The sequence below is a fragment of the Mustela nigripes genome, chromosome 16, assembly GCF_022355385.1.
Source record: "Mustela nigripes isolate SB6536 chromosome 16, MUSNIG.SB6536, whole genome shotgun sequence".
NCBI classification, from domain to species: Eukaryota; Metazoa; Chordata; class Mammalia; order Carnivora; family Mustelidae; genus Mustela; species Mustela nigripes.
In genome coordinates this window covers 23,186,616-23,241,652 of record NC_081572.1, presented here as the reverse complement: position 1 = coordinate 23,241,652, position 55,037 = coordinate 23,186,616, and the positions used below count along the sequence as shown (strand labels likewise).

Below are 55,037 nucleotides of genomic sequence, written 5' to 3'. Positions count from 1 at the left end.
CACACTGCAGATGCCGGCGGTGGTGACGGCTAGTCAGCTTATGTGCAGTAAAGGCTTGAGGCAAGGAATGGCCAGTGGGGAAACTGTAAAGGTGGAAAAGTGTTATCATAGGGAGGAGCCTCATTAAGTAACCTGGACTTCACTCCTGCAGACTGAGAGGAGGGAGGTTTGCAGGGCTTGAAACGGGGAGGGCCCTATTCCAACTGACTGCAAGGAGAGTGGATTCATGGGTGATAAGACTGGAGACAGGAAGACTGTCAGGAGGTTATTATGCAGAGGTTAAGGCTGGACCTAGGACAAGACCTGAGGAAGAGGGGAAGGCTAGATTTGATTTTAGAGGGAAACTGACAGATCTTGGTCATCAAATGGCCATGTGGATGGGGGAGATAGACAGCAATGATGAAACGTAGGTGGTTGGATTGGGAGGGCCACCACCTGCGACAGGGATGCAGGCATTGGGAGGAGGGCATCTTGGCTTTGAACTTACCGCGTTAGTGGTGCTGGGAGGCCCCCATGTGAAAAGTAGGCAGGAGACACTTGGGTCTATAGCTTTGGAGTTCAGGGGAGCGCTGGGGCTGGGGATACAGCTTTGGAGAGCCACAGGCTGACCAATCTGTAATCCGAGCAGTGGCTGAAGCTTCGGGAGGACGTGAGACTGGGCAAGAAATGGCTAGAGCGGGGAGACTGGGTGGGCCAAGGAGACCCAGGGCTGAGCGTGCCACTTGGGGCCCCTCCCTTTCCAGGATATTAGCTCCTCCCCAAGGCTCCACCTGTTTTTTTTCTAAAGGACCACCCCCCAACCCTACCCTCCCACCCCTCACCCTCTGCCCCAGGCCCCAGTACAGCACTTGGGAGCCAGTAACTTTGTTATTGAGCTGCGTGCTGTGGTACAGCAGTGAGAAGACCTAGATTTCTGCCCAGTGAGATCTTGGACTATTTCCATAACCTCTCTGCCAGCCAGTTTCCTCAACGTGGAGATAGCATCCATCCCAATTATCTTTGCATTTCTGTTTATAGGCTTAAATAAATAAACTAGATGTATATAACTCTTTACAGTTTGCAACATGCTTTAATATATCTCTTGTTCTTTGTAGACTCCTGTGTGTTTGTGTATGTGTGTGCTTGTGAGAGAGAGAGAAACATTAGTCATCATTATTATAAAATGGGTTGAAAGATTTCCCTGGAAATGGCTCATAGGGCAGAACCAGGGGCCTCTTCAGGGCTCTCTCAGGGGAATTTGGCTCCCATCTCAGAGGACTGACTCAGGCTGGAAGAATTTCAGGGGCTCCCCTGCAATTAAATGCACACTTCCTGGGCTCCAGCTCTGTGTTCCTGGCTCCCTGGGACATCCGAAGAAGCATGGCCCTGCCCCATCCTCAAGGTGCATCCTTCCTCCCTGAACCAACTGGTGGGCAGAGCAGGGTAGGGTGAGTTGGTGGAGGCAGGGACCACCAGCACGTCACCCCACCCATAGTGCCTTGGGGGGTGACTCATGTGGAACAGAAGGAGGTTTGAGAAGAGCTGTGCCTCGCTGCTGACCTCAGCTCAGGGTGGATGCCCCAGACAGCATACACTGTGGACTCTGGGCAGCAATCTGCAGTGTTTGTCCTTTTCCAAGGCCAGAAGGAACCTCAGGGGGCCTATGGGCAGAGACGCACGTAAGTGGTCTGCTCTCCAGGGTGTCCGGTCCTTGGGACTGCCAGCTGTCGGAAGGTGGTGTGTGGGGTGCTTCTGCCTGTGAGTCTCACAATTCTCTGCGGATTTAGCAGAGGGGACCTAGGTATTGGGCAGCACATTGAGGGAACTGGAGAAGGACACAGCAGGCCTATGCCAGCTTTGAACAGGAAAGCACAGAGCCCAGGGGTGCATGTGGGCTGCCTGACTGTCCTTTGTTGCTGTTGTTAGCTTCCTTGGGAAGTGACAACCGTGTGCCACGTGCCTTACAAGCCTTATCTCATTTGATCCGTCCAACAACCGTATAATGTGGGTACCACTGTGAGCCAGAATTTAATTTTTTTATTATTTTTTAAGATTTTATTAATTTATTTGACAGACAGAGATCACAAGTAGGCAGAGAGGCAGGTAGAGAGGGAAGCAGGCTCCTCGCCGAGCAGAGAGCCCAACTCAGGGCTTGATCCCAGGACCCTGGGGATCACAACCTGAACTGAAGGCAGAGGCTTAACTCACTGAGCCACCTAGGAGTCCCATGTGAGCCAGAATTTAAAAGGTAAGGGAGCCAAAGCTAATTTCAGTGAGTTGTCCAAGGTCATACAGCTGGTAGTTGGTGGGGCTAGGATTCAAACTCAGGCCTGTTTGGCTTCCCAGCCTGCCTTCTAATTCTCTGTGGGATGTGGCTTCTCACTCAGCCCTATCCACCCCCTTCACTGGGCTCAGCCACCTCAGCACCGGTGTTGGGTCTCTCCTCCTTCCTCTTCAGCCTGATTCCCATTTTCTCCCCAGTCGTTGTGCCAGATACTCGGACTCCCCCACCCCCAACCATAGTCCCTGTTCCATTCCAAAGTTCTTTCTCACCAGCCCTCACTCTGGGCAAAAACACCCATTACTTATTGTCCTACAATAGCCATAAAAAGGCTTACTTACCCTTGACATTCAAATAATCCATTTCTTTTATCCAACATCGGTTATTACTTTATGGTCTGTGTTTCCGTGTGTTTGCTCACAACCATACTGACTGGTGTGTGTGTGTGTGTGTGTGTGTGTGTGTGTGTGTATCTGCCTGCTGGGCTGAGACCCCGGAAACTCAGCAGCCTTGGCTGGGCCTCTTGGTGTTTGTAGTGTGGCTCCTGGGTAGTTTTTCTTCAGTCTGTCTCCGTGTCTAGTCCGCGAGGACCTTGCAGGCAGGGAGCACCGGTGTGCGCATGCCCACAACGCCAGCACCTGTAGGATACCCGACACTGAACGCCAGGTGCTTTAATGGGTCCTTGTAAAGGAAGGAATAAGAGATGTGGCGTGTGCAGACAGGCAGTTAGTAATGAGTGGGGCCCGGGGTCACTCGGTCTGGGGGGAGGGCTGCACCTTCCCCAGCTCTTTTCTGCATCCCTTCTTCGACAGCTCAGGACCCAGAACCAGCCCCCCTGAACTGCTCGAAACTGTAATCCAATGGGGCCCTGTGTTCCCACGCCACAGTAGGGCACCAAGGCCCTTGGGGGCCCCCTAGGTGTATTTTACTTGCTTCACTCAACGAGGACAGCTTTCTGAAGACAGGCACATTGCATGTTTGCACGTGAAATATCATGCTTGAGCCTAGTTTTAGGGAGGTGCATTTATTTATTTATTTTTAAAGATTTTATCTATTTATTTTAGAGAGAGCATGTGCACATGAGGGCACGCCAGGGGAAGGGGAGGGCAGGAGGAGAGGGAAGGAGAGAGAATCTCAAGCAGACCCTGCGCCGAGTGTGGAGTCCAACCCGGGGCCGGATCCCACCACCCCGAGACCACGATCTGAGCTGAAATCAGAAGTCGGCCGCTCAACTGACCGAGCCACCCAGGCGCCCCAAAGGAGGTGCATTTAAACGTTAACAAAATTATAAAGCAATAAAGCGGCCTGCTTAAAAGACATTCACAGTTTATAGCCTTATCTCACACTCTCCTCCCAACACCGCTCTTCCGAGAAATGAATCTGCGGAAGGCCAAGGTTGGGCGGGACTTCCTAGACTGGTCCCCCTCAGCGGGGGTGGTCCCGAGCCTCTACATCCCGCACCTGTTTCCGGTGGCCTTCTCCAGTGGCAGGCCACAGGTGGGTATCCACCGAGTCCTGCCCACTGCAGTTTGCACTGGGATGCCTTCTCCAGGGTGGAGGTGGAAGAACAGGATTCTGGCCCCTCTAGGTCCCCAGCAGCAGAAAGGCCCAGATTTGGGGGTCAAGGGGAAAGGGAATGACTGCCTCTAGTAGGAGCCCTTCTAGTACACATGGAATTGGGGCTGTGACCCTTGGATACTGGACCCCAGTCTGGGGCCCATCCCACCATCCCTCTAGTCTCACAGGGAGTGTGAGATAAGGCTATAAACCGTGAATAAGGCTGGGATGAATGTTTAACCTCTTCCGGTGTCTTCTAACTGGGCATCCGCTCTCAAAGAGATGAGGCTTTCAGAGAAAGTGGAAGATCTAGAAATCTGTGGGCACCTTCCTGGGACGACCACGTATACTTATTTATTTATTTTAAGATTTTTTTTTTTTAAATAATCTTCACATCCAGTGTGGGACTCCAGCCCACAACCCCGAGATGAAGAGTTGCATGTTCCACTGACTGAGCCAGCCAGGAGCTCCAGCTGTGCATGCTTCGTACTGGAGGCAGGAGGACCTTGCAAAATCATATCCGCAATTCACATAAACCCCCAAGAAGATGAGCGTGAGCAGCAAGGCTGCCGTAGCTGAAATCACAGGTCAAATAAATGGGTTTTCTCTCACCTGACCTCCAGGAAGGTTGGTGCGAAGAGTGGGACATGGGTAACAGGCTAGATTAAGAATTTCTTAGTGTGGGGTGCCTGGGTGGCTCAGTGGGTTAAGCCTTTGCCTTCAGCTTAGGTCATAATCTCAGAGTCCTGGAATCAAGCTCCGCATTGGGCTCTCTGCTCAGCAGGGAGCCTGTTTTCCCCTCTCTCTGCCTGCTGCTCTGCCTGCTTATGATCTCGTTCTCTCTGTCAAATAAATAAATAAAATCTTAAAAAAAAACAACCTCTTGGGGCACCTGGGTGGCTCAGTGGGTTAAGCCTCTGCCTTCGGCTCAGGTCATGATTTCAGGGTGCTGGGATTGAGCCCCGCATGGGGCTCTCTGCTCCGTGGGGAACCTGCTTCTCCCTCTCTCTCTCTGCCTGCTTCTCTGCCTACTTGTGATCTCTCTCTCTGTCAAATAAATTTTTAAAAATCTTAAAAAAAAAAACTCTTAAAAAAATTTCTTAGGGTAAAGACAGGACTTCTATTTCTCATTTGTGTTGTGTTGTAAAGCTTGAGTCAAATTCCTATTATATCAGTGGTAGATAATTCTTGGCTCAAGGAGCTAAAATTCTCTAACAGAGCCAAATATATGACTAGATCATTACAATACTATATACGTATATATGTGTGCACATACACATATATAATTAATTCTGGTGAATATCATGTTAAATAGAAGCAAATGAGCAAATTCTGTAGGACCAAAACAATTCCTGGTGGCATAAGAGGCATTGTAATCAATTTGGGTCTTGAGGGATGAATAGGAGTTTATCTTAGTTTACCCAGGACGCTATTTCTGACCAAGGGCGCAGCATGCACTCTTCATCTTACCCTCCTGGGCAGGTTCTGTGCCCGGAAGGTAGGCAGAGAAAAGGACTATTCATGAGGGGTGGGAGATGCCCATCCTAAGAGGGCCAGGCCCCAGGGGTTCCACTGTGGGCCATGGGGGAGGGGGCCTTGAAGGACTCAAGGCAGGGGGGCTGTTTCGGAAGGAGGGGAGTACAAACTCACAAAGCCATGCAAAGCTGAACCGAGTAGAAGCAGGGTTGGAAATAGTAGGGCAGGTTTGAGAGTTGGTTAGTTTGGGAGTTGATTGAGGGGATGAGGAGCCCAAGGAAACGGGGAATCATCTGCCTTTCCTCCACCCAGTGCCCCGCTCAGAGCCTGGCATATACCTACTCAGTCCTTGGAGTAAGGTAGCTGGGCAGGTGGATTGAGCATCGAAGCTGGGCATCCCCAGGACAGGCAGCTACAGGGCCCCTGACCGTGCAGCAGATTTCCCCAATCTCCAGGGATGTAGGCACAGAGTGAGCTGCAAAGGCAGCCCTGGCTGGTGGTCAGTGATCAGGAGGGTGTGTGCACACACTCTGCATTCTTACCTTACCCTCTCTCGCCACCTCACAAATACAAATGCCCCCATGCCCCTCTGTCCATGTTCGAGGGTGGTTGGGTCTGAAGATGCTGGTGAGGCAGGGGCAGTGACCACCCCACCCCCCATCTTGAGAAGGGGCCCTTCAGGTCAGGAGGGAACCACAGCCCCCCACCCTGTGCCCGCCAGAGGAGCATTGAGCTTTGGGGTGGAGCAGACAGCTTGGGAACCGGTCTGCCAACCAGTTTAACCAGGGACTGGTTTCGACTCGGGAGTTCAAAGGAGCTGGGGTGTACCCTGTCCTGTCCCGCCTGGCCAAAGGGAGCAGCGGCGCTTAACCCTTTCCAGGTTGTGCCTGGGGCAACATCCAGGCACTGTCCGTGCTGCAGAGGGTCTGAGCTTCTTGGAGGCATGAAAGGGGTGAGGGTGACCTTGGCTACGGTTGGGGGGTGGGGTGCAGCCAGGCCCATGAGAATGGGGAAAGAGGAGAGAGGCTCCCTTGTTTCTCCTGCCCCAGACTTCCCTTGGGGTTTCCTTTTCCTGCCGAGGTGATCCCCGGAGGACCCTGGCTTCTGGGTGGGTGCAGGGGCACTGGGATTGGATTTCTGGGGTAATGAATATTCATCAGCCAGATCCGGCCTCTGCTTCTGTTTACTTAGCCGGGAGGGGCTGGGTTTCAGGTTCACCTTGACTCCTGGAGCCGCAGTGGGGCAGGTACCCGCCGCTGCACCTGTTTCTCTGGCACCTGCCGCACAGCTGCTCCCACCCAGATCTTCTCGCCGGAGCCTTTTCTGGCGTGGAACCCTGGAGGCACCCCTACCTCTCCCAGCCTCCCGCCCGGGCAGCTGCCACACTCAGCTCCTTCTCTAAGGAAGGTTTCACCTCCAGCCCGGAGCAGTCAGGATTACAGGTACAGGCAGAGGGAGAGCGGGTGGGGAAACCAAGGCACAGAGCACAGTCAGGGCACCCAGTTCTGCCTCCGTGGCTGACAAGCCTAACTGGGAAGGAAAACCCAGGCAGGCTGGCTCCCATCTTTACCTAGGTGGGCAGGCAGAAGTCAGACTCATCCCACTGGCTCTTGGAGTCATTCCAGGCCTCCAGCAGAGCTCTTTCTGGGAAAGTTTCAGTCCTGAGCTGTTCTCCGTTAACGCTTGCTAAGCAGGAGCCTAGCCTCCAGCCTGGAGGGTGTTTCTGGCTATCTGGTGGGGATCTCCCTGTTCTTCTCCAGGGTACCCCAGTCTTATCCAGAATGGAGAAGTGCCATCAGGGCCCCTGTGGAGGGATATGGGGGGAGGGGTGTTTCTGGGTGTGGTCTTAAAGCCCCAAGTGCCTCCTCAACTCCCCTCCACCCCTCCACCTCCCACAGTCAATGGTTAACTCGTTCCAGCTCCGAAGGGGCCTGGGCCAGTCTGAGCAAGGTCCTTAGAGCAGTTCACAGAACTCAGTCAGGGCAGTGGGGCCTTTCCTGGGCTGGCCACATGCATACCAGAGGGCTGGGGGTCCTAGGGGAGGGGGGCAGTCTATCCCGCAGGCCGTCTGTGGGCTCTGAAGCCTTGCAAACAGCAGAAGTGTAGCTAGCACCCTCTGGGCTGATTCCTATCATCCCCTGGATTGCAGGGCCCCAGGGCAATGGCCCAGCCCTCAGCTTGGCCAGCCTGCGTGCAGGCTGAGGGCGGGGGGGGGGGGGGGGGGGGCGCCACCACACGTCACTAAATGCTGATCCGCTTGAGATCCCAAGTACACCTCCAGCCCCCAGCCCCCTCTGGCCTGTGAATCAGCACGGCCATGCCTCAGTAGCTGTATTGCTCTTTCTAACTTTCCATAGCTTTTGATATCACAGCACTTTTTTTTGTAAAGCAAATCAGATGTTATACTGCTTTGGGGTGGCTCACTCCTGAAAAGGATCTTATGGTTTGGTTATTTTGTAAAACAAAGAATGGTCCTCCAATTGATCTGTTCTGTTCAGACTTCCATTGTCAGTCCTGCTGAAAAGGGGCAGATACTTTCTTACCAGTGCTTGTCTGTCCTCTCGGGCAGAAGGGACCGCAAAAGGCATCTTAGACCAGAGTTCAAGGCCAAGAGATGCCTTTGTGCGGTGGTTGAAACCCCAGGGCAGGGTCTGAGGGCTATTCCGGTTTCTCCAAGGTTTATTGCTAAGTTCCCGATGATCTGTCACTTGCTTCATTCCAACGAGAGAGAGAGTTGAGCCCCATGGGAGCCGACTGGCAGGAACTGCTAGAGTAGGTGTGTTTTAGCTGCAGGGGCAAAAGCGCTGCCCCCCAAGGGGGTGGGCAGTCAGATGTTACTGCCTGGCTTACCAGCAGGGTCCTCCACTCCCTGAGTTCCTCCCATCCAACCTCGGATGGGCGGTGGTGGGGTCATGGGCCCTGCCCCAGACCAGGCCAAGCAAGTGCCACCCCCCCAACTCCTTCCAGAAACCCATTCTGGAACACCAAGTTCTGTGCAAGGTTGTGCTAAGCCCGGGTGAGGCAAGCTGCCAAAGCAAACCTCTCAGGCCGTCCCCTTCATGTGCTCGCCTCCCCGGGGTGCCCTGGAAATGTTTACCTGGCCACTCTCACCCCTCCTTCACTTTCTAAGTGGGAGCTGCACGAGATCTCCCCTGGGCTTCTCCTGCTACTTGAACTCAGCCAGAGGGACAGAGCAATGTAGGATCTGCTTCCCGGATGAAGAGACAGGAAGGAGTCCATCAGGCATGCGCTCTGGGCATGGGGCTGAGTATATGGGAGGAAAGGGGACAATCGCAACAAGGGGCCCACGGAGGCAGGCATTCAACCCATTCCAAGCCTAGGTCAGCATCTTGTTTCCATTTTCCCCCAAATTTGATTTGCTCTCCCTCTTAAAAACAAAACAAAACAAAACAAAAACCACGCTTATTATGGAATATCTAGAAATCAGAAATAAACCGGGAGAAAATAGCCTCTATCCCTTCTCCATAAAGAAAACCACTGTTCATCATTTGTCATATTTCTTTCTGGTCTTCTCAGAAAATGTGGTTAAGACCATTGGTTTCTAAAAGGAGGTGATTGATTCATCTGTGCTCGGCTCACCTGACCATCTAGCTTTCTGGAGTATGGTGGCTACTGCTCCACCCCAGGACCCTTCTCTGCCGCATGCAGGTTCCTGAGAATCAGCCCACCACCCTCTCCAGGCCCAGAGATGCCTTGATTTCTCATCCCTCTGCCTGCCCTTCCGCTGCTTGGAACTCCTCCAGTCTGCCGTCTTCTTCCTCCGTCTTAAACGCACCCCCTGGCAACCATGTCCAGGCAGCCGTGTCTCCCAAAACTCCCACTAGCTCAGACAGCAACTTTGTGGAAATGAGTAAAAGATGAGGCCACCTCCGTGTCAGGCCACTTCATGGCAGGGCACATGGCTTTTCAGTGGAGAAGCTGGATGTCAGCCCCCAAGCCCTATCCCCGCTGGGTTCCTTGTGAAGAGTCGGCCTGTGATAAGTATATCTCACGGGCACTTGTGACCCCAAAAACCTCCCTCCAATTTTCAGCTCTCCTGCACACTCCTGTGCTCATGGAAGCTGGGTGGGGAAAGGAGTTGTCCCTCAGTGATTATTACCGTTACCTGTATTATTTTGCAGAGCACGCTGCAGAGGGCGGGGATTCACCTTAGAGCTAAAGGTTAGTGCTGGAAGGGACAGGTGAGGACCCTGAGGTCCAGAGAAGTACCTTGCTAGAGGTCACAAGGCTGGTGCAGTCCCAGGACTCCTCTCCCCAACCCCCAACCCTGCCCTGAGGCTCCTCCCACTTAGGAAAAAAAACCCACAAGGACTCCACTCCTGTTGGTCCCCACTGTGAAGTCCAAATTACTCTCCAAATCATTATATATATATTTTGTAATGAATTCTAATCAGAATGCATGGGGTGTTTCTGTCCATCCAATGCCTGCTACCCATTCCCCAGACCCCTCTCTCTTCTGGTATCGTAGAGCTTATCTGAACCCTGGGTTCGTTGGGCTCCACCTTCAATCCTTTCAGGCCTGGACTTCTTTTTTTTTTTTTAAGATTTTATTTATTTATTTGACAAAGATCACAAGTAGGCAGAGAGGCAGGCAGAGAGAGAAGGAAGCGGGCTCTATCCCAGGACCCTGGGATCATGACCCGAGCCGAAGGCAGAGGCTTTAACCCACTGAGCCACCCAGGCTCCCCTCCCTCAGGCCTGGACTCTTAAAACAGCCCATGATTAGGAGCTAGAGACGGCTGCTCCAAGGCACCTCCCTTCTCCCCACTGACCCCTTTCACTGTCCCACCGTGTTCCTGCAGAAAGCCCCACCTTCGGCTCCGGGGACGGCCATGACCGAAGTCGGCTGGTGGAAGCTGACCTTCCTCCGGAAAAAGAAATCTGCTCCGAAGGTGCTGTATGAGATCCCCGACACCTATGCTCCAACGGAGGGCAGCGCCGAGCCCCCTCGGCCTGAGGGGGGGGACCCCAATGGCAACTATAACACCCGCCTGGAGAAGATCGTGGACAAGAATACAAAAGGCAAGCACGTCAAAGTCTCCAATTCCGGCCGCTTCAAGGAGAAGAAGAAAGTTCGGGCCACGTTGGCAGAAAACCCTAACCTCTTTGATGACAGGGATGGCAAAGGACAATGAAGGAGGCCCAGGAGGACCCTAATACCTCCCTTCTCCTGCTGTCAGCCGGACCTGCGACAGGAGCTGGCCACGCTGGCCTCCTTGGCCACAGCTGACTCCGTGGGGCCCTTGATGCCTGCTGGCAGGCAGGGTCTGGTTTTAGGTTTGTATTTATGTGCCCCAGCTTTCTGGAAGGTCTGGGTTCTCCCAAGGTCGTCCCACGTCCCCAGCACATACAAAGGCACTCCAGTCCAAGGATGAGAAGTCCTACGCAGAAGGACAGCCCTCCTCAGAGCCGTGGCAGTGCCGGCAGGGAGGTGGGCATGGCGAGGGGCGGAGAGAGGGGGCGGACAGACTTCTCCTCCTCCAGTGGCACAGGGTCAAGGGTGAGTTTCGATTGCGGCTCCCTTTATTTTCTCTACCCACAGCTGTTCCCTGGACCAATTCTAAGCATGACTTTTCCAGAAGCCACATGATGGGGTGGTTTCTTGGAGCTGGAGGAGGCGGAGACCCTGAATTTGAGCTTACCTCCTCCCACATGAGGGAAACTTCTGGAACTTTTCCCCTATGTGTGCAAGGAGAGGAGGACACTGGCACTCTGGGGGGGGGGGGGGTTTGCTGCAGAAGACGAGGTGAGGGCCCCACAGTTTCCTGAACACATCCTCAAAGGGATAGTGCACTGGCTCATGGGTCCAAATTCAGGGAGCGGCTAGGGAGGCTCTGATAGGACCTAAAAACCGCCAGCTCTCTTCTCCCCTCCTACTGGTATTTAAGAAGGACAAGCCGCAGAGATGAGTCCTGGAGCCTTGAATTTTGTTTAAAAAAATAATTGTAGGTTTCTCTCTTTGTAATAAACAATGCTGCAAAAGCAGAGAACCTATTTATGCTTTTGTCTTACATTTCCTGAGGACTGTTTCTCATGCCTTTCCTCCCTGCATTTAAGTGAAGTGCTTAGCGTTCCTTTCAAGCATCAAGAAGGGTCTCCAGGGGACGCCTGGCTGGATCAGTCGACAGAGTACGTGACTCTTGGTCTGGGGGTTTTAAGTTCGAGCCTCATGTTGGGTCTATAGAATACTTAAAAATAAGATCTTTTTTAATTAAAAATAAAGGGGTCCTCAGTATGAAAATATAGCAAGGGTAGGGGCTAGTTTCAGCTAAGTGATCAACAGAGAGAACATCAGGGACTTCAAGAGAGTAGAGGAGACCTTTGGTGACTGACCCCACAGTTGCAGGGGTTTGGTTTAGGGTCAGGACTCAAATTCTCATTCCACTGTTTAGTTGCTGGGTGATTTGGGGAATACTTTTTTAAAAGATGCTCTCTAAACCTCAGGTTTCTCTCCTGTAATCATATCTTTTTTGGGGGAATGGTCAATATTAAATGCCCCCTAAGTAGTCCTATAGTAGGTGCTCAGTTAATATGGGTGTCCTCCTTCTTCCTTTATTAAGGAGCTCCACCATAGCCCACAGCGTCTGGTTAAGGAAGAGGAAAGAGTGTGCTCCCTGTGCTGTTAGATCCAGATCTTTCTCAGGCCCCAGGAGCTGGGAGCTAGAAAAAATTGGACACCTCTCTGGAGCTCTTGGTGGGAACAGGGAGAAACCAAGGTGGCCACTAAATAATGTGGTCATGCAGCTTCCAGGTCAGTTCCTTGCGGGCTGTCAGGCCACTCCACCCCAGGGAGTGTTGCTCAGGAAATTTATTACCAAAACAAACAGAACCATACAAGGGGGCCTTTGTTGGGTGGCCTCACCCAGGCAAGGGGGAACTGTGAGGATGAGTGACACCAGGAGCTGGAGGGAGGGAAGGTGGGCTGGTTCAGGTAAAATGCCGTTCCCCAGGCCTCTTTCCCTATCCCTCCCACTTCGTAGAACTTTTAGGATCCTTCCAATTACCCAGTCTGTGAAGTGTCCCATGGAGGACCCGACTTCCCCCTACTCTAGTCCTGTCCACTGTGAATAGCCAGTGTTTACAGAGTTTATAGTGGACCAGGCCCTGTGGCAAGTACTCCATGAGGTTCCTCGGTCAGTCCCCTCATCACCTGGAGACAGGTGCTGTCATTATCCCCATTTTCCAGCTGAGTTAGTTGAGGTGGAGAAGTGAAGGCACTTGCTTGCCTTGGTGGAGGCGGGACTGAAGCCCGAGCTGGTGTGTGCCCATCACTGCGGCCCACGGCCCCCTCCATGTTTGATCTGCCTCTGCTCAGGGGGATGGGAAACTGAGACTCAGAGCAAAGAAAGGAGTCCAGTCACCTTCTGCAGAAGGGGAGGTAGGGTGGCAGAGGGTAATGGCCTGGGGCTTAGAATCCTGATTCTGGCACCAGTAGGGGAAAGCTAACCAGCCCAGAGGCTGAGTGTCCTTTGAGACACCAGATCACTTCTGCCCATCCTGAGATTGCTTGAGGGAGGGGGGTTTGGGGATGAGCCTGGGCCCTGGGCCCCCTGACCCGGCTTCTATCCGATACTGGCACCACATGGCCATTACCCCTGGTGCGTGAGATCCTGCTCCAGTCTCTGATGTCCGCAGGAACCTTCCATGGAAACCCCAGTTACCCCTAAGCTGGGGGGCAGGGGGTGGGTGTGTGCTAAAAGCCAAAGGGAAATCTGGCTGGCCAGGGAGGCAGAGGGAGGCAGCTGCAAACTTCCACAAGGCCAGAGGAGGAGGAACCGAGAGTACAAATATGGGCAGGAGCTGTGAGAGGCTATGGGTTATCGACCACAGTTTCACTGGGACACGACCCAACAGGGGGAAGGGGAAGGCAGGAGGGGCGGGCTCCAACTGGCCTGCACTGCCCCCAGAGGTCAGCCCTGGGCGGTGGGCTCCCCCTGCTGGCCATCCAACCACTATGGAGAGGTGGAGTTGAGGGGGGAGGGGGGCCCTTAAGCCCCCAACTCCCTCCTTCCTAGGCTGGTGGGGGATGCGAGCATGCGGCTGGGCCAGGTTGAACATTAATATCACACACGGCTGACGAAGTTTTATTACAGATTTGGCACAGTGATTGTCAAAGAACAGGAGGGAACAGCTGAACCCAGGCTCAGAGAGCCGGTTGGGGGATACAGAGCTCCTAGTAATGGGACAAGGCAGAGAAGGGCACCCCAGCACCATCTCCTTTGGTGGCCATAGGGTTAGCATCGTGCCTTCCCACACTCAGGCTTAAGAGGGGGATCAACCCCCAACAGGGGCCCCCTGGGAGGAGCCCATGAATGTCCGGCACCGAAGCAGCGCACACGCCCACACAGAGGAATGAAACAGTTTACAGAGCTGGTGAGTTCCATGCCAACGCGTAAAATAACAGTTCTCAGATTCTGGCTTAGTCACAGCAAACATTTACCCAGCCTGGCTCCCCTCCACAGCCTGGAGGCCATTCGTTCAAGTTGTCCTTGGTCACCAGACTTGTGCTCAAGAAGTGTGCAAACACAGTTCAGCGCAGGCCTCAATCCAGGCCTGATGAGGAATCCCATGGTGAGGGTAGGAGGTCATTTGTTTGTGGAGGTGGGGGACACTGCAACTGGTCACCGGGGGGGGGGGTGCTTATTAAATGCAGGACAGGATTCATGGGTGGGCTGAGGGTGGGCTCTTAAGTGGTGGTGCTGCTGGTCCGTGGACCACACGGAGTAGCGAGGATCTCAACTCGGGGGGGGGGGCTCAACTTTTGGCTGCACAGAAGTCTCTGGGGGAGCTTTTACGTTCCTGAAAGTTCAGACCTCACTCAGACCAGTGAAACTATATGTGATGAACACTTCTGGGTAATTTCAGCAGGGATAGAAACCCGTGTCTAGGAGTCATCCCCCCCAGAGGAGGGGGGCAGTTGAAGGGGATCCGTGAGTACCGAAACATAGCTCTGTAACAATTCTATACCTGGAAAATGAAACAGACATCTGTGTATGTACACACACACACACACACACACACAGACACACACACGTATGTTGTTCTCAGAAACGAACATGGAAAGTAAAGCTTGACTGAAATCTGCCTGGCTCGTAGGTACAAGTCATGAAGCCCTTCTATAAAACTCCTGACTCCCTGGGATCGAATACGTCTAGAGACACTTGCTACCTAACTAGGTAGCCCACTCCCGATTACTGGATCATGGTTGTCTCAAGTCTCTCCCCCAACTGAGAGGAAACCCACATCCGTCCAACTCCCACCTCTGGGTCCTCTGGAGCTCCAGAGAATACATTTAATCTCTTTTCCATGTTGTTGTGCTTCAGATAAGGGGAAGCAGTTATCAGTAGGGAACAGGGCTATAAAAATATCCTATTAGTAAGTTACTGAAGTTTCTTTAAACTTTGATTCTGGCTAGTTTAATCCAAAAACTTCCTTTTAAGAAAACAAAACAAAACGAAACAAACAAACAAAGGGATAATGGGTGTTTTGAGGCAGGAGGGGTTAACACAGCCCACACGTGGGGAGGGGGGTTCCAAGGGTCACTCAGGGAATGACAACAGAAGTGGCTGGAAACTGTTGCTTCTTGGCTGCCATTAAGGACTTGCTAAAATGCCTCTCACGCTCTGGGTCTCTCCCTGTCAAATTTCAAATTGTTGACAAGAAAAAAAAAAAACCAGATTGGCTACACTGCCTTGGGTGCTTAGGCTGGAACCAGTCTGCTCCTGGCGGTATGACCCAGTCACACCCTAACAGGGCAGCAGGGACCCGCCCCAGGTCCCTGGAAAAGGGAACCACACCAACTACTACCTCTAGAGGGAGCTATTCCAATAAATCATATTCAAGGTCAAGAAAATAATTATGGGATTTTTTTCTGCCACTGTTTATGCTACACTAGACTACCTACCTACTTGGGAGCCAACTAAAGATACAGAATTTGGAGCTTGAACTCTGAAGAGTTTTAAATATAAGGAGTGGGGGAGGGAAATGGGTTGAGTCTAGAAGGTCACGCCCACCATCCCACACCCTCTCTTAGCACCCGGTGCCAGCTCCAGCAGGCGCCAGCAGACTTCGAATCAGGGTGCAAGCCTCTCATACAGCCAGTCTTCCTCCCCACGGTGGGTCATGGGCCCCAAAGGGGAGTCTCTTGTCGGCAGGCCCCGCCGGAAGAGGATCCGGTCATGCAGACGGTTGGTTTGGCCCTGCCAGAACTCCATCACTTGCGGGTACAGGATGTAGCCACCCCTTCAAGGAGAAGCAGTGGGTTTGGTGCTCTGTGCAATTTTCCAGCAGGACACCGCCCCCACCCCCGGCGTCCCCATCCCAGCCCATCCCAGGGCCCCCTGATGGAAGTTGGAAGGATGAATCTGATGATGTTTGGGTGGTGGGGAGGCGGGGAGTAGGTCTGTAATGCCACAGATAGAGCAGTTTTGAGTACACATGAAGGTTCTGTGCCCCCGTCTGGACGCCCACCAGCTATCACTCACCAGTACTTTGGCTTTGGCACCTCTTGTGCTTGGTAGAGCTGCTCCAGTTCCTCATTCTTCTTTCTCAGATACTGTCCAGGGGAAGGAAACACAGGAAGGCCTGGACTGAGTCAGTAAATTCACTTACTAACCGTATACTAAGCACGTGCCGTGACCCAGGGGATGCAGGTGAGCAAGAGAGGCTGGCCTCTCTCCTCTTAGAGCATAGTCCAACCAGAGGGTCAGAAAGGAAGTCCATTTCCCCCACCCCCCAAGGAGACCACCCCTTCATTTTGCTGGAGAGGGCGGGCCCTGGCACTTGTAGTGGACAGCCGCTGGGGGATGAGCTAAGGCCCCTGCCACCCAGAGAACCAAGGAAGAACCCAACTCACCTCCCGATCGGGGATCACAGAACTCTGGTTACTGACCACAGCCCCGATTTGGCTGCTCTTAGGGCGGGAGTGGAAGTAGCACTCAGCCTCCTCTTCAGGCAGCTTCTTCACGGAGCCCTCCACACGCACCTGCTCAGGGACGGCCCTGGCTAGATGGCATTCTTCGCTATCTGCCCTCCCCACCAACACAGGTCTCTTTCTTCCCTTCGCCACTGCCCCACCACTGCTGGCCCCAACTAGGCCAGCTCATTAAGAGAGACAGGAGGTCTGCCTGGCCTGGTGCCCTCCACTGAGCTCCTCCGTAGCGAGCCCTAGGTTGTCTCGGGAATGTTCACTCACCTGACGGTTGAGGGGCTCCCAGTAGAAGACAAGGGAAGCAAAGGGATTGGAGTCCTGGAAATGAAAGAGAACTCACAGTCGACCATCCGAACAGCAGGGAGAACACCTCCACCATGCAGAAAGGAGGCAGGAAACCTGTAATGTGCAGACCCACGGGGCAGGCATTCACTGTCACATCTCATCTAAACCCTCAAAGGTAGGCCTACTTTTCCAGGGGTAGAGACAGACTCAGGTTAAGGAACCTGCCCAAGCTCACACAGGAAGTGCTAGAGCCGCACTGAGAACCTGAGCCAGATGGACTCCAGACTGAGGCTCTGCCATTTCTCTCATCCATAGATGTGCAAGTCCGCAGAAATGCATCTACGGCCACCACGGGCTTGGGGAGTCCTTTGGATTCATGAGTCGAATGCACACAAAGGATCAACTCTGGACTTAACACCAGGAGAGGCACAGAGGGGACACCAGGCGTACATTGAATGCAGCCTCTGCCCCCACAGAGCTTCCTGGGTGTTTCGTGGAGGAGACAAATCTCAATCACATAACCGAACAAAGGTACAGTTATCAATGGAAAACAAGGCAGCAAATGAAGTCACAAGTTTCCACGAGGGTGAACAGCTGATGTGGCACGGGGATCGAGGACTTTCCCAAGGAGGTTACACGGGAGCTGAGAGCCAAAGGGACAGGAGCTACTTAGGGAAGCAGATGACAGAGATGGGGTGGTCAGAGAGAGCACTCCTCCACGGCAGAGAGAAGGGCAAGTGCCAAGGCCCGCAAGCAGCATGGCGCCTGAGCACAGCCAGCAAGTGCAATGCGGCAGGGGTGGCACTGGAGGGTGATGAAGGAAGCCAGGGCTGGCCCCTGCGGGCCCCTCACCAGCTCTTTTCCCTTCCGACTCTCGAAGTTAGTGAAGAAGCGGAAGCCATCCTTGCCAAAGCCCTTCAGCAGCACCATGCGGGCAGAGGGTTTTCCGTCTCTGGGCAAAGACCAGAGTGTGTGGTCAGAGCCCATGTCATTGTGCTTGCTACCACCCCTCTCCCCAGGTGCTCCCCTGCGCTCCCCATGCCTGTGCCCTCTTATTCCGCACTGTCAGGGGGTGCCAGCTACCCATGGCCATCCCACCCCCACCCTGAGGATCTGTCCTAGAGGTACGGGCAGGACATTGCTGCCTGGGACTTGTCATGGACTGAACTGTGTCTCCCTAAAATTCTATGCTGAAGCCCCCAAAGTGGGTCTATTTGGAGACTGAGCTTTTAGAGAGATAATTAAGATTAAATGACGTCATAAAGGTAAGACTCTAATCCAATAGGCCTGGTGTCCAGAAAGATCTCTCTCTCTCTCTCTCCTTCTCCCTCCCTTCCTCCCTCCCATCCCCTGCATGTACCATGGAAAGGCCATGCGAGGACACAGCAAAAAGGTGGCCATCTACAAGCCAGAAAGAGAGGCCTCACAAGGAACCCATCCTGACAGCACCTTGATCTTGGACTTCTAGTTCCCAGAGCTGTGAGGAAATAAATCTCTGCTGGTTACACCTACCATTCAGTGGTATTTTAGTACCTAGCAGGTTAACAAGGCTCTTGGGGCAGTGACCAACACCAACACAACCAGCCAGGGCTTAGCAATCACAGAAAGGGCAGTTACATTAGGATCTCTACTCAGACTCTAGGGAATATCCTGGGGCACAGTACCAGAGCCCTGACTTCAAGGCCTTACACTTTTTTAAAAAGATTTTATTTATTTGAGAGAGACAGAGAGTATGAGCTGGGGGGTTGGGGAGGAGCAGAGGGAAAGGGAGAAGCAGACTCCCCACTGAGCAGCAACCCTGGTGGCTCAATCCCAGAACCCTGAGATCATGACTTGAGCTGAAACCAAGAGTCAGATGCTTACCCCAATGAGCCACCCAGGCGCCCCAAGACCTTATACTTTAATGAGTGGGGACAAGAGTTGAATAACAGGCTAATCTAAGAGGTGTCTCAAGGTTATATGACTGATTGTCAAATACATAATACAACCAAGCACTACGCTAGATTTCAGGAGAGGTAGAGAGCTTTATGGAGAAGTTCCAGGAGATGCAGCTTTTAAAGGACAGATGGGAATTGGGTAAACGGGGAGATGGGAGACATGGGTGTTGGAGGTGAGAGCATCAGGGGCAGAGATGAATGAGGGACTACATTTTTTTTTTTTAAGATTTTATTTATTTGACTCCAAGAGAGAGATCACAAGTAGACAGAGAGAGAGAGACAGAGAGACAGAGAGAGACAGAGAGACAGAGAGAGCAAGTCCCTTGCTGAGCAGAGAGCCTGATGTGGGGCTCGATCCCAGAACCCTGAGACCACGACCTGAGCCGAAGGCAGAGGCCTAACCCTCTGAGCCACCCAGGTGCCCGAGGGACTACATTTTTATTACTGAAATGGAATTAAGTAAAGTCTGATCTTTGGTTTACAGATAAGGACACAGAGGCCCAGAGAGGACAAGTAACTTGCCTGAGGTCACAGAGCATCTTAGTAACACAGCTATAACCATAAATTTGCATTCCACCAAGTTGAGAGCTTCCTAGTTTCTTACTTCACCTGTACCCACCCACAGACGGGCCCACGGCTATGCCCACCTGGTGCAGGTAGCCAGACACATGGCATTGGCTTCCCCTATGTCAGGACACTGAACGGCCTCCTCAAACCAGGCAGCAAACTGCTTCATGGGGTCCAGGGACGTCAGCTGAGTTTCCTCAAATGCCTGGGAAAGGAGAGTTTTATTTAATGAACACTTATAACGCTTACTGTGTATGTGGTACTGTTCCAGGCACTGTTCATAACAAAAAACAGTACCCAGGAAATAGGTTCTGCTAGCTCCATTTTACAGGTGAGGACAGAGGCATAAAAAACGTGGCGTAACTGGCCAGGTCCCACAGCAGTGATGGATGAGTCAGAGTTTCATGTCAAGAGCGTCAAACCTATCACCTCGGGAGCATAAAAGAAAAAAGCCATATTCCTGGGCTCCACCCCCACAAATTCTCCGTAGGTCTGAGGTTCGGTGAAAAACTGCATGTTTAACAACTATTTCTGGAAATGCTCACACGCAACTAGATTTTAAAAACTGCAGCTCCGGGCCTCAATTCTAAAACAGTTGGTTTCTCCGCCAAGGAGGGAAAAGGAAAATAACTTCTCCAAAAGGGAAGGAAAGGTACTGACTGACGGCAGTGAGATCTAGGCGCTCTCTCCTCCCCTCCGTCCGTGAGTCAGTACCCCTCCCCCATGTGTTACTTATCAAATATTTAGAAGCTGATTATCACTGTTCCAAGCACGTTGCAAATATCAAAGTCCACAACATCGCTGCGAGTTCGGTACTCACTTCCCAGGTGAGGAAACTGAGGCCCAGAGGGGTTGTTAGTGACGCACCGTGAGCGGCAGGATCCCACCCCGCGGCCTCTCCAGAGCTCGCGTTCTCACCCGCCGCAACCCGCAGCCTCTCTTCATCCTTGTTCCCCAGAGCCCCTTCCCCCACCCCGGTTGTCTTGGAACCCCCTTCTCCTACGGGGGTGACCCCAATCCCACCCCGTGGGGCTCCTCCCCCGCCCTGCGGGAGGTCTTGCCCCGGTGGTCGCACCTCTCGGTCCCCGCGGTAACTCTTGCGCATCGGGCCCAGGTCCATGCTGACACCGCCACCGTACAAGTGGTGGAGGTAGCGGGGCCACTCGGCAGGTCGCCCGAACGTCACGGTGACGCCTCGCAATCCGCACGTCATGAGGCCGCCAGCCACGTGACCCGCCATCGCCCAGCGTTGGGTTCCGTTGGATTCGGAACCAATTTCTCAGCCCGGGAGTTTACCCGGGGGACGGAAGAATTCCCCTGCTAACAGATCCTAAGTCCTTGGAGCCAATGGGAGCTCGGGGTCGGAGGAGGGAGACAGGCGCGGAGAGGCCATTGGTTGGAGTTTTCTGGGAGCGAGGCCAATTAGAGCGAGAATAGAGGAAACCAGCGGCCAATGGGCGGCGCCTCCGGGGGCGGGAGCAGAGAGACAAGGAAATGCTGTCACCGCCGTTAACGCGCACGTGGAGGTTTGTTAAAGGTATAGGGACTGCAGCCGCCCAGGCGGGGGGCGGGGAATGAGTCTCTGGGGGCTTGAGGGGAGTGGTCAATGTTAAGTGGCTGGCCCCTAGCAGGTGCCTGGAGGAGAGCCTAGTGCAGGAAGTAGCCCCCTGGGGGGAGAAGCCGGTGGGCCGGGAAAGGACAAATGGAAAACGGAATTAGGGGCCAGGCTCTGAGGCACGGTGATGGGGAGACATAGAAGGAGGGGCAGTCTGGTTGGGGGAAGAAATTGGGGCTGGAGAGTGGGAGAGGTTGAAGTGAGTTATGGATCACACAGGAATAGGGGCTGTGTATTTGCGTGAGGGCATGGGGGGGTGGTTCTGTGGAGTGGAGGGGGGGGGAGATGCAGCAGGGTCAGGAAGAGACTGTGGGGTGGGAAGAAAGCCTGCTGAGTGGAAAGGGGAAAAGGGAAATTTGAGATCAAGCCATCCCAGACCAGAGCCATCTTCCTTGTCCAGCTCTGAACTCCCTCTCTCTGCCTCATTTCTTTAACCCCGGGTCAGAGCATGCTGTTCCCTTTGCTCATGATTGCTCCTTTCCTGGTGCAGCGGAGTTCACACTAGCCAGTGTTCTGGTAGATGGAAAGGTTGCCCCACCTCTCCCGGGCTTCTCTCATCTTAGCCGGGTTCCCCCCTTCTTCACGTTTTGTCCTTCCTAGGTAGTTGGAGTCTAGCTCCTAGGTAATGCCAGCCATAGCTGAGGGCCAGGGGAGCAGGTGGCTGTGCAGAGCCACTTCCAGCCTGTGGACAAAGGGCTGAGACATGGAAAATCTACCAGTGCCCATTCCGGCTTAGGCCTGGCTGGGGCAGCCTTGGGTCAAGTCCTCTCTGTAGTCCCGGTTTCTACCAACATCAGGAAGGGGAGCCGCAAGAACCATCTAGGCAGGCGCCCGGGGACTGTGTCAGGTAAGGGGAACGTCCTGCCCTTCCCAGGTCTTTGCATTATTAGCTTCATAAAGGCTTCATAAAGGCTTCATAAAGCCCTACATTAGATACCTATCATCTTTTATTATATCGATGTAGCTTGAGCCAAATGGAATCTGGAGGACCAATTTGCTACAATGAAATAATACATGTATCAAGACTTAATGATGTTGATCTGTGGATTCTCCACTGGTTGGAATTTTTTTTGCGGCATCGTTTTCCTCCATCTACATGACTGAGAGGCTTGACTGGATTGACTTTGTCTTTCCACAGGGGAGCACTGCTGTTCTTGGCTCCTCCCAAACCCCTGCACTTGGACCTGTGTAAGCGTGATTAGTGCCCTTCAATACAGATGATTTGTACATGGGGCCACACTCTTAGCACTCCTGGGCTATGCTACCCTGGACTCGGGAGACTAGGGCACCAGACTAAGATTATTTGAATAGTTTAAATCGCTTAAAAGCCAAGCGCTCAGTTAGGTATTTATTCATTCCATAGACGTTTGTTAAAGACTTTTTTTTTTTTTTTAGGATTTTATTTATTTGTTATAGAGAGAGAGCACAAGCAAGGGGAGCAGCAGGCAGAGGGAAAAGCAGGCTCCATGCTGAGCAGGGAGCCTGATGTGGGACTCGATCCCAGGATTCTGGGATCATGACCTGAGCTGAAGGCAGACACTTCAACCACCCAGGCGTCCCTGTTAAAGACGACGACGACGACGACGACGACTACTACTACTCCTCCTCCTTCTTTTTTTTCTTCTTCTTTTACTGGGCACTGGAGCTAGGTCTGAGAATACTAAGATTAAGAAGGCGACATGCTTCCTGCCCACAAGGGGTTTGTAGTCTACAGGGGAAGCAGATCTGAAGGCTGGTGAGTGACAGGTACTTAAACAGATACTTCTGTGAGGAAAAGGGGAGCAGAGAGAAAAGGTGTCTCCAGGAGTCAGACAGGAAGCCTTCATAAAGGAAGGAGACATTTGATTTGTCTTATGGAGTAAGTGTTTGCCAGACGGACAATGGGACGGCCATGCCAGGAAGAGGGAACAGTGTGAATAAAGGCACGGTGTGTTGGAAATGTGGAACAAACAGCCGGGCTCTCCTAGAGCAAGATAATGAGGTGGGCAGCAGGCTCGACTAACAGGCAGGGCTGGTGATCCGACAGAGGGAAAGGGCCAGGCTTTTAGACAACAATTCTGGCTTTTTTTTTTTTTTTTTTAAATCTTTCTTGCTGTTGTCAAACCAGAGTATCTAATTTCTATTTTTTTAAGACCAGATGGACAGAAAAAGTACTAGATTCCAATAGCCTCTCCCATCCTCCACGATTAGCAAGGAAGTTTGTCGTTTGTTGCCTTTCTAGATTTTTCCCTTCTGCCTTGAAAATAATAAGTAGGCTTGTGTTGTGCTTTTCCGCCTAGTGGGATTTGGTGTCTGGATCACAACGCAGTCCCACAGCTCGAAAGAGAGAGGGGACGGCCTTACTGCTACCGCTGAAACCCCAGTAGGGGTTTTGTCTGGGTGGGAGATATGAATGTTTTATTGTTCCTGCTTTTTCTTAAACACTTTGCCACCCTCCTCCCTCCCTCAACTTTGTAAAATTATTAATCTTTTCTTGAGAGAGTCTTAAGTATATAGAAAATGAGTGGTAATGCATCTTATAGAAAAGTCACCCTGGTTTCTCAGTATGAAACAAAAGGGCTGTGTTGTGGGGTTGGGGACTGTGCCTCACCTGTCTTCTTCCCATGTTTTTGCCTTTATGTTCTTAAGTCACCTTTTTGTCTAATTGTTTGGGTGAATCCTGTATTTCACTTGGATCTTAGTGACTGTGTCCGGGGACCCGGCTCTGGTGACCGAGTGGCTGGGGGGTCAGGGAGGGAAAGGCAGGGACACAGAGACATCGAGTGACATTGCAGAAGCTGGGAGCCGGGAGCCTGGTGCAGGAGTCTGGGATGGGGCCCCAGGCGAGGCTATCACTCATGGGGATAAGCTGAGGCGCCATGGCTTGGACTGTTTGTTGAAGTGGGGCATGTTGGAGGAGGAGGTTTGGGGGAAAGAGGAAGGCCGATCAGACCTGCTGAGTGTGAGGGTTTATGGGACACGCCTGTTTGGTCATGTTTGATCATTGGGTCTGGAGCTTAGGGGAGAGGTCTAGGCTGATGAGACAGGGTTGGGCGTCGCGAGCTCCCGAGGTGGCACCCGAAGCCATGGGGGAGGATCAGAATGCCTGATAAGAGGGCCTGGGAGAACTAGGGAGGATGAGGGGCAGGGAGGGACGAGGCCCTGGAAGATGGCAGTGATGCCAGTGAAATGCAACCTTCCAGGGGGCCAACGGCAGGTCAGAGCGGTGTGCTGGGGGCCCGAGGCTCAGGCATTCTTGAGCCCAGCCTTGGGGTGCACTCAGGACACACAGAAGCGGGGTTCTTGGTGCTCTGCCAGCAGCCACCTCAGCCCCGAGTAGTATGTTTGTTGGGGGGCCCCAAAGGGAGCCGGGTCCTCGGAGGCTTGCAGGGGGATCTAGAGGAGGCAGACCCTTCCCTGAGTGGCCTGCTTGTGGTTGTGTGGTCAGCCCCTCTCACAAGCCCTGGGTGTGCTCAGGGATCACTTCCCAGATGCATCCTTCCGTTCGTTTTCCGCCCCAGCCCTCATTAGAAGCGTCTTCCTGGGAGGGACCACATCCCTCACCGTCTCTGGCTCCTTCTCAAAATCCCTGCCAGGAAACGCTATTCTATAATGTTTATGCATAAACTGCCTTCGTTAAGCTTCTCTGTACCTGGGTGCCAGGCAAGGTGAGTGGGCCTTGGGGGCCCGGTGGGGGCTGAGCTGAGTGTTTCCGTGGGCTGGAGGGATGTAACGCTTTCCAAGGCTGAGTGAGGCATTAGGGCATCAGTCCAGTCCCAGCCCTGGCTGCGTCGGTAACTGGGGCCACAGGCGGAGGGAGGGGGGGCCTGATGGTAGGTTCCTAGGCAGGACCCACGGAATATGACCTGGCGGCTCCTTAGGCTTCCTTTGAGAAATCCTGGTCGGTCCTGGCTTTTGGCCTGACTCCTGGTCACTTCGCCTTTCCTCTCACCGGTGCCTGTGATGAGAGACGATGTTTGACTCCCCTGATTCAAGCCCTGATTCTAGGTCCTGACCCACCGTGCTTTGCTTTCTTTTCAGCCAGCCCATTCTGTAGGCCATTTTCCCAGGCTCACGTCCCGCCCCTTCCTCTCCCTCTTCCCCTCTTCCACTAGGAAATCCAGCTGCCTGCCACCTTTCCCAGCAGGACTGCAGGCCCTCTCGTGACTTTATCCCAGCCCCAAAGACCTTGGTCAGGTCACAAGAGGTCTCCCAAGGCAGTGAATCACTGCGTGAGGGTCCCTGGAATCCCCCAGCCGCGTAGACCTCAGACACACTCCATCAACCACGGGCGCCTACTGCGTCCAGGGACCTGAGGGGCTGCGTGTGGCTCCTGGTCAGACTTAAGTGTGGGGCCTCAAAGGGCTCTGGGAAGGTGATTGTAAAGACGGACTGAGGAGTTTGAAAGAAGCCTGAGCTCTCTTTGCTGCCTTAGTAGTTTGTTTGTTTTTTAAAGGTGTTTTGCCTGGAATGGCCTCCAGGAGGGAGGATCTGAGAAAGGAGGGACCTGGCCCCCTTTCCTTCCAGGCTTGAAATCCTAGTATCTGCAGTCAAAGAGCGACAGTGCTGGGACGCCTGGGTGACTTAGTCAGTTGAGCGGCTGCCTTTGGCTCAGGTCATGATCCCAGCGTGCTGGGATCGAGTCCCACACCGGGCTCCTTGCTTGGTGGGGAGCCTGCTTCTCCCTCTGACTCTGCCTACCTGTTTTCTCTCTCTCTCTCTGACAAATAAATAAATAAAATCTTAAAAAAAAAAAAAAAAAGCCACAGGGCTGAGCATCACTGAGCAGACAAGAGGGAGTGGTGAGGGGTGGCCTTGGGGCAGACGACCCTGAAGAGGGAAGGGGGCAGAGGACGGTATTGGGCAGGATGGCCCCCACTCTTGAGCTGCTGGGGGGTGGCCTGCTCCCAGATTTTCAACCAGGGTCTACCAGGTGTCCTGGGGACACCTCTGGCCTGGGGTGAGCCAGGGCTGCAGGATACCGTCAACAGCCCCCCTTGCCCCCCAGCCCAGCAATTCTCCAGTAAACCAGGGCTGGATTAAGGCAGAGGAGGGCCCACTTGCCCCCAGTGTCCCTTCTTCGCCTGTGCCATCACCCACGCCGGGCAGAATGTGTTCTCCCACTCCCTGTCTGCCTCTGGAACCCCACGGGAGGCAGAGATAGTCAGGCCTAAGTTTTGGACCTGAGTATCTCACTGGAGAGGGGAAATCCCAAGTGCCAACAGGCATTTCTGCACGTTGAGGCCTGGCACCCTCATCACCCAAGGTTGCCCAGGAGTCGGGGGGGTTTCCGCACAGGAAGCATAAAAGCATGTGACTTGGAAAAAAGCACGCTCTTAGGAAAGGATCATTCTTTGTGCAGAAGAGCAAAGCTAAGGGGCCATGGGGCAAAAAGTGGGCAATGTGTTACTATTCCCCTTCCCTCCACCAAACCCATCTCAGAACACAGCAAGACACTTTTCCAGGAGGGAGAGACACTCCTCACGTCTCCCCCCTGCCTGTGCAGCAATGAGACAGAGGCCGGATGGAAGCTGGTTGTGGGGCCGCGGTGCCCGGGGAGAAGCACTGTTGGGCTGGGTCTCCCAAAGGGCTTGTGTGCAATGATCAGGGACAGAGAACCTGTGACCTGAGGTCATTACCTTTTTATTTCTATAGACATGAGGGTGGACTGGCTCTGAGGAAAAGCTCTTTGGTTGCCAAGGCAGGTCGCCAGTGACAGAGGACAAGCAGGGAGGGAGCGGAGAGCGCAGCACCCAGCCCGGCAGGGCCCAGCACAGAGTCGCGACCCTCGACCCTCGCTGTATCCCTTTGAGGTGAAGAGGAGCTATTGTTAGGAGAAAGCACACACTGTTCCGTGTGACTCACTTCTCCCTTTAGCCCAGATGCTCTTCTGGCCCTGCTGGGTTTAAACGCGTGCAGCGACATTCTTCTCAGAGCTCTGTGCACCACCACCACACCCCACCCCGCCCCGCCCCGCCCAAGAGCCCCACCAAAATCAGAGCTGTGGCACTTGTGCTGCCCTTTCTGGGTTGGAGGACGGAAGGAAAACACAATCCGTGGCTGGGGTCCTCTCCTGGGTAAAGCTGGGTGCCCAGCTCTCCACCCTGGGAATGGAACTGCCTTTCCTCCAGATTCTCCAGCCTCCTGGAGGTGACGAAGCCGAGGGTCCTCTGGCTCTCTCCACCCCACAGTTCTCGCTACCAGGTTTGGAGGCTGAAGCCTTCCTCCCAGGACCAGAGGAACTTACTTGCCCCAAAGGCAGGCAGTGCCGGGGCTTGGGTCTGCTGACAGCGGGTGCCTGCTTCCATTCCTGCAAAATGGGCTTGCAGAGCGAGAACGCAAGCACTGGGCCCTGCCCCCAGGTCCGATCCGGGTGCTCTAGGGGCTCGTGCCAATGCCTGGGGCGGGGGGGAGGTCCGTGTGGCTGCTGCCCTTTTTGGGCTGTGGCCTGCATCTGCTGAGGTCAGGAGGGCCAGGTCCTGCCTTGGTCCCCATGCGGATTGCTGGGGGAGGCTGGGGCTCCCTCTTCTGGAGTACCCCTCTCCAAGCTCTTCCAGGGGAGGGGTAAAGGAAGCTGCACTGCCAGGTTGCAGATTTTGCCTCAGGCAACTAAATTTATTAGCAAGAAAAAATTTTCGTCAGCCCAGTGCTGACCAACAAAGTACATCGTTAATAAAGGATAACAAATCTGTCACTTAATTCATAAAACATACCTCAAGCAGTTACAACTAAAAATAAAGTTGGATTTTTGTTTAATTTAAAAGCCTCAAAAATAACAAGCAATATGTTTTTAAACATGTAGTAGACACAATTGTCCATTATACAATATACACTGTACACAAGGAGGGCTGGGGCCGGCAGGGGTGGGGTGAGGGGAGAGGGAAGAGGATCAGGAGGTGAAGGTGTTTTTATCTGAATCCAGATTCGAGTTGAAATGCTGTGTCATTTAGAAAAGAGAATTGCTAGAGTGAGAAAAAAATCCGTATGCTCTTCATTGCCCCCCAAACCCTAAACTGAAGCAGGCGTGGGGGAGGTGAGTAACGAGGACGGGAGGAAGGGAGCAATTAAATAAAACTTTAAAGCACACACAATACACAGTGTTCATCATCTGAAGTAGAGTATAAGGCAACGTTCTCCATAGAAAAAGAGGGCATCGGTGGGTAGCTTGACTTTTTAAATAGAAAGTTGGAATGTGCTGGAGGAGAGCTGTGGCAGGGCTGGGCATGTGGAGTGGAGGCAGCCCCGTGAGCCTCTCCGGGGGAGGGGGAGTGCCAGTGGTGCCCTGGGTGCAGGGTCCCAGGGCATCCGAGGTGGTTGGCGGGGCTGGGGAGGGCTGTGGGTGGAGAGAGAGAGAGAGAGACATGGCACAATGCGACTCCGGCAGTGTTGGGGGGAGAGGACTGGGGGGCTCACTTTGCTCCTCGACGGAGTGAAATTCATGTTTTTCCTTTGGAAATAAGGGTTCCCACTCGTCCTGGTTTAGAACGTCTCATTGGGCATGGCCAACGTCCACGGTCTGGGCAGGCCGGGAGCTCGAGGTGAGAGGGGAGGGCCAGGGCGGAGCCAAGGGGCTTGAGAGGGAGGCGAGTGTGGGGCAGCGGAGCCCCTTCCTGGGGGGACAGTTGCAGAACAGAAGGGAGGGGCCCAGGGCAGCCCGGGGACCTCCTTTCCACCAGGGGCCCAGGCAGGACGCAGATAAGGGACTGAATCCCGGCTAGATTGGCCTTACAAGTTCTTCGTGACCAGGTGGGTCTTGTAATGCTTGGTGAGATGGTCACTTCTCATGAAGCGCTTCTGACACTGGGCACACTCGAAACGTTTGTCCCCTGGGAAGACAAGATGCACGTCACTCAGAGCCCACATGCAGACGCGGTCCTAGCAGACAAGGGAGTGTGTGTGTGGTGTGAGGGGCACCCTGAAAAGCTGGCCTGGACACCCTATTCCACCCACCTCCTGCTTACGCAGCTGCTCCCTAGGGTCTACTCCCGCAAACCATTTGGCAGTTCTCATTTCTCTGTGCCCCTGAGTGACGTCACTTCCGCATCTCCTTTGACGTCACTTTCCGCATCACCCCTCCTCCCCTGCCTGAAGCTGCTGGTCCCTGCACCTAGGGAAGGCTGTCATCTGCTTCCTTCTGATCTCCATCCCTGTGACTAACCCCAGCTCCCTGTCTTCCCCTCCTAGGAAAGCCCCATTCCTCGCTGACCTGCCAGCTGCTGTTCTGAGTGTTGACTCTTTGGCCCCTACAGGGCAGGGTGTGTGTGTGTGCAGATCGCATCCCCCCCATCGGCCAGGGGCTGTAGTTTTGGGTCGTGTGTCCCATCCCCATCCCCAGGACGGCAGTCCCAGGACAAGGGTCTGGGACTCTCGCTCTAGTGGTGGTTCTCAAAGTGTGTACTGGGGGCCGCCGGAGATACCGGCAGTGGTGTTTGGTGGGAGATGGACGAACATTTTTCTGTTTTATGGTCCTGTATTTATTTGCCAGTGCATTAAAACATATGACTATGGTATCAAGCCCGCGGGATCAAACACATGGCACTGGACACAGATGAGTAAAAATAGTGAAACAATATGTGGGAAATCATTTGGTAAATAACAGAGGAGAGGCAGTGTGGAAAGTGACCAGGAGTGTGGACCTGGGAACCAGAAGGCCTGGGTTGAGCCCAGCTCCATCAGTTACTGGCTGGGTAATGCGGCCACCTCTCTAGGCCTCAGTAGAATGGGTTCAATCAAAGAGCCCTCCTCACAGAGTCATTCTGAGGGTTAAATGAGTTCATGGGTTATAAGCACCGTACAATGCTGGCCCTCTACATCAGGGCTTGTTAAGTAACTATGCGGCGAAGCCGGGGACGCTGGGGCAGGTAAATGGCCTCTGCTTGGGAAACACTGCCATGGAGGGCTGGTTTGAAAGAACTTCCTGGGTCATCCTGGCCCCCCCTGAGAAGAGTCTGCAGGTCGTGCTCAGTGGGGCAGCCTGTCGGCAAGGCCAGGAGCCGGGGTGCTGCTGAGGGCAGCGAGGGGGTGCGGCTGGCTCACCTGTGTGCGTGCGGGCGTGCCGCTGCAGCTCGTCACTCCTGGTGAACCTCTTCCCACAGAAGAACCAGTTGCAGACAAAGGGCCGCTCGCCGGTGTGCAGGCGCACGTGGGCCCGCAGCAAGGATGTCTTCCGGAAAGTCTTGCCACAGTCGGGGATATGGCACACGTGCTTCTTCTTGCCCTGCTCTCCAGACCTGGGAATTGGGTTGAGGGGAGGGGCGGAGGGAGTGGGAAGCCGAGAAAGGGAGGAGGTAGAAGATGGAGCCAGGACAGGACGGAGAACAGATGCAGAGGTCAGGTTCAAGGGCATGGGAAGGGTAAGGAGGATAGCCCCTTTCCATCTGTGTCCCAGAGGAGGGCTAGGGGAACGGGGCACATGCCACACTGGTGGTCTGGACTACCCCCGCCCCCACGTTACCTCTTGTCCCCATCCTTGCAGTTGGGACACGTGCAGGCCATGCGGCGCCGCTTCTCCCCAGGCTGGGCCTCCCCGGCCAGGGCCTGCTCCATCTGCAGCTGGATCTGCGTGGGGCTCAGCCCGCTGATGGTCAGGTTGTTCCCGGAGACGTTCTGCACCGTCAGCTGCTGCTGCCCTGTGGGGTGGGGAGGGGGGTGTGGAGTTGAAGGTACAGAAGCCAGACACCCGTCTGCCCACGATAAAGGGCATCGTGGGGGCAACTCCTATTTCTGTGAGGCTCTACTGTGCCACATACAGTTTTCAAGGCTTCAGATATATTAACTTGCTTAACTTTCACAACTCTGTAAATCAGACACCATTATCCCTTGTTTACAGCTGAGGAACCTGAGGCTCAATAACTTCTCAAGGTCAGAGCTAATCATTGGTAGGACTTGGATCTGAACCCAGGCGGCTGATGTCAGTCGGTGTCCCAAGTCACTACCCTGCCCGGGTGACTTCAGTGCGGAAAGCTCCTGTCTTGGCTTGGCTTGGAGTGTTTCTTCGGAAACTCCTCCAAGCCCAGGCCCTCTTCAGACACCAACTCTGCTCCCAGGAAGGTCTCCAGGGACTTCTGGTACTAAGAGTGAGAAACCAGGACAAAATCAAGTCCTCTCCGACTTGTATAAGGCCATTCTCAAGCAGGGGGGGTGTGACTGACCTAACACTGGTGTCTTTCGGAGTGGAGGCATCCCATGCCCCTAACCCAGACGCACAACGTGTAAGTGCACACACTTACACAATGTGTAGGTAAACGTATTTGTAAGGATGGAGAGAGGAGATGCGGAGAGCTCCCACTACCTTGAAAAGTGCTCTTTGCTCAGTTAAATAACACCCAGTTAAAGCGCAAGGAACCATTTTTGCTCTGTAGCTACAATGTTCCCTTGCTTATGTGCAAGGCACTTTTGCACTGTAAATATCAAGTGTTACCACTGAACCGAAGTGCAGGACAAGCCATTCCCACTGCCAAACACTCCATCCTCTCCTTCTCACCTTAACTCAAGGCTGTCTCCTTCTAGAAGCCTTCTTTCAAGTTCCTTTACCTGGAACCTCCCCTGAACCTCTCTCTCGGGTCTGTACAAAACCAATCTGCATGGGCAGGTTAGCTGGAGAGCTTTCCTGAGTGCATCTTACTTCCCCATTATACTCAAGACCTTCAGCTGTCAGGTGGGGCCAACGTGTGTCTTAAACAATCTCCCTGGGGTCCTTACAGTTGTAAGGACCAAGCAGACATACTCTTAAACTAGAAGGGGCCAGGCAAATGATGGGCAGTGTCCTCGCTATGGTGACTGGGAACCCCAGACTGGCCCAAAGTTCTCATGGGCGGGGCACACGAGCCAGCTGCCCACACCCTGGCTCAGGGGCCACCCCCTCACCGCCAGTGTTGGTGATGGTGACAGGCACGCCCTGGACCTGGACCCCGTTGATGTTGATGGTCTGCATGGCCTGGGCCGCTGCTGCCAGCTGTGCTGCATTCAGGCTGATAATGCTCCCAGCGGGGGCAATCTTTGGCAGGGGGCGCTCTTTCCGGAGAATTGCGGCAGAATGCTTTTTGCTGGTCCCGCTCAGATGGGGAGCACGGGATGCCGGGCTGCTACAGGTGGTGGCAGAGGTGGCTGCAGCTGTTGTCGGGGTGCTGTCCTGGACAAGGACTGTCTGCACCTCACCGGAAGGCGTACGGATGTAGACCTGGAAGGGCGGGAGCAAAAGAGTCAGCGCCCCAGGACAGACTGGGCCTCCCACTCCTCCGGTACCTTTGAATGCAGTGTCACCCCACCCCAGCATCACCCAAGAGAGAAGTGGGGGAGCCTCTCGGTCCACCCAAGTCTCTTCTGACTGCCCAGACCTACATTCATGCTGCTGATGGCATCCCTGTACTGAGGTAGCAAATGCTGACTGTTGACTGGAAACCAAACATTGAATTTACTTAGCATGGAAAGATACAATGCCAGCCCTCAGAATTAGAGAATTAGAAGGCAGTGAAATGGTAATGTCACAAAAGATGCATCGTGAATGACCACCAAATGAAAACAGCTCTTAGGAGGCACGATCAATGAGAAACAGTTGTCCTCCACCTCAGATTGGCAAAGATGGAAAAAGAAAATATAATGCTCACTGCTGGTGAGACAGCAGGGAAACAGGCACTCACTCTTCCATCAGGAGCAGGAGTATGAGGTGGTCTGGGCTCGCTGGAGGGAAATTTGGGAATGTGTCTCAAAAGGCGTCAAGATATGCATGTTAGAGCCTGAATGGGACAAAGAGGGCTTTTGTGCGGCATTGATGACAGCGGCCAGGCATGAGTGGGTCGAGGACGTGTCCATGTGGGAGAGCTGAGATCCAGAAAGGAATATATTGAGGCCAAAGGAAGCAAGGTTTCTTACCGTCAGAGAAGAAGTATACAAATATGGAAAGGGAGAAGCTAGAATGAAGTGTGTGGCACTAGACAGGTATTAGAGTTATTGTGGAAACTCGTGGGTTTCCATATTAAGAGAGAGATATAAATGTGTGTATATGTAGGTGTACGTGTATGTGTCCACACCTGTATCCACCCACCCAGGCTTGTGTGTACATATATGTGCATGTGTATTTGTATTAGTTCTTGGCTGTGTCTGCTGAGAAGGGCTGGAAGCAGCAACACCCAAGGGGCAATGAGCTCGCCCAGCACTTGGGTCTTTGCTTCTAAATATCATGCTCCACTAAGAGGAACCAAGGCTCCTTGGAGAAAAGAGCTCATGCCAGGTCTGGGGGCAGAGAGAGTACAAGAAAAGCCTGGAACCCCTATGGTACAGCAAGTAAGAAGGTCCTCAAGAAAACAGGGGTAACAACGGGAAAAGGACACCAAGAGCCAGCTTGAGGGGGCGCCCACTAGTGGGTCAAATGGGGATAACCTGAACATCAAAATCATAATACTATCGGATTACAACCCACAGAACAAAATGGAAACCTAACACTCCCTGTTCACCTAAATAAACAAATGGAGAAGAGAAAGACTTAAACGACTTTCATCCCACTCTCCAAGAAGAATGGTAGATCCCAGAGCTGGGGCTAATAGATACAAGGAGCGAAGCACTTACGCCTGCCACAACAGGGATGAACCTTGAAAACACTATTACTAAGTGAAAGAAGTCAGTTGCAGAAGATCACCTACTGTCAGGTCCCGTTTAAATGAAATGTCCAGAATAGGCATATGCACAGAGACAAAAAAATGGATCCGTGGGTGCCAGGGGAGCTGGTGGGGGAAGGGGAAATGAGGAGGGACTACTAAAGGTACAGGGTCTCTTCTAGGGTGATGAAAATGTTCTCAAATTAGGCAGCAGGGATGGGTGTACAACTCTGTGAAGATACTAAAACCCACTGAGTTGTACACTTTAAAAGGGTAAATTTCGGGGCGCCTGGGTGGCTCAGTGGGTTAAGCCGCTGCCTTCGGCTCAGGTCATGATCTCAGGGTCCTGGGATCGAGTCCCGCATCGGGCTTTCTGCTCAGCAGGGAGCCTGCTTCCCTCTCTCTCTCTCTCTCTCTCTGCCTGCCTCTCCATCTACTTGTGATTTCTCTCTGTCAAATAAAAAAAAAAAAAATTAAAAGGGTAAATTTCATAGCATGTGAGTATCTCAAAGCTGATTTAACGAACAATGACAACAAAAGGTGGGAGTAGGCCGGGGGATACAGAGGCCAACCTTGAAGCCCTCCAAATGGCTGAAGCCAGAACAATGTGAGCAACAAAATAAATAACATGGTCCTGGATTATAACCCAAGGTATAAAATAAATACACATGAGCCCCTGGTGCTATAAATAAATGACTAAAAAAGTAAAGTGAGCAAGGAAGAAAAAAACCTTCTCATGATAGAAGAATTCCAAGTAATATTACGCACTTTTTCTTTCAGGATGGAGAATTCAATCCCTACCCCTGAAGATGGGACTTAGCAACGCCCTTCCGAAGAACAGAGAAAGGGAAAAGTACAACTTTCAACGAAGATCAACCTGGCAAACACGGCCTTAACCAGCGCTGAAGGTTAACATCAGGGACAGGGTGTCACCAGGACATCGTGGATAGCACATGTCCCTCATGTAACGTGGGAGGGCCATTTCACCTCTGTAGCATACTTTCTGAAAGTCCATAACCCCGGAGTGGGGGAGAGTCTGTAGGATACTTGACCAATACACTGCACGACTGTCAAAATCATGGAAAACAAGGACCAAAAGCTATGACCTGAGGTAACTGGGGAGACATGCCCACTGAGTGCAATGTGATATGTGGACCAGGTCCTGGAACAGAAAGAGGACATAAATGGAAAAGCTGGTGACATCTAAATCAAGCGTGGAGTAGGTTAACAGTCATGTGCCAATGTCAGCGTCTTCATTTTGACAAAGGTACCTGGTCACGCACGATTATTAACAATGGGGAAACCAAGAGAGAGGGGAAACACACGGTCTGCACTACCTTTGCCCCCTTTCTGTAAATACAAATTTCTTCTAAAACGAAATATTAACTTTAAGAAAATCTCTATCATAAGAGAAGATACTAAAACAAGTGGGAAAAAGTCTGATGAGGAATGGGATATTCACATCATGTCAAAGTACCTCCCTACAAAAAACTAGTTCATTACAAAGAAAAAAAGGTGCAGAAATCTGGTGAACATCACTTTGTCACCAGTACTGAGACAAACCGAAATCACATACCCCTTTGGGTACAGTGAGAACGCAGTATCCTGTCTGCGATATTTCCGAAAAACAAAACAAGACAAACCAAAAAAACCACAACCCACATGTCATGAGGAAACCTCATATAACCTAAACTGAGGAACATATTCCAAATAACTGGCCTGTGGCCTTCAAAAGTGTCAAGGTTGTGCCCATCAAGTGAAGACTGGGAAACGAAAGACACTGGCATGTTTCATTGCCAGTTTCCTAGATCTGATGGTTGTACTGTTGTCACGGAGAACGTCCTTGCATGTAATGATGACACACGTTCTATAAAACATTTGCAAGTCACGGGGATTATGGTGGTAACTTACACTCAGATGATCCAGGAGCAAAGTTATTTGTTTAAAAAAAAAAAAAAAACCCTGCTGTGATTTCGATTAGGGTTATTTTTAATTCCTGGGTTGTCTGGGACTGTGTTTCTCAGTTAAAAGCAAAGAAACAAAAGTCCTGTTATCCCTTAATGAGCAGATCAATCTCATCTCATTGTGCCTTTTTTTGCATATCACTGCTATTTTCTATGTATCTGAAGTTTTTGTCACTAGAACATTTTTTGTTCATAGTATAGAGCAGGGGTCAGCAGACTTTTTCTATAAAGGGCAGGCAGTAAATACTTTAAACTCTGCGGGTCACGATGAGGTCTCTGCCGTGTAGTGCGAATGCAGTGCACACGGGCATTTCCACGTCTGCATTCCAGTTTTGCTTTATTTACAAAGCAGAAGCGTGGGCCAGGTCTGACCTCAGGCTATGGACTGCCCATCTCTGATACAGAATATAATGCCTTTCCAAAACGTGCATAGGCTTTGCCCCACTCTGAGGAATTTAGTTAGCTGTAAGATTATTAACTGTAGTATCACTTGTGTGATATACAGCACTTCAGGATACTGGAAAGCTGTGGCATCTTTACGAAATAAGGTCATAGGTAAAACTTTCTGTGTATGTATGATTATTTCCTTAGGAAGACCTGGGTTTAAGCCCTGCCTCCATCAATCTCAAGATGCGGGACCTCAGGGAAGGGAGGAGAGGTACCACCAAGGATATGCATGGAAGCCGCCATCACCTGAGTTCTTCATCTGTAAGGTAGGCCTGGAAATGGAACCTCATAGGAACTCTAGTAAGCAAATTAAACAATTTAAAGAAAATCACTTGGCAATACATAATATGCCAGGAGGGAGGAGGCATTCCAGGGCAGGCCTTAGATTTTCCTCCTCTGTGACTTCCTTGTCCACAGCTAATCTCATTTCCACCCAGAAGAGGACACAAGTCCACTGTCACTCACTGTGATGCTTCGGTTCTCTCTCCAAACAACTGGATTATAAATTCCTCAATGGCAGGAGCTATGTCCTTATATTTTAAAAGATCCTTAACAACAATCACCACCACCACTACCACCACCTTGTCCTCAACTTTAACTGTAGCGAGAAACAGTAAGTCAATGTAAAAAGTGGAAAAGAGCGTGGGGGTTAAAGTCAGAAATTTGAGATGAATCCTGGCTTTTGTCATCCGTGCCCCATAAGCTCTTGGATACTTCCTGAGTTCCAGGTTCTTCAACTGCAACACGGGCATCACCTCTGGCATTTACTAGGCATACACAAAGAATAAAACCGCCTCACAGAGCCAAATAGGTTCTAGAGTAATCCAGCACCTTCATCTAAGCCCCCAATAAGAATATTCTTACTGAATTATTAACATCCCAGATGAATCTAGCGTTAAGTCTTCCTGCCATCAAGCTGGGCTGTGTCTTCCTATTTTTTTCCTTGCCATTAACAATGACCACAATTTGTCTCCTTTGTTTTCTTGCTTTAAATCAAATTTACAGTTCTGCCTGAGATTTGTTTCATTCTTGCTACCGTTCTGAGTCTGTAGTTCTATCGTAAAAAGCAGATTTTATTATTAAAATGTATATATCTGCCCCCACCCACCCTCCAAAAAAGACTTCCCCCCAAAAAGAAAAAGCGGTCTGCAATACAGGTGTATGGGGACGTCTCATCCAATTTCTAAGGATGAGCTGTCTAGAACCATCTGAACCGAAGAGACCCCGTATGTCGGCAGAAATGCCCCCTCACCGCCCACCCCAGACATCACAGACTCCCAGCACTCAGGTCAACCCGGATGCATCCGCAACCTGTTCCGAGCAAGCCCAGGGGGAACAGAGTGTGAGCGGGAGGCAGGCGCAGAGGGTGCGTGTGGTACCTGAGTAGGCGTGGGCTCAGCCGCCTGGATCTGAAAGTTCTGGGAGGGCTTCTGGGGGACGGTGGGGAGGGTGGCAGATGCCGCCTGCACCACCCGCAGGGCCTGCTGGGGGATCTGCACCACCTGCTGCTGCTCCGCCTTGGGGGGCACCACCTGCACCTGCTGGACCACGGCTGGCTGGCCGCCCCCCGGGCTCTGAACAATGAGCAGGTTGTTTCCCGCCTGGATGATGTTGTCCGCAGTGGTCTCGATCAGCACCGTCTCCACCTGCTCGGCCACGGCCACGGGGGGCTGGGAGGCAGGGAGACTCTTCTTCCTGGCTTTCTTGTTAGTCTTAGACAATGGGGTGGGGGGGCTCTCCGTGAGGAGCTGAGTGGTGGCCCCGGAGTCGCTGGTGTTCACAAGGCTGTTGACGGGGAGGGTGAGCGTCACGTTGCCACCGCCACCTGTCAGCTTCACCACGTTGGCCCCACTCTGCACAGGGGCGGTGGTTGTACTCGACTTCTGGATGGGGGCTGGCTTGATGGGGACGGGCTTGTGACTGGATGGTGAGGGGGTGATGATGGCTTGGCTGGTGCCGGGGATGATCTGGATCTGGTTGCTGAGACCGGGCTGGACCTGGATGGTCTGGGAGTTGCTCGCCTGTATCTGCGGGACCGCCTGGTACTGGATATTGGCACTCGATCGGGTCCCTTTGTTGATCACAGTGGGGTTCTGGATAGCGAACACCAGCTGCCCCCCAGGGTAGGACGCACTCAGTTGTGACCCCTGAATCTGGAGGATGTTTCCTTTGGAGGACAAGATTCCAAAGCTATTCTTGCCAGGACTGAGAGGGAGAGGGGCAGGTTTGATGGGGACGAGTTTCCGTGGCGTGGGCTGGGGGGGAGCAGGAGGCGTCACTGCAGCTTCCACAGCCGGAGGGCCGATTTTGCTACATGTTGCAGCCAGCAGGGCTAGAGGAGATGGCTGGGAATCCTGCGGGAGAACAAGCAGAGGAGAGATGAGCCATGAACCTGCTGCCCAGCCACCCCTTCTGCCCTTCGCGGTCCTCTCCTCTCGGCAGGCTCTTCGCCGCCTCTTTGGCAGGCACAGTGCCGCCATCATTCCCTTCCCTGCTGGCTCCTCTTTCTCTGAGGGAGAGAGGGTAGGCAATGTCTTTCTCAGGAAGAACTCTCCAGAAGGCTCTGTGACAGGGTGAATAAACACCCTTACCTCTCACCAGCCTTGTGTTTCAGGGGGTCATGGAATTATCCTCAGCTCTCAGGCAGAGGTCCGTTGGCCCATCACAGGGGTTAAGGGGCCCCGATTCCTCAGCTGAGGAAGGACTGAACGGGGATGGAGGGAAAGAGGATGGGACAGGTCACGGGAAGAATAAACACTTTGGTAAAGTGGGGAGGGCTGCTCTTTCGAGGCGACCAGGACAGAGCCTCTGGAGTGTAGGGACACAGCCTCTATTTCCCTTTTATGGTCAGTGGGTCTGGTGGAAGGGACCTTGAGTTTAATCCTGCTTTGCCCCTTGACTCAGCTGTGCCACTTCTGGTAAGTGGCCCTGGCTTCTCAGTTCAGAAACAGGAGACAACCAAGCCTTCCCGGCTCAGGGTGTCTATAGCAAGCCAGGACAGAGTTTCCAGCTGTGGTCTGCTGTCACCTTCAGTGAGTGCCTCGAGGCTGATGCCACCCCCAGCCCTCAGCGCCCGCTGCCCACTCACCTGGGTGGTGGAGGCGGCGGGCTGCAGGTAGTCACTGGGACTGACAGCGGCAGTGGCAGCCATGCTGGTCTGTGGATCTGTTGGAAGAAAAAACGGACTAATGCACACGATGCACCCACGGAACCCAGGCCCATTGGCCTCATATCCCCTCTGTGCCTCTCTCTGCTGCTGCTTCTCTGAGAGGTTAACCTTTCCTCACACCTCCCTACTCAGGGTGAGCAACCCTACATCTAGTTCAGTGGATGACCTCTGCCCTCCAATGACCTGTCCGACCCAGGCTGTGCAGGCAGCTGGTCCTGTCCCCAGCCATCACGAAGCCTGGGAGAGCGCAAACAACCCAGACTTTGCCAAGACCAGCTTCAGTGACCTAATGGAGCTGTCTCTGCGGGGTACTGCTGACTCTCTCTAGCTAGGCCGGAATCCTTATATGGTGGGCAGCAACTCCGCTTAATCCTCTAGTTCTAACCCCAGTTTCCTGCTCACTCCTGCTCTAGCCAGAAGCCAAGCCAGCCTGCGAAAGAAGCGTCTCTCAGCCAGCATCCCTGACAAGGACACGCCTGCTCCATGGGGAAGTCTTAGGTACTATACGCTTGGCCTTCACCACAAAAGCCCCGCGGCCCAGGTAACGATCTTCAGCACATGGGTAACCACTTTAAGTGAATTTACGTAGGATAACAGGTACGGCCCCAAAAGGCTTCACCAAGACTAGAACTGCATATAATGAGAAGAATGAAAATAGAATAAATTCTATTTTTGTTAAATGTGTACATATTTCTAGATGTGAACATGGCAGGAAAAGTCTTTGAAAATGCTGAACTGCTAAAAACCATTATTCTGGGGGGGGCGGGTAGAATTCTGCTTGATTCAAAGAATTTTTTATCCTGGTTTTTCTGGATTTTCTCATTTTCCCACCATCAATATACTCTATTCTGCCTTTTTTTTTTTTTTTTAAATAAAGAAAAATAAACAATGTTGAGGAAGTAATGAAGGGAATCTCTACTCTGAACTTAAATCTGATTTAAGAGAAACAGAAGTAAAATGGAATTCCTGAGAATTTGGGGGAAGAATCAATGCCATCTTGTAGCTCATCAATCATCAGGCAGTGAGACTTGCATCCGAAACCTTTGGAAGGCAGCTTTCGGGAAGTACAGAAAACAAGGTTATTATTTCAGAGAAATAAACTGTGTGAGAAGCCAACGGGCAGCTCTAGACAAAATCGTATAGGGAAGATCCTGAAATATGACAGACACTGATCCTTGGCAAATCCGAGAACTCATGAGCAAACAGCACACTACAATTCCTGGAGGAAACAGTGACGGTAAGGAATAAGTACAGGGCTGCCAAAGCGGAGTCAAGCTGTGTCTTGGGGTTTTGCGTAGGGGTTTCACATGAATGTCAAGGGGAAGGTACAGACTGTGGTCTTTATTTCAACAAAGCATCTAAATGAAATCTTCATAATATTCTTAAAAGAACATGAAGGGAAAAAACTGCAGGCAGGATGGTCTCATTTGGGGGCTAAGCCCAACGTACCTCCCCCTAAAAGGGCTGAGATCTGTGCATCTTGAGGGATCTACTGCTGCCAGGGTAGCCAGGGCGTCTCAGACTGCGGGGGGGCATCCCAGGGCGAGGGTCTGCAGCTTCTCCTTGGAGCCGCGTGCTTTTTCTGCCAGAATGTTTTCTTCTTGTGTTATCACCATGATGGGCATCTTTTAAAAACGAACATCCGCTGGGTGACTGCTCTTTACCAAGCTTTGCGTGTTTTGGGGCCGGGGTGTGTGTGTTTGTGTGTATGTGTGTGTGTTTACAACTGTACTGGTGCCAAGTGGCACCACTGACTGTGTGGGCTAATTAAGACAACTTAATTCTGCATGTTTAACTCATGCTATATTTGTGCAAAGTGAGGGAAGATGGCTCTCAAGAAGCGTGGCAGGAGTGTGCCGCTTGGCACAGGACACTGCAGGGTAGGCGTGCGAGAAACTCAAGCAGCCTGAGTGTCAAGTCGGCAGCGCTGATGCTGACAACAGTGATCTGGATTCATTCAAATGTCATCTGCCCAGAATGGGGCTGTTGCTGGGACTTTTCCTGGTTTCTCTGGTTGTGCTTTAATTTTATAGGAGCTGGGTCAATGAGCTGATAAACAGATTTGCATGCATAATTAAGTAAAGTTGCAGCATTATAATGGAAACGATCTAAGTTGACTCATAAATAGTTTTTCTTTAGAGCCATGGCGTTCCAACCATTTAGACCACGAACCACAGTTACAAAAACAGTTTACGTGAGGACCCAGTGTGCGCACACCCACACACTTCCCTGTCCTGGGCTCACACGGTGAGTCTCCTGAAATACAATCTGCCCTTACTATGTGTGATGGGCTTGGGTATTTTTCTACTCTACTTTGTTTTTTTAAATGCTGGTAGTGACTCACTCAATTGGTTCTGTGCCCTAGAGAATGGAAAATGTGGCTTTAGAGTAGCCGATCCACTACCCAAGCTTGGAAAACCAGGCGAAGACCAAGCAAAGTTCAGCTCGCAGATGTCACAGAACAGAGAAGGATGATAATAAGAACACTGGCTGTCGGTATGAGGGTTCAGAGAGATCTTTAAAAACTAGTAGGTGCAGTGCTTTGGAGCACAAAGCTGTAGACCTAAATCAGAGTTGGGGCCATGCCGTCATCTGTGGAGTGGCTGGGGCACCCCTCTCAGGCTGTGCCATCTACAGGACAGAGGGAACAGCAACCTCCTGGGATCCTGGCAGGCGTCAATAATTACTACAGAGGCAGCGAGCACACAGTGGTAATCACTAAATAGTGGTTTAAACTTTGAAGTTGAGTACATCCTGCACTTGGGGTAAAAAAAAAAAAACAAAAAAAAACCTCGCATACATATAGGACGAAACAACAGAGCTTAATAGTGGTTCTGTGAAAAAGCCCCAGTGGGTTTGACTCAAAGCTAAACGCGAGACAAGAGAATCTAGATGTGGCTGCCAAAACTCTACTGCAATTTTGGGATTGCATTCCCAGAAAGTTCAATCATGGAGGAATAAAAAAAATCGTCCTAGTGTGTTCTGCACATTTGGGTCACATCTGGAGTGTCAGGTTTCGTTCTGAGGGATATTTTGAAAGGGGCATTTTCAATTGGAGCTTGTTCAGAGGACAGCAGCAATGGTCTGCCAGGACTAGTGAGACCCACCAGGGCATTCATCCCATCCCTGGTTCAAAGACTTCGTGAAGGGTGGAGACGTCAAGAAGGCAGACTCTGAGGTGCCTGGCTGGCCCAGCAGATAGTGGGTGTGACTTCTGATCTCGGGGTTGTGAGTCTGAGCCCCATGTTGGATGCAGAGTCTGCTTTAAAAAGGCAGACTGCAGACTAACAGAAGGGAGAACTTTGAAAAAATGTCATCAGTTGCCTTTTGAGGTCATGTTCCGTTTAGACAGAGGCAGGATGTGTGTCTCTGCTGGAGATGGGAGGTCTAGATAGGGGGGGAAGCAGAGTTAGATGATCTTTAAGATTATTTTTTAATTCTCAGACCATGTTGCTGTTAAAAGCACAAGCTGAGTTAGTTGCGGCCAAGTCTGGGAAGGGAAGCCAGGGGCTCTCCCAGGAGGCGCCCCTGGACTCAGGTTCCCTTAGCTAAAATGGGGGACTGACCCTCCCGCAGATACCTTCCGCTAAGGAAACGGGCACAGAGCAGGGTGCAATGAAATGAGAACAGGCCTCGTGGTTCTTACTCAACACCCTTTCCCATCTTCCTCTCTCCCCCTATAGGCGTCCTTACCCTGGATTCAAAACAGTTTGGAGATGGGGCTGGGATCAGAGCAATTCTTCAGTTAGGAAGTTACAGCATAATTTACTGAAGCAAGCGGCCAGAACTGCTGGGGCTGACATTGTACCTTTTCTGTTTGGTTTCATTTTCCTCCCCAGCCGGCTCCTGAAATAACCCTCTAGCTCTCAAACCAATGTTTGTAAGTATCTCTCCGAGTGTCCCTCTGAGCTTTGCGGCCCCTGGGCTGTGGCTTGGGCAACCAAAGCAGAAACGGATCTCCCTGTCATTGCAGAATTATATCCAGGGATTAACCATGAAAGGGAAAAAAGCAGCATTTCCAGTTGGGTGTTTGAAAATGAAAAGTGGTTCAGAAGGAGCGTAGATACGTAACTGCAAGACTGTGATCAAAGGCACTTTGAACCTCATTAATTTGGAACTTTGTATTTAAACGTGTAATTTGGACATAAATTGTGCTTAAATTTGTCTTCGTACTATTCACAGTGAGGCTAACTAGTGTATGAAAACTGCAAAGGGACCCCTGGGCATCATCACGCAATTGTTTTATGCCACTTCTACCATTTTAACTGTTACCATATTTGCTTTTACCAGTATACATCTGGTCCCTGAAACCTACAATTAGCAACACGGTAAGTGGGATTTACTGAGTATTCTTGAAAGAAAAACTGCACTCCTTTCAGAGCTCAGTCATTTGGACTTTTCATTAATTCAGAGTGGCTAAAACTTTCCCAACAATCCCTTGGCTGGTGAAGATTTACCGTGATTTATTACACAAGCAAGAATAGCTCTCTTTGGCTCCAAGGAAACTTCCAGGGGCATCAAGCAAGGCTTCCAGACTGGGGGTTTGGGGGTGGGGTCTAGGGTCTGATGGCACCACCCACCTTTCCTTCCCCCATACTGGAAGCCACTTTAGTTCCAATACCAGCAGAAAAGGCATCCTCTCCGCCGCCCCAAGCCTGTGGCTTTTTGTGGACAGATCATCCATCTTCACCACCATCCCCTCCAGCTACAGCCTGTTCTTCCCCTCCCTCCCTGGCCAACTTGGTGGAGAAGCTGCCAGCATTTTACCGCTGCCCTCCTTCCTCACTTGCTCATTTCCCAGAGCAGCGGCTCCTGCCAACCTGGCTCCTGCCCAGGTCACCAAGACCCAACAGACCCTCTTTACCAGTTCTTGACCCTTTGACTATTTCCTCCTCAAAATTCCCACAGGCTTCTCCTCTTCCCCTTGTGGGCTCGTCTTCCTTCTGCCATCCTTCAATACTGCTGTTCCTCAACACCCCTCCTTCCCACCCAATACCTGTTCCACGAGTGACCATGCCCACTCCCAAGGCTTCAGGTACTATCCAGACTGACGACTCCCGGGTCTGTGTGTGGCCCCAGTCTCCCGAGTGGCAATCAGGGACATCCAGCCCTCTGTGGGCTTCCCGCTTAGATGACACAGGACTGCCCCCACTGGGCCGCCACCTTGGCCCATTCTCTCCTGTGCTTTCTCATCCCCAGCCTCCACAGGCTCTTCCAGATCCTTGCAGTTGGCATTTCTGTGGCTGTCCTTTCCTTTCTCTAACACCTACTCGCCCTTCGGGTCTCAGGCTGGTTTGTTCCCAGCGAAATTTTTTGAATTTTTGGAGAGCCCACTCGGAGGCACTTTGTCATTTACTCAGACTCCTGAGGGGAGGTTAAGCCCTCTGATAACCCCCACCCTTTAAATAATCACGGGTTTAAAGTCTATCCATGTTCACAGGAGGGTGCTCAGGGTGGGCCCGGCCAGTTTCCCGGCACTGCTGCATGGGTGCCCAGCACGCGACCCAGTGGCCGTTCAGCGCCGGCAGGTTGGATGAGCCTTTGGTTCAACCAGCCTCTCTCTGGTATTTCTAATCACAAGGAAACCTGAATGTCATCCTCACCGCCAGTGACTCATCAAGTCCTCATGACTCTACCTCCTAAATATAAACCTCTTTCCAATCCACTCACAGCTCTCCATCCCCTTCGCCATGACCCTGGCACTAACCACCTTCTGCTCGGCCTGGAATACGGCCCACTCACAACCCTTCAATATGGGTTCCCAGGCTCGGGCCTTGCCCACTGTAATCCAGCTTCCACAAGCAGTGTCAGAAGGAATCTTTAAAATGCAAATCCCATCCAGCCACTCCCCTGATTATACCCTTCAATAGCTTCCAGAAGATCTTATGATAAGCTTCTAAAGCCAAAACAATCTTGCCCTTCCCCCCTCTACCTCTCCTTTATCTTGTGCTCTTCCAACTCTCCCCACAGGCACGTCAGTGTTTTCTATCTCTGGAACTGTAACATGCCCTCTCTCACTGGGAGCCCAAGTCTGCGCTCTCTCATTTACCTGGCCGTTTGCGGTCCTTAGAGCTTGGTTTATAACTCAGGTAAAACCCTTCCTGACCTCCTCCCTCCCAGCCCCCGAGTCTGGGTCAGGTGCCCCTGTTCTATGCCAGTGTTTAGGCCTCACAGCCCCCTTCACAGCCCCAGTCACAGAGCAGGGAGTGGTATCTGTCCTACAGATCTTCCCCTGGGCCTGCTGGGAGCACCAGTAACAGGAAGAGGCCTCAGGCAGGATGCTGAAGCCCTGGCCATCAGACTGGGGGCCATTCCAGTGGCCTTTCACTTGGGAGCACTACTCCTGAGAGGCAGGGAATGAGAGAAGGGGTCCTAAGGAATACCACAATAGGCTTTAGGAAGTTCTCTTCCCTCTGGAGAGAACTCCAGTCAAACGCCATACCCAGACCTCAGGGGTACTGCCCCCCCCCCCTTTTTTCCTTTGCCTCATGGGTTCCTACCATGGCTTTCTTGGCCATGCGCTATGGTATTTCCCCTGGAGGAATTTCACTCTGCACAAACAGCCCTTCTGCTGGCTATTTTGGTCAGCTCAGCTGGGGCGGAAGCCAACAGAAGAGTTTCTGAGCCCAGTCTCTCCCAGTTGCCTGGCCTGGAAGAATTCAGAGCCGGTAAGGGAAAAGCAAGCCGAGGCTGGTTTAAGAGAACAAAGTTGGAGCTCCAAAGGCGTTTCTAAATGAGCTAAGAGAACTGGCCTTCTGGAGGGAGCAGCGCTGGTAGTTAAAGACTCGAAAGTGCTGAGAAGCAAGTCTCCAGCATAATAACCACACAGAAGAGCTCAGTAAGGGTAAAAGGAACTTCACTGACTTCCAATTCTAGAGGACAGCTGTGAGTGGCCGCTTGCTAATGCCTCAGGCCAGAGAAGGAAGGTGGAAAAGATCTTGTCACCACCCAGACACCTCAGGAGCTGTAGTGTCTTCCCTGTGCTCAACTTTGACCCCAGCCTCAGTCCAGGACCCTTATGGGGGCCACAATTTCGTTAAGAAGCTAAAATTCCCTACATCAGCTAAGTTCCATTATTTCTCTCCTTTGCAAGCAAAACCCCTTGCCAGTTACCCATAATTGCTGTCCCGAATTCTTCTCCTGCCACTCCTGGAACTGCTCCAGGTTTCGCCACATAAACGGCTCATGCGACCAGTGGCCTCACGCTGCGAAGTCTAACAGTTAATTCTTGGGCCTCATTCTATGTGTTGAACGGACTGCGGACCCTTCTTTTTGAAACACTTTCTTCACTTGGCTTCTAGGACACACTTGCCAGGTTGGCCTCTCTAGCCATTTCTTCAAAGATTCCTTTGCTGGGTCCTCCTCTCCTCAAATCTAATTGGTTGCATGGCCCCAGGGTGCCATCTCAGCATTTACTTTTCTTCTGTCTACACCTGTTTCCTAGGTGATTTCATCTAGCTTCACAGCTTTAAAAAAAACCAACAATACACAGGTTCTATACAGTGATGACTTCCAAATTTGTACCTGCAGACTTGTAAATCCAACTGCCTACTGTCATCTCCACGTGGATATGTTAACAAGCATCTCAAATCTAACTAGCCCCTGATACCGTCCTAATTCTGTGTCTCCTTCAAACCTCCCCACGCGGCGGCTGGAATTCCGTCCTTCCAGCGGTTTGGTGCTAAAAACCCTGAAAGTCATCCCTGCCCCTTCTTTTTTTCCCCACACACTACAACTGACAGCAGACCCTTTTGGTTCTACCTTCAAAATATATTCAGAATCTGACTGCTCTCGCCACCACCTCTTGTTATCACCCAGATTCAGGTCTTTGCATCATGTCTCCCCTGGTTAAGGGCAGAACCCTCCCAGCTAGGCTTCTGACCTTGTTCCCATCAGCCTATTCTCAACATGCAATCAGAATGAGACCCATCCACACGTCATGGTATTCTTCTGCTCAGAGCTCCCCCAACAGCATCCCCTCTTCCATTCAAAGTAAGAACCGAAGTCCCCACCATGACACATAACGGCCCTACGTGACCTGTCTCTTGTCACCCCTCTGACCTATCCTGTCACTTCCCTTCACTGCTTCAGCCACGCTTTCCTCCCTGTGGTTTCCCAGCATGCCAGGTCTGGCCCCTTCTCAGGGCCTTTGCACTTGCTATTCTCCTTCACCCTCTGCCGCCTACCCCGGACTGAGCATGGCTGACTCTCTCCCTTCCTTCGGCTTTTACTCCTTTTACTCACGTGTCACCTCCTCACTGAAACTTCCCCTGACCACCCTATGTAAATCGCTCCCTTTCACATTCTTCTGTCCTTTGTTCTTAGCACCTCCCATCATCTCCTACCGAGCAGTTACTTACTTCGCGGCTCACTGAGATGTCGGCTTCCCAAAGCCAGGGATTTCCCTTTGCTTTACCCACTGATGTGTCCCTCCACCCGGCACACAGTCGGTGCTTAGTATATTCTCTTGAAATGGATTCATGAATGAAACCTCGAGGCTGCAGAGTGGGACAGCCTCAGTGGAGTTTTAAGAACCACAGGAGAAAACCCACTGATGAGCGTGTCCTGGCACAAGGCTGGGATCCACCTGGCAGCTCGGCGCAGCTGACGCAGGCCCAGATGAAACTCTCCAGCTGCCAGTCACCTCACAAGGGGACAAGTGCCTGTGTGCAGACAAGCACCGGCCAGTCCTGCTCCTGGACAAATATCTCCAAGCCCACACCTCCTCACCACACACCAGGCACCACATTTCAATGATTCTTGCGATTAAAATACACGGCTGGGGCGGGGGGTGGGGGGGTGTTCTTTTCCGAATGAGTTCAGATAATGAGAGCACCTGCTCTATGAAATCCTCTCCTCCAAACGTGACTGTCATTTGCTGGTTTACATCCTGCCTGGGTCATACCCAGTGGTCCTAGAAGGGGCTCTGGAGAAGTGAGTGTGGGGAGCCAGGGCAGTGAGGTCAGTGGTGGAAAGTCCACTCTGACAGAGCAGCCCCAGGAAATGGTACAAAGAATACTGACCTCACAACTGTCTTGGGGAAGGGGAAAAAAAAGAAAGCAAGATACAGTTTTTTCCTGCTAGAAGTGCATTCTGTACAAACACGTTTTCTCTGCTTTAGCACATTTATTTGAGTCACTCCTGAATTCATCCCGTGCGCGGACTGGTTCTGAGTTGACTGCTGACTTCATTTCCCTGGGGAAGAGAGGGCCGCCTTACCATTTACTGTTCTGAAGGCTCAGAAAGGTTTCAGTCTGTGTTCAGGCCAATCTGAGAAGACTTCGGTTAGACACGGACCAGGGGCAAAAATATTCCCCTTCCAATCCCATGGCCCTGCCTGCTGTCTCTGAGAAGCCGCTTTGTGATTCCACCGAGCCTCAGAGGAGAGGTAACAAATACCCCAAAGAGGAAGTTCTAGGAAAAGGACATTTGGTAGGGTGCAGGCCAGTGCCTGCTGCTAGCTCCTGGGCCGCATCCACCCTAGGGCTGTGATGAAAGAGGCCACCTAACAGCCTAAAGCGTGGCATAACAACAAACCGGTATCTCAGAGCCCTCAGAATCAAAACACCAGTCATCCAAGCTACACCAAGGCACTGCGATGCAGTGAGGCTCCTGATCAGGTAGAGTACGCGATTCTGAGGCTGAAATAAACTGCAGCGAAGGGAATGAGGTGTCCAGAGGAAGCATTCAACCCAGGGGGGGGGGGGGGGTGCTGCGCGCAGGCTCTTCCCATGACACAAACAGCCGTGACATCTCAGCACTACTCGGAGCGGTTCATGGGCGCAGACTGAGCAACCTCTAAACTGGGCACTCAGCCTCTTCCCTCTCTCTTGCTCCTGAGCAGAGCTCTCTCCCCAGAGCCCGCCAGCCCCGCCCTGATGAGCAGCACAGTAATCCCCCTGTGTCTGTGGAGGCCTGGGAGCACTCAGAAAGAGCACTCCCTACACACGTGGTCGACGCCATGGCTTCCCACCAGCAGCAAGTGCAGGCTGCCTTGCTCCTGGGTTCTCTTTCCAGCATCCCATGAGGCAACAGAAAAATCAGTTTTCCATTCTGGAATCCTGTCAACTAGAACAAATCTACCAGTACCACCTAGAGGCATCTCTTCTAGGGCGATCTCTAATCCCCTTCCTACTTAGGCTGACAATGCCTCTGAGTTGGTAATGTTGCATGTTTTTACCTTCTTAATTCATAGCAAAAAACAACCAAAAACATCAACAAATGCATTCCATCATGAGGTCCATTTCTCAGTCCAGCTTGTATTAATTTGGTCCAGCATGTAGGTCCACTTTTCCTAGCTTAGAACTTACTAGAAGTTCCCTAATCCAGTTAAGTGACCCAAAGGAACAGATGTATCACCCAATAAACTCCTAAGAAAGTACTGGAGTTTCTCCAAATAGATTTCACTTCAAGCCTTCAGCCCTCAAGGTTTCAGCGGGACCACATATAACGATTTAAACTCAGAAGTGATCATGTCTCTACACTTTCTAATATTCTATATGTGCTTTAAAGCAGTGTTTCTCTGTATCTTTCATTCTGTGGCCACTGCCCATCCCCTCCAAAATAATTACATTTTTCAATCCTTGGAAGCAAGGCTTCCAATACGTGTGTAAACAGAGAATAGAGGGAGCGAAGATTAGTCAATAAAGGAACATGCTACATGTCCATCATAGAAATGGGGTGACAAAGTCTAGAAGATTACTAAACTCAAGCCAACACCAGGCTCTACTGATTGGCAGCAACAAGTTTAGAATGTCTTCCTAAGGGCCCTGGATGGGCAATACTTGCTTAAAGCAGACTCGAATTATCACATGCCTACAGCAAAGGACGGTTCAGGCTAAAGGGAATCTCCAGCTTCTCCAGAGGGCTGCTACTAATCAACAGAAGGAGGAAGTTGAGGCCAAGATATCCAAAAAAACCACCCTATCTGCTGTTTATGCCCTGAAGCTCCTTGACCCAGATAATTTGCCAAAATCTTTTCACAGCTTCCTCTCTCCTCTGACAGGCCTCCAGAGGCTGAAACTAATAGAAAAACCAACCAACCAACCAACCAACCAACCAAGCAACCTGGCCAGTCCCATGTGCTGTCAACACTGATGCAAACTCTTCCTTCAGGGGCCTACTGGGCAGTCAGCTGAGGATCTGATTATGAACTAACTCTACTTGGGTCTCCTTGGCAAAGACTGTGTCTTTAGCTCAGGGGGGTCATAAATTTATGTCAGACCAGCTTTTTTTTTTTTTTTTTTTCTTGTTGCTGCTTTCAAATGAAGAGTTTAAGCCTCTATACAACCAAGTGGAAGAACCAGAATTAGAAAACTTACCAATCGCCCCAGCCAATGAGAATCCATTTCCAACAGGTACTAATGCCTGTTAGAAGCCACTGGAACATTGACATCATCAGCCCAACTGCTAGGTTGTCTGACAGATTCACCCCCTTCATCACACACAAGAATTTAAAACAAGACACTGCAGTTACATTCATTATTACAGACAACACGTATCTTTGTGTTATTAATCAAAAATGACTTCTACAGTGTGGACTCTACCACTATTCCTCTAACAGCCTCTCTGTGAACTGACCAACACCCTAAACTTTGTAGCCCTAAAAATCTTACCCAAAACACCAACTCAACACCTAGTCCTTCATTATGATACTGAATGCCTTCTGGTTAGAGCATGCAAGTTTTAGATAGTGCATGCTAGTGTACCTTGAAACACTCATCACTTGTAAATCATCCCTTAAAATCAGTGTAATGGGGGACCATGAGCCAATTCATTGCTTAAAGCAGCTCTCTAGCTCCTCCCTCCTTTTCTCTAGGAATCAACAAGTGAACAAGAAGTAAATTCAAGAAAAACAAACTTTGGGAGAATGTGCACTGAGAAAAGCCAGAGGGAGTCCCTCTAGACCAAGTTAATTGAGAAACAAACATGAGGATATACTGGAATAAAAAACAAGGAATGCACTGAAGACAGGCTTCTCAATTGCCCAGAAAAGACAACAGTTCTTTTTGAACTAATTAGAAAGCCACTGGGAACATAAGCCAAGAAGCAGGATAGGAGGCTGAAAACCATTAAGTCAGCAATGGAGATGGAGGTAGGGTGGAGAAAGAAAGTAAGTATCTGTTTTATTTTATTTCTCTTGTCATCCCTTAGGTTTGCACCTGGCTTTTGGAAATCAGCAGTACCCCCCAACGGAGCATCAGCTAACAGGCTGGGAACTCTTTGTCAACAAGTTCTTAAACGGCCCACAATTAGGCTAAGAGCTTGCATGATTCTTGCTGGTGCTAAAAGACCCAAGTAAAAACATTAAACGGAGGTTTCTGCCCACTCCGCAATCTAAGGCGAGAAGTCATCCGTCCTAGGGGGTGCTCTCGTGTCCTGACACCATTTCTCCATTGGTGCATCGGGAACCAGGTTGGGTTCTATGCCCAGGAGTGCCCATGTGGTTGGCGCCATCTGCATTTCAAGCATTTCCTTGCCTCTCTCTGCACTCAGAAGGGCCCTAATCGCTGGCGGGCACCCTGAGTCAGAGTGCAGAGGGGTCCCCCCAACACACGGCAAGGACTACGAGCGTCCGCCACCTCCTCGGGGCGGACCCAGGCTACGTCCACGGGCCGGGCAGCACTGAGGCGGGTCGGCAACCGGTCGGAAGGGATGCCAGGCCCGCCCGGTTGCCCGCACCTCTCGCCAGCCCCCGGAAGCGCCACCCTCCCGCCCAGCGGGCTCCGAGGGGGCGGGGAGTCGAACGCCCCCTTCCGGGTGCCTCCGCCCGGCTGGCCAGCCCCGCTCCTCCTCCGGGCGGGAATCCTCCCTCCCCCGCCCCTCCCGGAGCCGGGCCCCGGCGCCAGGCCCGGCCCCAGGGGGGAACCCCCAGCCCCGGCTCCCCGTCCCTGCGGCCTCTGCCCGTCTTCCCGACCCTTGGGGGCCGGGAAGACCCCGCCGGCAGCGGCCAGGACCCACCGCTCATTACGACATCTTCCTCCCTGGCCTCCGCCGCCTCCGCCGCCACCGAGAGCCTGACACCGCCCGCCCAGCACCCGCCAATCCCGGAGCCCGCCACCGCCCGAGCGACGGCAGCCTTCGCCAATAAGAATTCAGTACATTGGGGACCGACAGCACCAATAACCAATCAAAGAGGGGCGTCTAGAGCGACGTTGGTTTAGCCAATCGACCCGTGAAATGTCACTGATGGACGGTAGAAGGCACTAACCGGAAACCTACTGAAAAGTGAACGACATTTTCGCCAGCCAATTGGCGGGAGGCAAAGTCCCGCCCACCAGGTGGTTGATGGACAGCAACAGGAAGCTAGATGAGGAGGGGCTTAGCCGAGGAGTGGTTTTGTATTGGTCGTGGTTGACCTTCCACCCACCTCGAACCCAAAAGATGAGTGATAGATCTCCCCTAAAGCCAATCAGAAGTCCTTAGGGTGAGGCCCAGAAATTCCCTATAAATAGTACATACGCTATAGCTCAGTTCAGTGTCCCCCCTGGTATGGCAAGGGCCTGCTGCGCTTCGGCCGCTCAAGCCCCGTACCTGGTGAGTGGAAAGCCACCAGTCCTTTATTTAGTCCCTCGCCTTTCAGCGCCTCGGCGGAGGGAACTGAACCCCAGGCGACGTCGTGCGGGCCGGCATCGGAGTCCGATAATAGCGGGAGTTGGTGCTACGTGACACTTCTGAGACGAGGGATTATTTCGCCTTCCTGGTTATCCTCACCTGATCCTGCAGCGACCCGCCCCCCACAACGGGCTGTCCCCCCAAATCTCCTAAAGCTTTTAGAAGGGAGATTCCCGGGGCTGCCTCTGACCATCCGATTCTGTGCGCCTGGGGCCGGAATCTGCGCTGGGACCAGCGCCTCGGGTGGACTGAATTGGTCCCATTCCACTTAACGCCCTTGAACGAGGTGCTGTGTGAGTACACGCAGCGCTCGGACGGCGCTGCCGGGCATCATCTGGAAGGAATGCACTCAGGCTTCAGACCAGACTGGGTTCGAAATTGACACCTGCCGGAGGGGCAGGGTGCTGAAACTCCCCGCGCCTTCCGTCCTCATCGGTACAGTGAGGCTCATCGCGCCTACACCTCAGAGCAGCGGCTTCTCTCTCAAATCATAAGCCACAGCGAGAAATACATTGAATCCTGATATAGTACACTTACACTCCTGCGAGAATGTATAACAAAGTTTCCGCAAACAATACTAAACCTTCCTACCGGTGGTACGCTGATATTTTCTATCCTGTTACTCTTCCTTCCTCCCTCCCTCCCTTTCTGCCTGCCCGCTTTTTCTTGATCATGACCAGCAGTTTGAAAAACGCTGTCTTAAAGGGTTGGAGTGATAGAATATAGAGCCAATGCCCTGTACATCGGGCTTGGTGAATAAATGCTAATATTCTCTTCCAGTCTACTCCTCCCAGCCTTAGCCTTTGAAAAACAAGGCTTTAGAAGCTATCACTCCTCTATTAAAATACTTCATTGGTTCCCCTATGCCTTTGTTTTTAAAAGAGTCTTATTCATTTATTGAGAGAGAGAGAGAGGCAGAGATAGAGAGAGAGAGCACAAGCAGAGAGGAGAGGGAGAAGCAGACACACTGCTGAGCAGGGAGCCATCCCTGGGGCTCAATCCTGAACCCTAGAATCATGACCTGAGCGGAATGCAGATGCTTAACCCACTGAGCCACCCAGGCGCCCCTCCCTATGCCTTTCTGGATAAAAAGCCCAAACTCCTTTCTGGGAGGCAAACTAAATCTTTCACACTCATTTTTGGATCTTTCCTCCCCCTCCCTATTACTCCCTTTCTACAAATCCTATCCTTTTGCCTCAAGAAAAATTCCACATTTCTTCAACACTTCTTCTCTTTCCCTTCCTACTTTATCTTTCCTTTTCCTGGTAAACTCCTATGCATCCTTCAAGACCCTGCTCAAAGTCTGAGCACCTAACTCCTGCTGAGCCATAGCAGAGGGCTTCACTCGCTAACCCTGCACTTCCGCCTTCACTTCTGACTTCCCTGCTGCACTGTGCACTGCAGTGGGTTTGAAGCCTGTATAAGAGGACTGGCAGGAAATGTATGTGGAGTTAAAGAATGAATATTTGCATACAATTACATCTACCTAGGACTTGTTTATGTAGACCATACAGTGTGTTCCCATGTCATTTTTCAAGTTAAGATTGCTTCACTGTCAGGCCAAGGACTCCACCCCCGTTCAGTGACTCAGCTATGTTAGGGTGCAGGGAGTTTGGGGGGGGTGAGGTTGAATATCCTGCTGGGCCACTGCCAAACCTTTTGTGGGACGAAAGCTGGGGCAGCTGTGCTTCTCACCCCAGAGGCCCCATCATGAAGACAGCAGAAGTGGGTGGGGGGAGGGTGCAAAAACAGGAGAACTTGGCAGCCGTTTTGAGTTACTTGAATTGTTCTTCCCTTTTAAAGACCGCCATTGCCTTGTGTTCTTTCTTTCTAGGCTCTCTTCCTCCTTTCTTACCAGAGGCACAGCTGAGGAAGGGGGCACTTTCTAAGGACAGAAACCCCCTTTTACTTTTGTCAGGATCGTCAAGAGTCTTTGAGCCTCACTTACAACCCCCTAAAACCACCATACATCTTCTCTTCCCACCGGTCGCTGCTTTGAAGATGGCGCCCGTCCTCATGAGCGGAAGGAGGTCTGGCAGGCGGCCTCCAATGTCCACTTTCTCCCTAGCTGCACTTCCGACTCACTTGAGAGCTAGTCATAAATTCTGAAGTCCAGGACCCATTCCAGATGGAGAAAATCAGAATCTCCAGGGGGTGAAACCCCAGTGACCATATGGAGTAGTTAGTTCCTCAGGTGACTCCAGTAGGCAGCCAATGTCTCCGCAGCCCAAAGCCATCTTTCCACTGTGGGCGCCCAAGTGAAAAATTATGAACAGTCTCACCTCCCCCCTCCTTCACCTCTCTGTCCTCCGCTACCCCAGCGAACTGAATTTCTCCCCTGCGCCCCCTACCTGCCTTGGTCTTCAGGGAGCCAGGGCTCACAGGTGGGTTCCGGCTGTGTCTCACCTGCCATGGGCCTGGGGGCAGGTTCTCTCTCTCTGTCTTGGATGTTTCCTTTCTTGTTTCCAGCTACTCTCAGCCTCTTCTTGTTCTCTTCCTTTCTCATTTTTGCCAGTCCTTAAAGCCCTACGTTTGTCTTGTTCACCCCACCCTGCAGCACACTGCTTGCTGTAGGGTAGGGGTGCAGTAGATGTTTGTTGCGGTCAACTAAATGACTGCATCC

At 52.0% G+C, this 55,037-nt stretch overlaps 3 protein-coding genes and 1 long non-coding RNA gene across 9 annotated transcripts; 2 read left to right on the top strand and 2 right to left on the bottom strand.

Moving 5' to 3' along the window:
* Positions 1-3,634: 3,634 nt before the first annotated feature.
* On the top strand, positions 3,635-11,308 carry PRR15L (proline rich 15 like). Its single transcript, XM_059378557.1, has 4 exons — positions 3,635-3,757; positions 6,485-6,735; positions 9,436-9,475; positions 10,117-11,308. The coding sequence occupies exons 1-4, from the start codon at positions 3,635-3,637 to the stop codon at positions 10,447-10,449; spliced, it is 747 nt and encodes a 248-aa protein (XP_059234540.1). The 3' UTR covers positions 10,450-11,308.
* Positions 11,309-13,382: 2,074 nt separating this feature from the next.
* Positions 13,383-20,370, bottom strand: PNPO (pyridoxamine 5'-phosphate oxidase). The gene is made up of 7 exons (XM_059379997.1): positions 20,109-20,370; positions 19,114-19,238; positions 17,382-17,481; positions 16,509-16,562; positions 16,170-16,298; positions 15,799-15,869; positions 13,383-15,556 (listed from the first exon to the last, which is right to left on the bottom strand). The coding sequence occupies exons 1-7, from the start codon at positions 20,271-20,273 to the stop codon at positions 15,388-15,390; spliced, it is 813 nt and encodes a 270-aa protein (XP_059235980.1). The 5' UTR covers positions 20,274-20,370; the 3' UTR covers positions 13,383-15,387.
* Positions 20,371-20,435: 65 nt separating this feature from the next.
* Positions 20,436-51,744, top strand: LOC132003990 (uncharacterized). Of its 6 annotated transcripts, XR_009400389.1 has the most exons (8): positions 20,436-20,570; positions 21,249-21,495; positions 34,001-34,487; positions 35,776-35,897; positions 39,214-41,047; positions 41,166-41,296; positions 42,484-42,680; positions 50,954-51,744. It is a non-coding gene; the product is annotated as an uncharacterized LOC132003990 (long non-coding RNA). The 6 variants fall into 6 exon arrangements; XR_009400391.1 differs by lacking the exon at positions 21,249-21,495 and having other exon boundaries at positions 34,001-34,128; XR_009400387.1 differs by lacking the exon at positions 21,249-21,495.
* On the bottom strand, positions 27,215-51,869 carry SP2 (Sp2 transcription factor). The gene is made up of 7 exons (XM_059379996.1): positions 51,761-51,869; positions 38,720-38,796; positions 37,011-37,985; positions 31,494-31,806; positions 30,082-30,256; positions 29,664-29,857; positions 27,215-28,453 (listed from the first exon to the last, which is right to left on the bottom strand). The coding sequence occupies exons 1-7, from the start codon at positions 51,765-51,767 to the stop codon at positions 28,353-28,355; spliced, it is 1,842 nt and encodes a 613-aa protein (XP_059235979.1). The 5' UTR covers positions 51,768-51,869; the 3' UTR covers positions 27,215-28,352.
* Between the last annotated feature and the right edge of the window lie 3,168 nt (positions 51,870-55,037).

What these genes read in the sequence shown, in the direction of transcription:
- PRR15L (XM_059378557.1), top strand. Translation starts at nt 3,635, where the DNA reads ATGAATCTGCGGAAGGCCAAGGTTGGGCGGGACTTCCTAGACTGGTCC. An exon ending in TCTCCAGTGGCAGGCCACAG is followed by an intron (nt 3,758 to 6,484) that starts GTGGGTATCCAC and finishes CTGTTTACTTAG; the next exon opens with CCGGGAGGGGCTGGGTTTCA. An exon ending in CGGAGCAGTCAGGATTACAG is followed by an intron (nt 6,736 to 9,435) that starts GTACAGGCAGAG and finishes ATTATTTTGCAG; the next exon opens with AGCACGCTGCAGAGGGCGGG.
- PNPO (XM_059379997.1), bottom strand. Translation starts at nt 20,273, where the DNA reads ATGGCGGGTCACGTGGCTGGCGGCCTCATGACGTGCGGATTGCGAGGC. An exon ending in GTTACCGCGGGGACCGAGAG is followed by an intron (nt 19,239 to 20,108) that starts GTGCGACCACCG and finishes CTCCTTTCCCAG; the next exon opens with GCATTTGAGGAAACTCAGCT. An exon ending in GTGCCAAAGCCAAAGTACTG is followed by an intron (nt 15,557 to 15,798) that starts GTGAGTGATAGC and finishes TTCTCCTTGAAG; the next exon opens with GGGTGGCTACATCCTGTACC.
- SP2 (XM_059379996.1), bottom strand. An exon ending in CACCATCACCAACACTGGCG is followed by an intron (nt 30,257 to 31,493) that starts GTGAGGGGGTGG and finishes CCCACCCCACAG; the next exon opens with GGCAGCAGCAGCTGACGGTG. An exon ending in TGCAAGGATGGGGACAAGAG is followed by an intron (nt 29,858 to 30,081) that starts GTAACGTGGGGG and finishes CCCAATTCCCAG; the next exon opens with GTCTGGAGAGCAGGGCAAGA.